This window comes from Arvicanthis niloticus, chromosome 2 (assembly GCF_011762505.2).
Source record: "Arvicanthis niloticus isolate mArvNil1 chromosome 2, mArvNil1.pat.X, whole genome shotgun sequence".
In the NCBI taxonomy this organism is placed as follows: Eukaryota; Metazoa; Chordata; class Mammalia; order Rodentia; family Muridae; genus Arvicanthis; species Arvicanthis niloticus.
Window position 1 is genome coordinate 63,212,476 of NC_047659.1, and position 72,089 is coordinate 63,284,564.

A 72,089-nucleotide genomic window follows, 5' to 3' on the forward strand; every position below is an offset into this window, starting at 1 on the left:
TCTGTTAGTTGCAAATTTCTATTCATTTTCATAGCCATCTAGACATCTCTCCTGTCCTTCCCCATACTTGATCCTGAAGCCTCCATTCCTTTCCCCATAGTTTTACTTCTTTGTTCATTGTACAGAGTAGAAAATCAAATAATTCTTCAAAAGTGCATTAGTGAAGATAATAGAAAAGTTTACATTTATTTGTAGCATTTGTACATATTGTAGAAATGATATGTTTTTAATTCAAAATAAAAAATTAAAGGAAAAGAAGAGAGAAGGCTGGAGAAATGTCTCAGCACATAAGAACACTGTGCCTTTTTTCAAGAAAGCATGTGTGATTTTTAACTCACACATGTTGGCTCGCAACCACTTGTAATTATAGTTTCAAGGGATCCAATGTATTTTGATCTCAGCTGACACTAGGCACACACATGATGTACATACACACATGCACGTAAAACATTCATACATAATTTTAAAAATCTAATCAATGTAAAATAAAATATAGAGTTACAAGCAAGAAAATATAAACAACATAGCCTTGAGATAGCAATCAGATCTGTAGAAGTTATTTTATATTCCACAATTTTCTACTGACTTATAATACCATCTTCCTGTATTAAACTTATAAAAGCCAATAACATTTTCTGAAGATGAGGTTTAATTATTGATAACAACTCCTGGAAATGATTTTGTAAAATTATATAGGTTGAAAATGTAGAAGAAAAAATTATAGAAGGAAATACTCAGAAGCAACCTGATTCAGTAAATAAACATAATTTGGGTATTTTCTCATAAAATATACTTATTTTGAGCATACTTCATCTGGTACCAGACACTCTCCACCTCTATACTGATCCAACATCACATATTACAATACTAAGTAGTCAATTCATAGTGGAAATGTGATTGGCAAATATTTTTTGTTTTTACTTCTAATGAAAATTGATTCATTACTGATATAATACATCCTGCTTACAATTTTCCCTCTGTTTCCTCTCCCCAGTTCCTCCCCACCCCATCACACTTCCATATCCATTTCATTTCTGTCTCTTATTAGAAAAGAAAAGTCTTTTAAGAGATAAAAACTAAACATGACATAATATCTTCCGGATAGGATTCCATTGTTAATCGAATGGTTTGTGGCTCATTTGGTATTTCTCTCTCTCTTTCTAGACATACTTTGTTATAATATTGCTTATACCAAGAATATTCTATCTCAAGTCTATATAAACAATTCTTACCATTTATTTTTTGCTTTGTCAATAAATGCTGATCACCAAATGGCTGTGCAGAATAGAGATAGGGTGGGATGTCCACCAACCAGAGAAAAGAGAGGGGGGAGAGGGACAGAGGGAGTTTCAAATTAGCTGTGAGGATGGAGTAATTGGAAAAATGAGGAAGTATATCAGAGTTCCTGAAAACACATCTGAAGCCCACAGAACCACATCAATAATAATAAGCAAGTATCATGGGATAGAGCTGGGAGGTAACCAGATTAGCATAGGAGATTAAGGTAGATGATTTAATTGCTCAGCTATTGAGATACAGTTTTAAATAAATCTTATATTTTCTATGTGGGTATTGGGGGCTAATATCAGGTAAATAAATAATCACCAGATTAATTCACAGCTTACATTTATAATAAAGGTAATTCTTTTACATATGGTGCCCAAAGTAAGGTACCATTTGTAGAAATTTGGTCCTGGTTCTTTCTTCCAGCTCCATACTCCTAGAAATAAAACTCAGACTCAAAATATATTTACAATACCTTGGCCATATAGCTAGGATATTCTCTGACTAGATCATAACTTAAGATAACCCATTAATTTTAACCTACATTCTGCCATATGATTACTTATGGTACCATGTGTTCATCTCATCACATCTTCCCAGGTGAATCTCCTGTACCTGGCTTTCTCCCAGAATTCTTTCTACCTACCAGATGTCTCATCTCCCAGCTCCTGTCTAATCCATAGGCCATCAGATTTATTATTGCCAGTTTCCACATTCATAAAGACGTAAGATATTCTCTACACATTTAGACTTGTTTTTTGCAGTGATAAGAATAAATCTCTTTGCATTTGTCTATATGCAGCTATATAGTTTGGCCAGCACAATTTTCTGAAGATGCTGTCTTCTTTCCAGTGTGTATTTCTGTCTTCTTAGCAAAAATCAAGTGTCTATAGGTGTATAAATGAATGTCTTTGCAATTGATTCTAACTTACAATATAATTTTTTGTAGAATAATGTATACTGTTTCTAAATTAGTAAAGCATACAGTGCTTGAGTTAAATAGTTATTGACTATTCTTGATAATAAATCTTCTAATTGTAAGTGTGTGTGTGTGTGTGTGTGTGTGTGTGTGTGTGTGTGTGTGTGTTTGTGTGTGTTTGGAAATTACACTACATGCACAGACACAAGTCAACAAATCCCAGATAAGAGCATTTACTCTGTCATCTGTTCACATTATATACATTCACATGGATAATATTTTCTTGAGATAGGGTCTGTGTGGACCTTGAGCTTGTTGTGGTCCTAACAAACTAGCTGATCAGTGAGCTGTTGAGTACTGTCCTACATTAAAGTCATGCTACCATGTCTTTCTTTGACCTGGATTCAAGGTATCCAAATTAAATCCCACATACTAGTATAGCGTGTGCTCTTACCTAGTGAGACATCTCATCAGCTCTCTAGGTATAGTGTCTTAGTATTTATCAAAAACCATTATCAGTCACCTTCTCATCTCTTGATACAAGGGACTGACTGATGGTCAACAACAACACACTGAAAAATAAACCTCTTGCTTTTGCATCAATTTGTATCTCAGTGTCTTACTCAGGGAGCATTGTGAAGTAAGTACCACTGACAGAGGGGCAGGGTCTTACAATAGGTACCAAGGAAAAGGCAGCCCCAGAATAGCTGCCCAAAAGGGACCATGGGCAACAAAGTTAAAATATAGATTTAGTAAGTATTAATCCAGAGATATCAGAGGGGAGAGTGTGGAGAGATTTGGGGGTTGCTTCTAGAAACTTGGCAGGAGTTTGACATTGGGCCTGGACAAGGAAGTAGGCTTCAGGCAAGAATTTGACTTTGGGCCAGGACATGGAAGTAAGCTCAGGCAGAACTCTGACTTTGGGGCTAGGACAAAAAAGTAGGCTTCAGGCAAGAATTTGACTTTGGGCTAGGATAGGGAAGTAGGTTCAGATATCTTGGTCATCCTGATAAGGCCCTAGAAATAATGATCACAGGACTTGGTTTATTGCCTTGCTTGTTCTTTGACTATTTGTGTTTATTGTCTTGCTTGTTCCTTAACCCAGAACTGACCCTATTACTTGCATGTAATTAAAATGTTATAAAAGCAGTCTAAAAAAATAAACTTGTTGGCCTCAGAACTGACTGGGGTCATGTTATTAAAAGAAGAAGGAGGAGAAAGAGGAGAAGGAGGAAGAGGAGAAAAAAGAGGAAGAGGAGGAGGAGAAAGAAAAGGAGGAGGAAGAGGAGGAAGAGGAAAAGAAAAGAAAAGAAAAAAAACTATTATCAATATTTTCCACATTCTCCTGATGGCATTCTTCATATTTCTATTTCTAAAATTGTAAACCATAGGGCTGAGCAGCATAAATGAACATATTTTCTTCAAAAAGAATGGGGATATAGATATACCATAAATTACTACAGAAGTAACTAAAAAAAAATAACTAAAACTACAACAGTATTGTGGGGGACCACAAATGAACAGAACTTTGCATCTCCCTTCCAAACAAGCTAACATGATAGAAAACAAGCAACAAGATAAATCTGCTGGTAACATTAACCAAAATGACAAAAATGTTTTTTTAGTGCAGGATATATTCAGTAATGATAAGTCACATATGTAATGATCACAGACACTGAATCCAAAGAAGAGCGGAGACAAATTAATCTGTATGATAGAATACAGGAAGATCCCTGCACAAGAACCCTATCAGGAAGCCAAAGAACCTTTGGTTCATGACAGAACAGTAGTGCTAGGACTTTCAAATGACCACTTAGAGGTCCTATGCTATGGCTGTTGAGACACTCGCCTCTAACACAATAAAGGAGTGTGTAACAAATAATTATGGCATGCCTTACTCAAAGGAGATGTTATTCCTCTCTTAGAAGAAGTTTATAAGCATCTCTGGTGAGATGACAGAAGAGATTCATTCATCCTGGAGATAAAAGAAGTGCATGGGAAAGCCCAGCAGTACAAGACTGTCTGTCTCTCTCTCTCTCTCTCTCTCTCTCTCTCTCTCTCTCTCTCTCTCTCTCTTTCTGTTCCTCTCTCTCCTATTCCCCTCTCTCTTTCTCCTCCCTCTCTCTCCGTGTGTGTGTGTGTGTGTGTGTGTGTGTGTGCATGTGTGTGTGTTATCCCTAATACTTATAATGCAGACCTTTAAAAATATAAAAAATGATATTTTCTCAGCTTCTGGGTTCTTTGAAATCTTTGAAAGTCTCACAGTTTAAACTCAGTGTCAAAGCTGTTTTTGAGTGATTCTGCAAAAGTTTATTTTAAAGAATCATTTTACTTCGTCTGGTGTGAATGAGGGATCTTGATAAAGGTACTATTAAATGATGAGAATCAAAGCATGAGAGTTCACTCATCTATATGTGGAAACTAGACAGGTGAAGAAGAGAAAAAAGGGAAGGTGGGAAAGTTTTGATAAATATATTGAATGAAAACCTCATAGAATATTTACAAAGGAAAAGAATTTGAAGATTTGAAGCTAGAATCTTCCAATTTGAATAAATATCCTGGAATACCTTCAGAAAGAAGGAAGGCAAAAAAAGAACCACTGGTGTTGTGGTATTGAGAAAATAGAAAGGAGAATAGGATACAAATGAACTGATGAGAAAATGAATAAAGAGAGATCGAATATAGGGATAAAAAAAGATAAATACATAATTAAGACAGAGAGTTAAATGAAAATAAGGATGTAAGGATGCCTGGAAAAAAAATCACAAGGTATCATGCTATTAACTATTTACCTAAAAACAGTATACATACATCTGTATATAAATATATGTAGTTCAAAGGAAAATTTCACACTTGAGCTAACAATGTCTTCTCCTATAACCAAATAATCACAGCTACTAAGGTCATTGTTCTAGAAGAAGAATGTATAATTCAGCTTTATGAAAACCAGCATAATCTCTAACTACACTCTGTGAATGTACTCACAAAGCAGATTATCCCTGACTCCTCTCAAGAAACTTCTCTTTAAGATATATGGAGGTCATTACAGAAAACTAAACCAATCAAAGTACATAGTTGTGGAGCCCAGTCCAATATGTACATTTACAAAGCAATTCTCTATACTTACAGTTCATGGAACAATGTTAAAGAGAGGACAAAAAAAATTGTAAGAAATAGAGGAACAGGGAGTTTGCTATGAGACTGTGAGTTGTAATAATGTCAGAACATACACTCATGAAATCAGACCAATGTGACCACCAGAATATGAGCTAAACAAGGACACAACAATAGATACTCCAAAGTGGGTTGGGGAAAAACTGTGGGGCTTCAACACTACACAAAGAACTGGGCAATTATGTAATACTGAGAGTGTAAGAAACTATCTTCCCCAGGAAATGTTTAACCAACTTGCTACATAATACCAAATATTGAGCCTTGAAAACATTTATAAAGCAACATTATACAAACTGAGCATGTTATATTTAGAAACATGTATGTATATATGTGTAACAATAATTAATGAAAAAAGAGCCCATGCTTTTGAACGAACATTGAAGTACTTAGGTGTAGAAAGAATGGAGAAATTATATAATATCAAAAATAAAAGAAAAAAGTTTTTAAAAATAGCAAAACAAAACAAACAACCCACCAAACACTTACTTTCCATTTTCTGTTGGCAAACTACTCATAGGTATATGTCCTGCCATTGGGTATGGGTTACATAACTAGTGACACTCTATTGAAGAAAATGGCCTTTCTTCCCAGCACGCCTAAACTTCAGGAAGATTCTTGGCTAGGACTAGGACTTTATGGCATTTTTTCATTTTCAGTACAGGGTCTTATTTTAATATGTTTCTGTGTGTTGTAGCATCCATGAGTTCACATGGGTATCAATAAAGTACAAGAGAACCTTACCAGTTTCTAACTTTTAATCTTATAAGAATAAAAAGTTTAATCTCACCCATGAACAGTTCATGGAAACAGAAATTAGACAGAGACATGGTGAAACTAAAAGAAGTTATGGATCAAATGGATTTAACAGATATCTACAAAAAATTTCTCTCTAAAACAAAAGAATATACCTTCTTATTTATACCTCATGGTACCTTCTCAAAAATCGACCATTATGCATGGACACAAAACAAAACTCAACAGATATAAGAACATTGAATTAATCCCATTTATTCTATCAGATCACCAGGGAGTAAGGCTTGTCTTCAATAGCAATACAAACAACAGAAAGTCCACATACACATGGAAGCTGAAGAACTATCTACCCAATGATAACTTGGTCAGAAAAGAAATAAAGAAAGAAATTAAAGACTTTTTAGAATTCAATGAAAATGAAGGCATGACATACCCAACTTATGGGACACGATGAAACCAGTGGTAGGAGGAAAACTCATGGCTCTGAGTGCCTCCAAAAAGAAATTGGAGAAAGCATACCCTATCATTTTAATAGCTCATCTGAAAGCTCTAGAACAAAAAGAAGCAAATACACTGAAGAGGAGTAGAAAGCGGGAAATAATCAAACTCAGGGCTGAAATCAACCAAGTAGAAACAAAAAGAATTATCCAAAGAATCAATAAAACTAGTAACTGGTTCTTTGAGGAAATCAACAAGATAGAAAACCCCTTAGCCAGAATAACCAGAGGGCACAGAGACAGTATCCAACTGAACAAAATTCAAAATGAAAAGGGAGCTATAACAACAGAAACTGAAGATATTTAAAAAAAAATCAGATCCTACTACAAAAGTCTATAGTAGACAAAATTAAAAAGCTGGGATAAAATGGATTTTTTAGACAAATTCCAGGTACAAAGTTAAATCAGGATCCGATAAACCATATAAGTAACCCTATAACTCCAAAGGAAATAGATGCAGTCATTAAAAATCTCCCAACCAATAATAGCCCAGAGCCAGATATTTTTAGTGCAGAATTATACCAGACTTTCAAAGAAGATCTAATACCAATACTTTTCAAATATTCCACAAAATAGAAACAGAAGGAACACTACTCAATTCGTTCTATGAAGCTACAATTACACTGATACCTAAACCACAAAAAGACCAAACAAAAAAAAGAGAACTTCAGACCAATTTCCCTTATGAATATTGAAGCAAAAATCTCAATAAAATTCTCACAAATGGAATTCAAGATTATATCAAAAGGATCATCCAACATAATCAAGCAGACTTCATCCCAGGGATGCAAGGTTGGTTCAATATATAGAAATCCATCAATGTAACCTAATATATAAACAAACTCAAAGAAAAAAAACACATGATCATCTCACTAGATGCAGAAAAGGTATTGACAAAGTATAACACCCATTCATGTTAAAAGTAATAGAGAGATCAGGAATTCAAGGTGAATACTTAAATATAATAGAAGCAATATACAGCAAACCAATAGCCAACATTAAACTAAATGGGGAGAAACTCAAAGCAATCCTATTAATATCGGGGATGAGACAAAGCTGCCCACTCCCTACTTATTCAAAATAGTACTCAAAGTTCTAGCCAGAGCAATTAGACAACAAAAAGAGATCACAGGGATACAAATTGGAAAAGAGGAAGTCAAGTTAGCACTATTTGCAAATGATATGATAGTATTTAAAAGTGACCTCAAAATTCTACCAGAGAGCTCCTACAGCTGAAAAACAACTTTAGAAAAGTGGCTGAATATAAAATTAACTCAAACAAATCAGTAGCCTTCCTATACTCAAAGGATAAAAAGGATGAGAAAAATTAGGGGAACAGCACCCTTCACAATAGTCACAAACAATATAAAATAACTTGGTGTGACTCTAACCAAGCAAGGAAAGATCTGTATGACAAGAACTTCAAGTCTCCGAAGAAATAAATAGAAGAAGACCTTGGAAGATGGAAAGATCTCTCATGCTCATGGATTGGCAGGATTAATATAGTAAAAAGTGGCCATCTTGCCAAATGCAATCTATAGATTTAATGCATTCCTCATCAAAATTCCAACTCAATTTCTTCAGAGAGATATAAAGAGCAATTTGCAAATTCATTTGGAATAACAAAAAACCCAGGATAGTGAGAAATATTCTCAACAATAAAACAACTTCTAGGGGAATCACCATCCCTGTCCTCAAGCTGTACTACAGAGGAATAGTGAGTAAAGAAACAGGCAAGTAGATCAATCGTATAGAAATAAAAACCCAGAAATGATCCCACACATCTATGGTCACTTGATCTTTGACAAAGAAGCTAAAACCATTAACTGTAAAACAAGACAGCACATTCAACAAATAGTGTTGGTTCAACTGGTGGTCTGCATGAAGAAGAATGCAAATTGATCCATACCTATCTCCTTGCACAAAGTTCAAGTCCAAGTGGATCAAGGACCTCCACCTAAAACCAGATACACTGAATCTAATAGAAGAGAAAGTAAGGAAGAGCCTTGAATACTTGGCACAGGGGAAATTTTCCTGAACAGAACGCCAATGGCTTATGCTTTAAGAGCAACAATTGACAAATGGGACCTCATAAAATTGAAAAGCTTCTGTAAAGCAAGGGACACTATCAATATGACAAAATACAAGCCACAGATTGAAAAAAGATCTTTACCAATCCCACATTGGATAGAGAGCTAATATCCAATACATACAAAGAACTCAAGAATAAAAGAACTTCTGAAGGAATCACCATCCCTGACCTCAAGTTGTACTACAGAGCAGTAGTGATAAAACTGCATGGTATTGGTACAGAGACAGCCAGGAAGATCAGTGGAATAAAATTGAAGACCCAGAAATGAACCCACACACCTATGGTCACCTTATCTTTGATAAAAGAGCTAAAACTGTCCAGTAGAAAAAGGACAGCATTTTCAACATATGGTGCTGGTTCAACTAAAGGACAACATCTAGAAGAATGCAAATCTATCCAGTCTTATCTCCTTGTACAAAGCTCAAGTCCAAGTGAATCAAGGACCTCCCCATAAAACCAGGTACACTGAAACTAATAGAAGAGAAGGTGGGGAAGAACCTTGAATACTTGGACACAGAGGAAAAGTTCCTAAACATAACACCAATGGCTTATGCTCTAAAATCAAGAATTGACAAATGGGACCTCATGAAATTGCAAAGTTTCTGCAAGGCAAAAGACACTGTCAATAGGACAAAACAGCAACCAACATATTTGAAAAACACCTTTACCAATCCCACAGCCAATAGAGAGTTAATATCCAATATATACAAGAACTCAAGAAATTAGACTACAGACAATCAAATAACCCTATTAAAATGGGGTATAGAGCTAAAAAAAAAAAAAAAGAATTTTCAACTAAAGAAACTCAAATGGCTGAGAATCATCTAGAGAAATGTTCAGCATCCTTAGTCATCAGGGAAATGCAAATCAAAATAACCCTGAGATTAAACCTCAACCAGTCAGAATGGCTAAGATCAAAAATTCAGGTGACAGTAGATTCTGGTAAGGGTGTGGAGAAAGAGGAACACTCCTCCATTGTTGGTGGGATTGAAAGATGGTGCAACCACTCTGGAACTCAGTCTGGCGGTTCCTCATAAAATTAGACATAGCATTACCTGAGGACCCAGCTATACAACTCCAGGGCATATACCCAGAAGATTCTCCAACATATAACAAGGACATATGCTTCACTATGTTCATAGTTGCCTTATTTATAATAGCCAAAAGCTGGAAAGAACCCAGATGTCCTTCAACAAAGGAATAGATACAAAAAATGTGGTACATTTACACAATAGAATATTACTCAGCTATTAAAAACAATGAATTTGAGAAATTCTTAGGTAAATGGATGGAACTAGAAAATATCATCCTGAGTGAGGTAACCCAATCACAAAAGAACATACATGATATTTACTCACTGATAATTGGATATTAGCCCAGAAGCTTGAAATAGCCAAGATTCAACTCACAGACCACTTGAAGCTCATGAAGAAGGAAGACCAAGTGTGGGTGCTTCAGTTCTTCTTAGAAAGAGTAACAAAATACTCAAGGGAGCAAACATGGAGACAAAGTGTGGGACAGAAACTGAAGGAGGGGCCATCTAGAGACCATTCCACCTGGGTATCCATCCCATGTGCAGTCACCAAAGATAGACACTGATGTGGATGTCAGGAAGTGCATGCTGACAGGAGCCTGATAGCTGTCTCCTTCGAGTTCTGCCAGAGTCTGATATATTCAGAGGTGGATGCTTACAGCTAACCATTGAGCTGATCAAGGGGTTCCCAATGGAGGTGTTAGAGAGAAAACTGAAGGAGCTGAAAGGGTTTGTGGCCTCATGAGGAGAGCAAAAATACCAACCAACCAGACCTCCCAGGGTCTAAACCACTAGCCTGGGAACACATATGGCGGAACCCATGGCTCCAGCTGTATATGTAGGGGAGAATAGCCTTGTAGGGCATAGGTGGGAGAGGAGATCCTTGGTCCCATGAAGGCTGGACTCGGAGTGTGGGAAAATTCAAGGGTGAGGAGGTAGGAATGGCAGGGTAGGTGCAGGCACATCTTCATAAAAGCAGGAGGAGGAGGTATGGGATGGGGGTTCCTGGGGGGGGATGGGGTAAGGGGATAATATCTGAAATATAAATAACATATCCAAAAGAAAAAAGAAAAAAATTAAAAATGGAGTAAAGAGCTAAACAGAATTTTCAACTGAGGAATCTCAAATGGCTGAGAAACACGTAAAGAAATGTGCACCATCCTTAGTTATCAGGGAAATGCAAATCAAAATAATTCTGAGATTCCAGTTCACACCAGTCAGAATGGCTGAGATAAACAACTCAGGTGACAGCAGATGTTGGCAAGGATGTAGAGAAAGAGGAACACTCCTCCATTGCTGGTGGCATTGCAAGCTAGTACAACCACTCTGGAAATCAGTCTGTCAGCTCCTCGGAAAACTGGACATAGTATTACATGAGGACCCAGCCATACTACTCCTGGGCATATACCCAAAAGATTCTCCAACATACAACAAGGGCATAGGCTCCACTATGTTCCTAACAGTCTTATTTATAATAGCCAGAAGCTGGAAACAACTCAGATGTCCCTCAGTGGAAAATGGTAGTACATATATACAATGGAGTAGTATGCAATAATAAAAAACAATGAATTTATGAAATCCCCAGGCAAAGGATAGAACTAGAAAGTATCATCCTGAGTGATTTAACCCAGACACAAAAGAACTCACATGGTTTGTACTCACTAATAATTGGATACTAACCCAAAAGCTCACAATGCCTATGATACAACCTACAGACCATATGGATCATAGAAGGAAGGAAGACCGGTGGTTGATGCTTCAGTCCTGCATTGAGGGGGTGATAGGACTGTTGTGGGAGATGGAAGGAGGTGAGACAAGGGAAGGAAAGAAGGAGGAGGAAATAAGGGTGGCAGTATCAGGATCTGGAGGAGATGTGAGACAGATACAGAGGGTCATGAAATTGAATAAAAATAGGTAGCATGGGGGATATGAGTAGCTGGGGATAGCTACTGGAGCATTCCAGACACCAGAGAAATGTGGGGCTCCAAGGAACCAATCAGATTACTTTAGCTACAATGCACAGAGAAGGGGGAGATAGAACCTGTGGAAACCATCTCCAATAGATAGGCATGGCCACTGGTTGAGAGATGAAGCCACCCACCCATCTCAAGGTTTTTTTTTTAACCCAGAACTGTTTCTATCCAACGGAGGAACAGGGACAAAAAATGGAATAAAGACTGAAGGAAGGGCCAACTGTAGAACAGCCCCATCTGAGGATCCATCACATCTACAGACACCAAACCCAACACTGTTGCTGTTGTCAAGAGCTGCTTGTAGATAGGACCCAAGTGTGGCAGTTGCTGGGGAGGTCCAGCCACCAACTGACTAAACCAGAGGTGGATGCTTGGAGCCAACCATCAGGCTAAACTCAGGGAACCAGGTGTGGGAGCTGGCAGAATGACTGGAGGAGTGGAGGGGGACTGCAACCCCATTGGAAGAACAACATAGGCTGTCCTGACCACCTAGTTCTCCCAGAGACTAGACCACCAACCAAGGAGTGTACCTAAAGGGATCTTTGGCTACAGATACATATGTAGCAGAGGATGGCTTTGCCAGACAGCAATGAGAAGGGAGGCCCTTGATCCTTGGGAGGTTTGATTCCCCAGAGTAAGGGGATGCTGAAGCTGTGGGATCAGAAAGTGTGGGTGGATGGGGGAGCAATCTCACAGAGGCAAAAGGAAGTAGGGAGGGCATATGTGGGATGTTTGGGTGGCGGAGGGGTAACTGGGAAGTGGAATATCATTTGAGATGTAAGCAAAAAGAAAAAATGATTTTAAAAAGAATAAAAAAGATTAAATATCATCTAATTTTTATTTCAGGTAAAAACTATAACTTGTTTTCTCATAGCATAGCATTACTAGAATCTACTCCTATATAACTATAGTCATGAAAATATAAAATAATGCTTGTGATGTAGAATAGAACAAAATAAGTATGTTTTGGTTAATGTTTTCAGTATTTTAATTGATAGTTTTATTTCAATCATTGTATTCCACACAAACATCTAAAGCAATTAGTACAGCAATATCAGATTATTATATCTTAAACTAATTTGTATGGACAGGTGAACTAAATAAGAAGAAACGCTATAGTAAATAAAGACATTAAGAAGATGCATCTGTTATGAGAAAGACAGACACTTAAATTGAGTGGGGAGCTGTCATAGCATATCTAGAGTTTTGTTACAGATTTGTTTTGATGAGATTTACACACATTGTTTATACACTGCTTTTAAAACAAATTGTAATTCTCTTTCCTGTGCTGTTCTTCTGAGAGATAGGTATATTCTATCTCTGATTAATTCTGTTAAATCTTTTTCTAATTCATCACATTGTTTGCCTCTCAATTATATGTCACTTTCAAACATGCATGCTCCCTTCTACAAACTAATATTACGTTCACTGTTAGGGATTAAAGGTGTGTACTAAGGGTCTGTTTACATTCCAGGCAGATCATACTGTAATCCAGAATGTTTGCATTCTAGCTGGATCATATGACCTTTGACCTCACTGGTTTTGGGAAGAGCCCTTGGGTTATATAATATATTACTTCCACAGTATCTCCTTAAAACTGTGCTACTAGGACTAACTTCTGCCATGGGTGCTGAGAATCAAAAATGATAGTTTATATTTGCACAACAAATGTTTATACCCACTGATCTGACTCTCCAGCATTGTATTTGTAATATGTTAACAGTTTCAAGAAACCACTATCAGCCTTTTCCACATTTTTCTGATGGCATTCTTCATTTCTTTATTCCTGAAAGTATACACCATAGGATTCAGAAGTGGTGTTATGATGGTGGCAAATACGAATGCATTCTTTTCAGAAGAGAAGGCAGAAGTAGGTCGCGCATATATTAAAAAGCATGGGACAAAGAACAAAAGCACAACAGTAATGTGAGATCCACAGGTGGAGAGAGCTTTACGTCTACCTTCAGAGCTGTGGGCTCTCAGAGAGAACAAGATGACACCATAAGAGACAAGCAAAATAGAGAAGATTATGATGCTGATCGACCCACTGTTAGAAAACACCAAAATGACAAATATGTGTGGCTCAGTACAGGCAAGCTTCAATAATGGAAACAAGTCACACAGGTAATGATCAATGACATTGGGTCCACAGAAGGGCAGCTGCAAAGTGAAGATAACTTGTATGATAGAGTGTAAGAAGCCTCCTGTCCAGGATACCATCACCAAAACACCACAGAGTCTCCTGGTCATAATGGAGGAGTAGTGAAGGGGTTTACAAATGGCCACATAGCGGTCATAGGCCATGGCTGACAAGATAATCACCTCGATCCCAGTGAAAAAGTGAATAGCAAACAGTTGTGTCATGCAACATTCAAAGGAGATGGTCTTCCTCTCATAGAAGAAGTCTACAATCATCTTGGGAGTGACAGTAGAAGAAGTGCATGCATCAAGTAAGGACAAGAATATCAAGAAGAAGTACATGGGGGAGCCCAGTAGTGCAGGGCTGTAGATGATGGTCATCACAATGATCATGTTGCCCCCAATAGTTGCAAGGTAAATAAACAAAAATACAACACACAATATGTTCTCAACATTTGGGTTCTGTGAAAGTCCAAGGAGAATGAACTCAGTGACAAAGCTCTGGTTTTGCATTATTCTCATGAAAATGTTAAAGTAAAATCTGTTCATGTAAATCTGCAATTATGAGAAAAGAATACCCAGTTCAAGCTTACATTACCATGTAGAAGATAGTCCTTGTTAATTTTGCCATTAAGACAGAGTATTATAACTTTTTAAGTGTATAAATTTATAACATGTAATGTTGAACTGAGATATTGTATTGAATACCCTAAATAGCCACATCTAGAATATTGGATATAAAAGTATCTACTTAGGTGACAAGACAGGAATAGACCGTATTTGAATGATCAGCTTTCATCAGTCTTTATGGGCTTCCTGAAGAGGAGGATTAACATACATTTTAAACTATTCAGGATGGAAATGAAGACCAGAATTTAAGTCTTCTTTGACTGACCAGAACACTGCCTTATCTACCAGCAAAGGGGGCAAAAGACTCTTTAGGTAACACTTCAAATTCATGAATCCAACTCAAATGCATGTAAATTGTGAATTTGTTGGAACATCCAATGTTATTCTGTTTTTTATAAAGTGAAAACTTCTGTGAGAAAGTAAATAGCATTCTACATGATGCATATGTTGAAAGTCTGAAAATTTCACTGAATCATTTTATACCATAATACAAAATTTAAAAAAAACCTACTCTGTTTTTATAATGGTTAAGTGAAACAATACAATTAGAATTAAAAAGCAACTGCTCCAGATTTTAAATCCTAGTCATAATCAGGAGTATGTTACAAGGGTTTTTGTATTTTATTTTTGCAAAAGTTATTGTCAAAGGTATTATGCTCAAACAAACAAGTTACTCAACCTGGGGCTTTAGCAATCCAAGCTCTTGCATGCATGATGTTTCTACAGAATCAACAGGGTAAGAAGTGATTTTTTTCCTTTGTAAAAACTACAGGAAAAGGTTGTTATTTATAGTCTCTTTCTTTCTGTACAGTTTAAAGCATCTTCTTCCTTTGTCTTTGTACAAATGAGACATCCTGAAAAAGGCAATGGAGCCAATTATGAAGAATCAGATGGCCACCAATCAGCTACGAATGAAAACTAGTGACAACATATAACTGAAAAAATGAAGCTTCCCTCAAATATATCTTTGAGTATTCTAACTTAATTATTTGAAAAGATACATGCTTTGAAATGTATAATAATTCACTATAAAACATTTCCATGACATCTTACCTGCTCATCTCCATTATATTGTCAAATTCTAAAATATAAAATGTTACTCAGAGTAGCATTCCCCTACAATCCTAGCTGTAATTAAATCATAAGAAAACTCAACTTTGTTACCCAAAGAATGAATTTTCACAAATCTTTTTGGTAAATATTCTAGCTTTCTGAATAATTTTCAGTAGGCAGTCACAACCCAAAAATCACCTGTATCTTTTCCTATAAAATATTTTATGTATGAATATACATGTCTACAAATATTCACATGTATATATTTTATGCATACAAATATATGTGTGCATAAGAATAATATGTTTGTTCTGAAAAGAATATTGTGTGTTTCAATGATAGATATCTAAATAAAGTAGAAATTACTTCACATGTTTATAAATCTATCACGTGACAGTGCATTTATTTTACGAGTTACTTTTATGTCCTCAAATCAGTTCCTCACTAGCATGAATAATATAAACTCCAGCCACTCACATGCTATATCCAAGGAAACAATGTTCTGAGACAAACCCTCTGAAGTCCCTGGATCAGGCAGTAGTCATTTACAATAAACGAAGATGTTCACTACTTAGTTTACCAGTTGTCATTCAGAACCAAAAGGGAATGAACAAAGAAAGTTAGTAAGAAAGCAGCAAGGCATGATGCCCATGCTTGAAATGTCAGACTAGAACAGCATTTTACCCAATGAAAATGTGAAGGGAGGAAAACAAACCCCACTACTCTTCATATTAATAACACATTTCTCACTCCCACTTGCCCAAAATACCTTTACTTCTTTTACTGTTTCTGGCATAGAGAAAACAACTTTTACTGCCCCCTTTCCCTACCTTGTTAACGGATATCTGACACTTCTCTTTTGGTGTCTGGGTGACTCTGTTTAAGAGACAGCAACTCAAAATTGTGAGTCCTAAAACAGTTCAGGTCTTTAATTGGATTTTCTTAACAGTTCAGAGGCAGTCTCTACCATCTAGAAACCGTTAAATGGACATGCTTAAAACAGCAAACTTCACTTTGACTTACACCACTCTTCCTGATTTAGTGTCCTCTGTATCATACCTAGTATCCAGTTATGGGAAGAGCACATTTTATATTATTTATCAATAGCTATATACTATAGATAACCCCCCAACCAATCAAACTCCTGTGTCACCTTCTACACAACTTCAAAATATACTACTTTCTAATCAATGATATCATAGTAAGAAAGCAGTGTTACCTACTGAAATGTTCTTACAAAGAACAAGTAAACCTCTGTTGGAGAAATCATGGAAAATTAGTACTTGTGCCATTTTTCTGTTATTTGCTTTCAACTTCAAGATGACAAGTTGAAAATGTGTTTAATTTCATTAGACTTAAAGAAGCAGATGCTCAAGTGGAAGAAAGAAAGGAAGAAATGAGTGAACGGAAAAGAAAAGAAGGAAGGAAAAAATTCTAAGAAGACAAATGAGCAATTATTACTTTTCTTGTGCTGGCCTCTGAGCTCTGAGTATATCATCTTAATCACTGATTTACTGAATACTTATAATTTCAGTATCCAAAGTAATGATGCAGACTCTGATCAATGAGTATGTGAAACTCCATAACCCAGTTATGCAGAGATGCTCTATGTTTGCTTTAAGCACAGTAGCCTGATAAAACAGCATCCACACTTAAAGTACTCTGTTATAATTCAAAATAATCCGTGACAATGTTGAAATGTACCTTAAACAGATCACTGAATTGCCTCTGTAAAATATCTTAAAATAGGCATCTCCTGTTCTTTATGGAGTAGCCTTATCAGTGTTGGCCACGCTTCTGCTTGTATCCAACTCCAGTCCACATCTGAGAGAAAGAACAGTGATTCTGGAAGTTGATGCAAAGCCTACTAGCATTGCCACTCTAGTCCAGCCATCAGCATGGTCTCAAGATACAAGAAAAACAAAGATGCCCAAGCTCCCTCCTTTGTTGTCACTGAAGTTTATAGAGGTGTCCCTGAGATGTCACCAGCCTGGGAGACTGACGCTTATTCTCCTGAGTATTTTCTTTTGCTAACTTTTATTTTTTATTAATTTATTTATTGACTTTGCATCCCAATTGCAGCTTCTCCTCTCCCCTATCTTCCCAGTGCCTTCCTCTCACCTCCCTCACCCCATTTTCTACTCCCTTTGTCTTCAAAGAAGGGGAGGACTCCTGTGGATATCAACCTGTTTTGACATGTCAAGTTGCAGTAGGACTAGGCACATCTTTTCCTACTGAGCCAAGACAAGGCAGCCTAGTTAAGGAAAAGGGGTCCAAAGACAGACAACAAAGTCAGAGACAGCTCTAGCTCCAGTTGTTAGGAGTCCCACATGAAGACCAAGCTGGACACCTTTTACATACATTAGGGAGTCTAGGTCTGTCTCAGGCAAGCTGTTTGGTTGGTGGCTCAGACTCTGTGAGCCCCTATGTACCCAGCTTAGTTGAGAAGGCAAAACAAAATAGGAAAAAGGTTGCATGTAGGGAAGGAACTTGGTATAATTGGGGGTGTGGAGGGGAACAGGAGGGAAGACTTGTGGAAAGGATAGACAAGGGAGAGAGAACTGGATTTGGGGGAGGCACCTCTGGGATGAACTAGAAACCTAGGACAAGGAGAACTCCCAGGAACCTTTGAGAGTGAACTTAGCTAAAACTCCTTGCAATAGGAGATATGGAACCTGTAACAGCCACCTTCTGCAACCAGACAAGACTTCCAATGAAAGGATTGGAAACCTTCAACCCATAATGTGTCCTGCATTCAAGATATGCAGGGATAAAGATGGAGTAAAAATTGAAGGAATAGCCAACCAAGGACTGGCCTAACCTGAGACCCAAGCCATGTAAGAGAGCCAACCCCTGACACTATTAATGTTATTCTATACTTGCAAAGAGGAACCTAGCATAACTGTCCTCTGAGAGGCTCACCCAGCAGCTGATGGAAACAAATGCAGCCAAATATGAAGGGGAGGTTAGATAATCTTGTGAAAGACAGGGAGAAAGGATTGAAAGCATCAGAGTATATAGGATACCACAAGAAAACCTACAGAATCTCCTGGATATTTAAGATTTCTTTCTCCATGTGTTTGTGATAGCATCTTTGTGTTTTTATACTTACTTGAATATTTTCATTATTTTTATTGGTTATTTTATTTATTTATATTTCAAATGTTATTCTCCTTCCAGACTTTTCCTCCAAAAACCCCTATCCCATGCTCCCTCCCCCCTGCTTCCATGAGGGTGCTCCCCCACCCACTAACCCACTCCCACTTCACCATACTAGTATTCCCCAACCTTGGGGCTTCAAACCTACACAGGACCAATGGCCTGCTCTCTCACTGATGCCAGATGAGGTCATCCTCTGCTACATATGCAGCTGGAGCCATGGGTCCCTCCATGTTTATTTTTTGGTTGGTGGTTTAGTCCCTGGGAGCTCTGAGTGGTCTGGTTGGTTGGTATTGTTGTTCTTCCTATGGGTTGCAAACCCCTTCAGCTCCTTCAGTCCTTCCCCTAACTTCTCCATTGGAGTTACTAAGCTCAGTCCGATGGTTAGCTGCAAGCATCCGCATCTGTACTGGCAAGGTTCTGGCTGAGCCTTTCAGGAGACATCCATATCAGGCTCCTGTCAGCAAACACTTCTTGGCATTAGCAATAGTGACTGGGTTTGGTGGCTGCATATGGGATGGATCCCAGGTGGGGCAGTCTCTGGATGGCCTTTCCTTCAGTCTCTGCTCCACTCTTTGACCCTGTATTTCTTTTAGACAGGAGCAATTCTGGTTTAAAATTTTGAGAAGGGTGGGTGCCCCAATCCCTCAACTAGGGACTGTACCTAACCTCTGGATATGCTTGAGTGTTTAAAGAACTTTAATTATTATGGTTAGAAAGCTCTTACTTTTAAAAAGAAATGTAGTCATTTTATTTGAGTGATACATAAATCTATTAAGAGAATTCAGTATGTGATGAGTATGTTACTGACTACACACACTGTAAGCCCACAGCTTAAAAAGGAAGATGTCAGGCATATGACAGAGCTTACATATCTCAGAAAGATGGAGAATATGTTCAAAGTTTGCAATGGTAGACAGAAGAAACTCTCGACATGCTCATCATGTATCTTAAAGTTGTAATGGAAAATAAAAGAAGGGTCACTTGAAGGTGTGATAAAATGGGAGTTTGCCCTACATTTCCCTACCTCACAGAATAACACTAATACATCTTGCTCCTCCACTCCAGGGGCATTTTCATTTCTAGACACATTCTTTCTTGATTGTTGTTCAGCGCATTTTTCTCTTTGGCATCTAAGATTAATCACTCTAGGAAAGTTTTTAATTCTGGTTTTACCCGCTGTAGCTATAATATGAGCAAATCAAACTGGTTAACTTCACAGCTTAACTTAGTTCAAGGAAAGCATTTTAGTATCCTCTAAGCACCTAATCTTAATTTTCAAAAAAAAAAAAAAAAATTCTTTCTTGTTTTGTTGGGTTTTTTTGTGAGCATAGCATCATGGAATTAAGAATCACTTTTTTCTAAATAGATGAAAGTTTCAAAGTGTTCTCTTGTCTCTCACTATTGTGTAGTTAGGGTAAATGAAGAACATGAAAACAATTGTTAAGCATATTGTTTAAAATAACATTGCAGTGTATTCAGCTATTATAGACATACTTCAGATTAGGTAATGTATAAATAAAAACAACAAATTTTTCAGAGCTTGTAGGCTGAGAAGTTTTTTATTTTTTTAAATCTTTATATTCCTTTATTGGAGCAAGATTCCTGACGTATACAGTGATGTATTTACTAAACAGAGTCCTTTGCAGAAATTACACACTATCCATCTAGACAGATTTTGGTTACACTTTGCCAATTGATGGAGTAGTTCCATTTATAAAGTTTTATACATCAGAAAACTTTTAATTTAACCAGGCTGTCCATTAATCATCTCTGAAAAAGTGCCATTTAACTTTAGCCCTATTTTACAGCATTAAAAGGCTTATGCATCAGGTCACTTCCTGAACCATTATCCTCTGCACAATGGTGCTGAGCAGACAGTTCTTCATCCACCCAGTTCAGAGTCACATCTGAGAGCTTCCATTACATACTTGTGACAGCTACTACTGACCACCTCACCGACTGCTTACCCTGACAGCCCAACTTCTTGGCCAGTTCACACTGTCAATGAAGACACACCAGCAGCTGTCCTTCATAAATGGCATAGAGCAACAGATCAGTGACCGTGGGAGCAAGCGCTGCCATGAGGTCCAGGTAACTAAAGGCCCATTTAAAAAAAACGTCAAATTGAGATTAAAAAAAAATCAAGGGTACAAGTCCACAGCAGCAAGCTGTGCCCACTCAGTTACAGAGCCGTTAAGACATGATTCAAATCCCTTTAACTCAATCTGCACAGCCCTGAGGTCATCCTGCAAAGTGTGTATCAAAAAATATGAAGTTAGGGAGACAAAGTGTGACATGATGTCATTATGCAAGTCAAACTTGGAAGGTCTGTTGAGCATCTGTGCTGACAGAAAAGCATCAGGTCCTTTGTGTACACATTGGTTTTATTGTAACAAAGCAACGTGTACACTTCAACATTTAAAATGAGCATCATTTCCTGCCAGTGAAAACCAGAGAAAAAAATTAAAAATAAAGTTACAACAGAAAATGTCAACTCCAAATAAAACCCTATAGGTTCTGCTGATTCTCCCATTGTGTGGCAGGGCTCAAGTCAGCATCAGGAGAGAATTTTATTTTAAAAGTGTCACTTTAAACTGCAAGGATGTCTGTTAAACATCACAATTAAACATGCCAACGGAGAAGCCATGTTGTCAGATGCCCACCTACCCCCCACCCTTGCTCACTGTCTATATCCCCCCCTCTTTTCTCTTTTTTTTCTTTTATTAAACAAGAGAAAGTAGACAGGTATGTGTTGGTAAATGCTAACTGTCTGCATTCTCATAGAGACACAGTGTAATCTCTGAGCCCAATACACAGAGAAAAGAAAAAAGTTAGAATTCTATACACTACTACCCAGGGGCCTAGCACCTTCCATCCCCCAGCAGAGCCAAGGGAACTGGAGGGCTTTTCTTTTTTCCCACAGAGCAAGGTGGTGGTGTTGGATCCACGAGTTTTTGAGACAAGAAAGGATAAAAATGAATTTAAAACAGAAACGTGGAGATTCTTTTCCTGTTGCATTTTGCTCAAGATATTTTCCCCAAAATTAGTTGAGAACCATGATGTTAAGACCTCAAAAACAGGGCGACTGAGCACAGAGGGACAGGGCGGAAAGGACTGCAACTTGCTCCCAGGGACTGGAGAAAATTAAAAAAATAAAAAGAAAATAAAAAAAGAAGGTTGGAATCCATCAATCTTCTGTGCTAGTCATCCTCGCCTTCATCCTCCTCTCCTTTCCCTTCATCCTCATCGTCTTCTCCACCTTCATCTTCATCTCCATCAATATCTTCCAACCCTTCCTCATCTTCCTCTTCATCATCATCATCATCACCACCATCATCATCATCTGCTGCCTCTCCTTCTTCATCATCCATATTGGGAACCAAATAGTACTGCAAGGGATTTGGCCAAATATCATCTTAGATGACCTCTCCTAACTCGTCAGCACCTGCGTCAGAATGGTCAGTAAACCAGGTGAAGAAGCTCTCTGGCTCTTCGTGCTGTCTCTTCCTGCTGGCCTTATTCTGCGTTTGACTTGAGTGTTTTGTCAAATCCTTTCCAGATTTCCATTTGATTTCATTGGACTTTGAAGACGGGTCACCACTCTCATTCAGATGAAATTCTTTGGAGAGAACTTTATTTTCAAAGTTAGGATTTTCATCAAAAATAAAAATCTATTCTGTAACCTGATTTAATGTCTTCAAATTCTGTCATTTCAAATCTGGTCAAGTAATGCAGCGCCTCCTCGTCTTCCTCCCCAAGCAGCGCAGACACTTGTGGATGGTTGACAAATGTTACCCAAAAATTTGGGATTTTGGCGATCAATTCTGACCTCTTCTTAAAAAAAAAAAAAAAAAAAAAAAAAAACGGTTGGTGGAGTTTGTTATATTTTTGTTCTACTTTCAGAATTTCTTCACTGGCTTGTTCATTGAGTCTGTCTATTTCATTTTGTACTTCATCAATATGTTCAATTGTTTCTTGCTGTTTTTTCTTTTTTCTCCCTTCAGCAGGCCCGGAGAGGCCATCTTGTCCTCTAGCTTCGGGGCAGCAGCTGGTCTAGGTTTCTAGGGCTGAGGCGGGATAATAGATTGCCACTTCGGGGCCATGGCATGAGGGAGGTGGCCCGGAGACAGAGGCCAGAGCCCAGATGTTCACAGCAGGAAGAAACTTGCAGGAACTCGGCTGAGAAGTTTAAGATGGAAGTTTTAGTTAGCTCAGTGTCTGGGGCAGCATGACACTCTACTCAATAGCTGGCAATTGTTGTGTCTTCAAATGACAGAAGTGCAGAGCAGCTTCTTCCAACCTCAGACATTCGTATTTTTCCCAGACATTTGTACTGTCTGGGAGATTGTAATTCCCCTTTACTCAAATTTTTGTAGTATGCATCGTGTGAGAGTGTACATGCACCTTCATTCATATAGATATAGATATAGATATAGATATAGATATAGATATAGATATAGATATAGATATAGATATAGATATAATCACCTAATTAGTTTCAAATAAGTTTATAACAACATATCTCTTGTTTAATATTTTGTATTATGTCACTTTACTGAACTTTTTCATTGGATCTAATTTTCTCAAGAAAATTTTATGGTTTTACACATCTTCTCAAAAAATAATTTTGTATCTGATTTTATATTGAATGAGTTTTTCATTATCTAATTGAATGGCTAACCTCCAATATTATATGGAGCAGAAGGTGAAGACAGGTATTCATCATTTATCATTGAGTCTGGTGCCTGGTCACTTTTACTGTTTTAATGTAAATTCTTTCTGTGCATAGTTTGTGTTGGGTTTCACCAAGAAACAGGGTTAATTTTGTAAATATTTTCTCCATATTTATTATGATAATATTTTGATTGTTGTCATTCCTTCTATCAATACAATGAATTATACTAAGTTTTTTATATATGTAGACACTTCATTGCAACTCAGGAAATAATTTCTCAAAGTCAGAGGGTTTTAACTCTTTTAATATATATTTGCAGTGAATTTGGTAGAATTTTTGAAGAGATTTGCATCTATATTCATTAGAAATATTGGCTTTTATTTGACTATATTGTGTTTAGTTGGCATTTGTAGCATGATAATACTGTTTTTACACAATTGTACTCAGTACACAATTTAATGTAGTAGTATTTTCTTCAAATTTAAGATAATTTGTAAAATAGTGTCATTACTTGATGCTCTCTATTTTGATTTTTAATTATTTAATATGTTCATTTACTTTATATCTTAACCATAGTTTCCCCTTTCTCTTCACTTTCACGCCCCCCACCCCCATATACACACATATCCCCTCCTCATCTACTCTTTCTCCCTTTCTCTTCAAAAAGAGGAGACCTCCCACGGATATCAACCAGCCTTGACATATCAAGTTGCACTAAGATTAGGTGCATTTTCTATAGAGGTTAAAGAGGCAGCCTAGTAGGGCAAAGGGGTCTCAAAGTCAGGCAACAGTCAGAGACAGCTCCTCCTCCTACTGTTAGGAGTCTCACATGAAGACCAACATTCACAACGTATGTGCAGAGGACCTAGGTTAGTCCCATGCATGCTCTCTCATTGGCAGTTCCATCTCTGTGAGTCCTTATGAGCCCAGGTTAGTTGAGTGTATAGGATTCCTTGTGTTGTCCTTGATCCCTCTGGATCCTTTCTCTTCCCTTTTCACAAGATTCCATGAGTTCCTCCTAATGTTTTGCTGTGAACCTCTGTTTCCATCAGCTGTGTGAAGCCTCTCTGTTAGGCTTTTGTCTGACAGTATAGCAGAATATTGTTAACAGTATTAAGGGTGGCCTTCCTCTCACAGCACAAGTCTCAAATTCATCCAGTCATTGATTGATCATTCCCTCAATTTCTGCTATGTCCTTACCCTTGCACATCTTGTAGACAGGACAAGTGGTAAGTCCAAGATTTTGTGGTTATGTTAGTGTTCCAATCCCTATATTAGAAGTGTTGCCTGGCTACAAGAGATCGCTCTTTCAGTTTCCATATCCCCCACTGCTAGAAGTCTTAGTAAGCTAGGGTCATCCTCATAGATTCTTGGGAATTTTCATTGCCCTAGTTTTCTAGTTTGTCCCAGAGATACACCAGCCCCTAGTTATAGTTGTCTTTCCCAGTACTCTCCTCTCCTTCTGTCCCCAAACTGATCCCTTCTGTTCCTATCTATCCCAATCCCTACTGTATCCAGTCCCCTCACCTAATCCACATTCAATATCTCTTCTATGTCCCCTTCTCAATGAGATTCATGCATCTGCCCTTGAGTCCTCCTTGATGCTTAGCTTCTTTGGATCAGTTGTTATCCTTTACTTTATAGTTGATATCCACTTATAAGTGAATACATACCATGTTTGTCTTTCTGCATTACTTTGCTCAGGATGAACTTTTCTTGTTCCACCAATTTGCCTGCAAATTTCATGATGTCATTGTTTTTAATAGCTGAGTAATACTCCACTGTGTAAATGTATCACATTTTCTTTATCCATTCTTTGATGGATGGATATCTAGGTTGTTTTCAATTTCTGGCTGTTATGAATAAAGCTGCTATGAACATAGTTGAGCAAGTGTCCTTGTGGTATGGTGGAGCATCCTTTGAGTATATGCCCAGAGTTAGTATAGCTAGGTCTTGAGGTAGATTTATTCACAATATCCCTAGAAACTGCCAAATCGATTTCCAATGTTTTTGTACAATTTTGAAATTCTACCAGGGTAGGGGTGGGGATTTGTGGGTAGGGTACTTGAAGGCTCTAGTGTCTTCAGATCAGGAGCACTGGGACATGTGTCAGGAATTCAGGACTGGGCCTTTTTTTGCTAGGAAGCTTTCCATAGAGGGAAAGGAGTTAAAGTACTGAAGGAGCTGAAGGGGTTTGCAACCCATAGGAAGAACAATATCAACTAACCAAATATCCCAGAGCTCCCAGGACCTAAACCACCAACCAAAGAGTGCACGTAAAGGGTCCCATGGCTCTAGCTGCATACATAGCAGTGGATGGCCTTGTGGAACATCAATGGGAGGAGAGGCCCCTGGTCCTAGGAAGGCTTCATGTCCCAGTATAGGAGAATGCCAGGGCAGGGAGGGAGAACTTGCAAATTAGATGAGCTGACACATAAATGTAAAAAATTATGTAAAAAAATTAAAAATCAATAACAACCAACAAACAACAACAGTAAAACAGCAAGCCAGGCAACACAGAGATGCAGTGATGAGATCATATGACTGCATCTTTTACCTGCATCTCCTTATTCATGATGGTTTTTTCACTGACTGGGATCAATGAGAAATGAAACCTTATTTTGGTATTAAGTTTTTCTAGTTTTAACTTTTCATTTTTTATGCAATATATTTTGATCATATTCTTTCTTTTGCCCCAACTCTCTTCTCAGATCCTCCTTACTCCTTACTTACCCAATATCCTATTCTTTCCCCTTTCTTTTTCTCTTTCTAAAGAAAAAAAAGCAAAGAACAGAAAAAAAAAAAAAAAAAAAAACAACCAACAAACAACCAATAAGAAAAAAGTTACCAAAAAAAGCATAAAAATATATGGAGTCCTACTTTGTGTTAATTATCTGTTTCTCTGATGGGCCTTCTCTGACATGTGGTTAATATGCTTAGTGCTGCTCCATTCATAAAAACCTGATTTTCCTTCTCCCAGAAACTATCCATTACAAATAGCTTCTTAGTCAAGGGTGGGCCTATATGCCTACTTCCCCTGCATTGTCTTAGGATTTTATCTGGTTTATGCTGGGGCTAATCCCGTGCATGTTGTCTGTCTTCTGAGTTCCTATGTGAATCTGTTCTCTTGTGTCTAGAAAAAAAGGTTCCATCAATTCTTCCACCATTTCTGGTTCTTAAGCTCTGTCTTCTTTTCCACATGTATACCCAGAAATTGAGGATATACATGTGGTAAAGACAGCCCATTTGAATTGAATTTTTGAAAGCTTGTCACTGTCTACACATCGTCAAGCTTTGAGTCTTTCTGTTAATTACCACCTACTTCAAGAAAAATTGCACTATTTATCAATTAGGGATAATTTTATTGCTATGCCCATAATATGTCAAATAATAGTATTAGTTTTCTTGTAGGGCCCATGACCTATCTGGTGTCTGGTTTTTGAACAAACTAAAAGTATCATGTAATACATTGGTTCTATCTCATGAAGCTAGCCTTAAATTAAAAAAAAAGTTTAAAAAAAATTTAAAAAAGAAAGGAAGAAATAGTAGATGACTACTCTAATATACATGCTGCTGTTGTAGCAGTGGGCATATTTTCCAAGCAGGTTGCTATTTATTTGAAATTTTATAGAAAAGATAAAGAGCTACATGTGTAGCTTGATGATAGTGTCTTGCTTTTCTTCTTAGACCATAATCATTTCATTCCTGAATTATAAAATCTTTTGATATTGTCAACATCCTAGCCCCCCCACATACTGCTACCATCAGATAGAATAGACTAGTCTATGAAGAACATGAAATTATATTCAAATAATATATAAAATTATGTACAACAATATGCTGAAATTTTAATTAAAATTATATTTAGCAAATCAGGACATTCAAATTAAAACTGTACTGAAATACTATTTTGCAACTATTAGAATGGCTATCATCAAGAAATCAAACAACAAAAATCAATGTTACATCAAAGGAAGGTGAGCAGTATAAGAAATACTAAATATATTTTTTCTATCAAGTGCTATAAAATTTGTATTTAGGACAAAGAATTACAACATATTTATCTCCCTTGTCTTTTATGTATTTTAATACTCAAAACCCATTAAACCTTTGTTTACATAAATGTCCATGGCTTTATTTAAAATTTTTGTGTGGATCAGAAACCCCTCTATTCTTTCTCCTTCATAAAGCACATCCCTTTCTTTGTAACTCCAAACTTTTTTTCTGGCAAAAAGACAAAAGAATTATTCAATGTTAGTAAGAATGTGTTCAGCCATAATGAAAATCAATAGGACACTTCCTCAAAGCTACAACAAGCAGATTTCCCTAAATTTGAATGGTTTCATTACTGTTAAATTCAAATAGACAAGTTTTTAAGACGGATATAAAATTCAAAAAAATTAAAGTTGATATATAAACTGAAATATAATCCTCTTTCAAAAATTTCTTTTTAAAATTCTATATTGGCCCTATATTTTATTGCACCTTCAGAGCAATAGTAGATCTTAGCTGTTTTAGTTTTGTGGAATCTCTAGAGATTATCATTCACAAACAATGATGGGCTCCTCCCATCTCTGTTCCCAAGACTGGCTGACATAAAATGCTTCTCAACCCAAGCAACAAGCATGTACTGGCAGGAATGGCCTAACTGCATATTATCTCTCAAGATATCAAGAAATGATCCAAACTCTATAGCAGGTGGCATAGGACTCCCACAAAATAATGGAGTTACAAAAGACAGGAAACCTACAGTTATTCTGTGAAGATTTTCCTTGTCCTTCCTAAACTCTGACTGTTTACTGAGGTCACTACCATAAATTGAGACCTCCTTTTACTTATAATAGGTGGAATAAGTAAATTTTTACCCAAATGTCTAAGATATCTTGACTCTCATGCAGATTTTTTAAAAGCATGAATTTAATAGCTAACTTATATCAGATAAGGTGGTTCATTCTTTTTTATTAATAGATTCTAAGTAAGTATAGAATAAATTTAACCACGTTAATATTGAGTTTCCTACTCTGGAGACATGCCAGACATAAAAGGGAAAACAACATCCTCTAATCTCCAAAATAATGCTAGTTCTGCAGAATTCCATTACTTCCAAATAAGTAATGAACACACTGTATTTTTTGAATGAAATAATTTTGACCTCTTTACCTTTTATATTAATTTTGATAAAATATAACATTTTTTATTTTTTATCTGAATCCACTATCAATCTCTTCCATACTTTCCTTATGGCATTTTTCATGTCCTTATTCCTAAAAGTATAAATCATAGGATTAAGCAAGGGGGATAGCATGGTGTAAAATATTGCTACCATTTTGTCAAAGGAGAAGGCAGTGGGAGGTCTTGCATATGTAAATATACACGGGACAAAAAACAAGACCACAACAGCAATATGGGACCCACAAGTAGACAGAGCTTTCCACCGTCCTTCAGAACTATGAGATCTCAGAGACAGCAAGATAAAACCATAAGAGACAAGCAACAAAGAGAAAATTATGATGCAGATAAACCCACTGTTGGCAACAACCAAAAGGCCAAAGATATGAGTGTCAGTGCAAGCAAGCTCCAGTAATGGATACAAGTCACATATGAAGTGATCAATTATATTGGGTCCACAGAAAGGCAGTTGCAAAGTGAAGATAATTTGGATGATAGAGTGTAAGAATCCTCCTGCCCAGGCCACTCCCACTAGAGTACCACAGAGCTTCAGGGTCATGATGGAAGAATAGTGTAAGGGCTTGCAAATAGCAACATATCGGTCATAGGCCATGGCTGACAGGACAATCACCTCAGCCCCACCAAAGAAGTGTTCAGCAAAAAGTTGTATCATGCATCCTTCAAAGGAGATGGTTTTTCTCTCATAGAGAGAATCAACAATCATCTTGGGTGTCATGGCAGAGGAGAAGCTTGCATCCAGTAAAGACAAGAAAGCCAGAAAGAAATACATGGGAGAGCCCAGGAGTGCAGGGCTACAGACAACAGTCACCACAATCATCATGTTGCCCCCAATAGTTGCAATGTAGATAAGTAAACATAGTATAAATATTAGTTTTTGAACATTTGGATTCTGTGAAAGTCCCAGGAAGACAAATTCAGTTATAAAACTCTGGTTATGCATGGTTTCCAAGGAAAAGATGAATGTCCAATAGAGAACGTATAATTTGGCAGTGATGATAAACATTTGCTTCAATCCAATTTATAGTATTGAGGATTTTTTTAGTCAAATCCAAAATCATATTTAGTGCTTCATTTTGTTGAGAAACAAAAAAAACCAAAAACATTTCAAGGTAATAGTGAAAAGATCAGTCTGATTGAAGCAGAGATAAATTATAGAATACTTAAAATCTAGGGATCTCTATACAAGGAATGGAAACAGCTATATGGGTAGAAGAAGACTGACAGTATTTTATATGTAATTCTATATTTGGCAATTTATTTGAAATCCTAATTGAATTGCTACAAAGTCTCCTGAGATTTTGTTCATCTTATGAGGAAGTGAGGACCATGTTTATTTATGTCTTCCATTGTCAGAAAATTACATATTAATGATGAGATAACTAACAGCTGTCATATATAAATAGAAGAAATATCCTACATTTTAGAAGATAATAAACAAGCATCATAATAAGTTCTTTAAAGTTTAAAAATATAAACTGAACATGCCTTTATAAATTTTTATCACTTATTTTACTTTTGGCTAAAATGTACTCAATAAGTGTGGTACCTGCTATTGACTTAATAACTAATTTTTTATAGAAAAGAAAGACATATGTGCACAGGTACAGGCTTAAGTATTGTATATCAAGATCTTTTAAAGTTATCATCTAAAATTAAAACAGAAGATCATAAAAACAAATAATACCACTCCTGAGTTTTTCAGATGATTAGTAATACAAAAATAAAAAAACAAGCAGTCCACAAGGTCCTAGCTATTCTTTACCTGTTTTATTTGTAAGAAACTCATGATTCAGGAGATTAAGTTGAATTTTGGAAAAGAAATGTCCAATGCTATTTAAATATTGGAAAGAATCTCCGACTTTAGTTTCAAGTCTGGTCCACTGAAAGAACAGAGAAAAGATAGCAATTTTTCTTTCCCATTAAGAACTTCAAGCCTCTTTCTGCTTGTAAGTGTTAAGGATTCTCAATATGTTGTTCAGGTTTGATGGAACATTTTAATAAAATCAACACAGTAATTTATGAAGAATTATAAGTTAATGGTCCAGTAGACTATATATGAAAGTTGCCAACAGCTATGATATTGTTGAAGACAGGGTACATGGAATTTCAGTCATGGCTTTATTAATAATTTTCCAAAGATTTATAAAAACCTGCTTGGTTTGACCATGTATAACTCCTAATGACACATATATTTGAAATGTAAATAACCTTCTCAAGAAGAAATAATATCCAGTTATATCTCTGCATCTGAGAGTATTATGATGATATGCTAAACTTAAAAGTATAACAATAGTCCCTGGGGTAACTGTGTCATTTTCAAACTTATAACAGATAATCTAGGAAAAAGCCTTACCCACAGAATGATTTTTTCTTTCATTTCTACTTGTGTACACAGATGAAAAGAATTATCAAGTTCTCCTTATATGTGTTACTGATATGTATCGATCAAGAAGCAGGTGTTTGTAAATATAAGTATATGCTTGTACCTGTTTGTCAAAAATAGGTAAACAAAAAATACTATTTAAAATATTTAAAAATAATCCCAGTTTATGAATTCTACTTAAAATTAACAAAAATCATGTAAACATGAACAAAACTAGAAAGTATGTAAATTGTACATTAGTTTTTGTCCTCAGTGCTCCAATTTACTTCTCCTGAGTATCTGTACTATGAATTCCAAAACTTCTTATAAATTATCACCAAGGAGCAGGAAGATTAAACAAACTTTAAACAACCATGGCAAATAGTTATCATAGAGAAAAGTATGCCAATAAATGGCTCAGGGTCTTGGTAGGGCTAAATCAGGAAAGAGAGTCAGGTAAAATGTCAGAAGATGAGCTGTTGACTCTTGGTTGCATACCCAATACAAGATTTGGTATTTGTTCTATGGTTTGGAGCAGATTACTTAGGGTTCCAAAAACTCCCAAAGACTCATATGACATTTCTTTGTTTAAACTTGATAGGAAATGTAGCTCAATTGTTTCTTAAGGGAATGGGAAAAGTTATATCATCAATGCAGTAAGAATATCAAAAGACAGTATTGAGGGGTGAGCACACATTCTACAATCAGAAAGATGACATTCTACTCCCAAAACATTTTACCAATTTTTTATATGTTCAAATATGTAAAAAAATGTTTTTACAGCAATGAAAAATATATTTTTAATTTATGACATATTCTTTTTTACTATTACAATAGTTCTCCCTCTTTTTTTTCTCCGTTCAAACCTTCCCATATACTATTTCTTACTCTCTTTAAAATTCATGGCCTTTATGATGATTAATTGTTGTTATATGCAAGTATGTATATGAACTATATTACTTAATATGTTTGAGTCTGTATAATGTTAGCAGCATGCACATTTCTGGTTGACCATTTGGTATTTAATTAACTGTGTGTTTTCTCCCATGAGGAAAACTATTTCTTCCACTCTTAGCATTCTTTAGTTGTCTGCAGTTCTTTATGAAGGATTGAGGCCTCATGGACTTTTCCATCAACTTTGACATGTCTACTGGTGTCATCATTGTTCAGCTCATGTTGGTGAGATCTATGAGTGTTAGTTCAGAAATTATTAGGAGATACAATTGCACATCAAACTCTCTGATCCTCTGATTCTTACACTCTTTCCACACATTCTTTAGAAATATTCCCTGAACCTTAAATGTATGAGTGTTTTGTGGATGTTTTTATACAGACATGTCTCCAAAACTCAATGTTTTGATTGGTTGTGGTTTTCTATTCTGGTCTTAGTCTTTTCAATAAAAATGTTTCTTTGATGAGGGTTAAAGACAGCTTTATTAAACCAGCATACTCACTAACAATAATCAAATTCTCTGTTGTTACATACACAGATAAATGAATGACACTGCCCTCAGATTGCCTGTTCCAGATAGCTTCTTTGTGTGGAGAAAATTGAATTGTCTGTGACAATGAAAGGAACAAATAACTTATATTAATTGAATTATTTTTACCACCCACTTCCTTAGCAAGTTTAGTCAATTTAAAGGTATTCAAAATAAAAGTTAATTTAAAAAATGTTTAGTTTCTCTTATCAAATACCTGGCAATGCCAGCTTGCTTCTGTGGCAGCCATTGTCAATGAACAAACTATGGTATTCTATGTCCTCTGACATAAAATAGAGACAGTAACACAGATAAAGCTCAGGAGACCTATAAAAGACAGTGTAACCACATTTGACAAAACATATATCAATAATAATAGAAAATATTGATGTCAGCATGATTTTTTTTAGAGACAGGGTTTCTCTGTGTAGCCCTGGCTGTCCTGGAACTCACTCTGTAGACCAGGCTGGCCTCGAACTCAGAAATCCGCCTGCCTCTGCCTCCCAAGTACTGGGATTAAAGGCGTGCGCCACCACCACCCAGCGTCAGCATGATTTTTAAACAGCTTCTATATAATAAAATAAAACTGCCATAAAATAGTGTTCTCTAAAAATTATGTTATCTTCCATTATAACTCTTTAATTGCAACAAAAGTGGTTCATTCATTAATTGATTTTATAAAGCTTATGAGTAAATACTTCTGGAAGCATAAATATGTTTAGAATATTAATCTTAATAAGCACAGCCCTAAAGTCTTATTATAAATATGAGATGAATTAAGGAAGCAATAGAATAAGAAATTGTACACTACAGATACCGGTAAGCAAGAAAGCCACTTAAAATAAGCATAGAAAGATGATCACATATATTAAATATTTATTCCTACCATCTAGGTAAGAACATTCCTTTATATAACTATCTGGGAAACATGCCTCTTCCTATTTCAGGTCCTTCTCTTGGCTTTCATGGATGCTCTGATGATTGCCCCAGATGCTATAATTTTCATAATCTTACTGTCTCTGGAAAGGATGGCTGTGATAACACTTCTGTGTTTCCACTGCTGTTTATTCCAGATGATGCCTGCTGTCTCTTTTGTTGTCTTGCTAATTCATCTCTTTTAAGGGAGACACTAAGCCATGGCTAACACTAACATAGTGCAGGGCTCCAGATGTTCAATCTTTCTGTGGATTCTAAGGCAGGAACCTAGCATTATTCACAAACATCAAAGATACTTAGAGAAAGTAAGAGGACACATTTAACTTGGAATACTTCACTCTGTGACATGTGTCGTTCTTCTTACCTTAATGTCTGTTCTTGTGTAGTTGTTTGGTGTGTGTTTGTGGATATGGTAAATTCCATGTTATGTATTATTAAGTATAAAGAGGACAGCATTCCATGGCTCTACATCAGGATTCTGTAAACTTTATAGACATTCTCTGAAAAGTTAACTATTTAACCTTACTTAAAATGAAGAAGAGTTAGAGAATATTTTAAAATAATTCTGTTGAGGTAAAATAAAACATGTGTTAGTTGCATTTTAACTGATTCATATTTAACTCATAGATAAAATTTAAATAGTATTAATGACATTAAACCTCTAAGAATGGCTGGTTTGGGTTGCACTTCAAAATTCTGATTATTTTTTAATGAGTTTTTTGTTTTTATTGGATACCTATAATGCAAAAAAAATCCTATAGGTTTCATGTGTGTTATTGTATTTTTCTACTTGCACAACTGAACATAGAACCTTCAGATTAGGAACTATAGCCTAATTATAAATCTTTTTTGAAAACTGAATAAAAGAATTTTAGCTCTCACGTGTATCAATTCCAGTGATGACTCTCTTTATTCTATATGGAGTAGGTCTATGCAGTTTCCAGTCAGACTCTAAGGCGCCTTTTAATTTTTTCTTCTTATCTTGGACAAAAAGGAGGGGCATCTTCAGCAAACAACTGCCCCTAATATACTATCTGTAACATGTTATTAAGGTGAAACAAAAGAAGCGAAACTTTCTTTCTTGATGTACAACTAGAATTTAAAGATTTTTCCGTGGGATTTGAGAACGAGTAGCCCCACCCACCTCACGACTTGGAAAATTTCCACCACTTTGATTTTCCATGACATAAATTTAAGTGGTGTTATAGCCTCATCTATTTCATTTACATTTCTATCTTTGTATCCTCATAGGATCAGAGGATTTTTTTCTTTTCTTTGAACTTCTGACTTCAAATTGAAGATACTTCCAAATATAAGAGCTTAGTTCTGAAAGAATATTGCACAAACACACACACACAAACACACAAGGATTTTCTGGGACAATAGAATGCTTACCAAAGAATGAAACATATGTTTATACCATAAATACTAAAGAATGAAACATATATTTATACCATAAATATTGATTGGTTGTTGAAAATGTAATGTTTTTCTCCCAGAAACTGATTTTGACATTCTTTAACTTTCAAACTAAATGTAATAAGTTGGCAATTAATTTTTCTCTTTTCTTATAGAGTTGAAAATATAAGACTTATTGGTGTCATGTTGGTGAAACATAGTACTAAGTCTGATGCATGAGAAAAAAACTGATATTTTAGATCTCTGGAATGTTTTAGGAAAGTCCTACAAGAAATATATCCAATTTGTTCAAGCTTAAATGTCACATTTTACTAATTTTCACACCTCACATAAAAAATAAGAATTGAACTGATGCATATTAAAACATTAAAGCTCAGAAGCATCATCCCTTCAATAATGACTAGAATTAAACTGAAGTGTTTTTTTCCTCTGTTGGTTAAAAGTTTATATTTGTGTACTTACACAAAAGAATACTTGGCATGATCACACTGTTAATACAATTTGTAACTCTGTTGCAAACTTCAAAAACTCTACACAAAGAACTACAGGCAACTAAGGAGTAGAGTGCTGTGAGTGGAAAAAAATTAGTCTTCCCTAAGAAGAGAAGTCTTATTAGTTACTTAATAGCAAACTGCTGTGAAAATATTACACAAGTAACATTGAATGAATAGGGCATATTTAGTAACATCTATATCTATGTCTATGCCTATCTATAAATATATATGTATGTGTTCAGGAATATATAATATATACATATAATTTTATATACATACATATTACATACGTGCATATAACAACAATTAATGATTAAAAAACATGAATTTGAATGAGAACATGGAGGAATATATGGGAGGATTTGGAGCAAGTAAAAAAATAAGGGAATTGTGGTAATTATTTTATAATTTCAACAACAAAGAAGTCATATAAATAAATAAAGGAAATACTATTTTTTTTGAGGTGTAGAAAAAAAAGACAAATTTTACAGTTCAAATCAGAATAGATAAACTTAGAGAAAGAAGGAGCCATGGGTAAGGTGAGAAAAGAGTCATTTATTATTTTAAACTTCATCTAATACCCGTACTTTCCCACTAACTGAATATCTCTCACTATCATTTATGTCATGATCAAATGTATAGTAAGTTTCCACAGAGAGATGTTCTCATTCTTTTGTAATTTATTTTGTTCCATAGAAATCTTATTACTTAGTCAATGATAAATTTTAAAAATTATAGTTTTAAGTTGTGCTCTGCTCTAACAGATCTAGTCCTCCATTATCATGCTCATATGTTTTTATTACTATGACATTTATCCATATATAAAATATCTATATAAATGTTAGGACTAGCTATCAGTTTCTATATGAAAATGTTTTGTCATTATAGAGGCAAAAGAGAAGAGTAACAAAATTATTAAAACTTGTGTATATGAATCAGGACTTAAGTACTTATGAACTATCCCTTCAGTGAATGCAAATTTTCCTCCTATTGTTATATACACATATATGTATATAACATATATATATATGTGTGTGTATACATATATATGTATATAACATATATGTGTGTACTTATACATATACACATACATCATATACATACACATACATATACATATATTCCCTCTCAGATCTAGGAACTCTTTCTTATTTTCCCCAATAGAACTTATCTCCACTACAATGGGACATCTTCTAGTGCTTACATTTATTTACCTTTACATCATCATTATTGATGCTGCATTACAGATGAGGCTTCCCGTCTTCACCAGCTTTCAATGACTCTCCCCAAGACAATTTCCTTTCTTGTAAAGTTTTTATTTTACAAACGATAGGAAGTGTACAAGCAAGCATGAACAATATTTCTTCTGTCTTGTCAATTTTATTACTTGGAATTTCACAGTAGAGTATAGACTACCTATCTTTAGACCATGTCTAACCATGAACTTAGACCATAATCACAGCACTCATACATTGAGTCATACTCTGACATGGTTCAGATCCCTGCCTTCCCCTACCCTGAAACCTACATAGAAGAAAGAATGAAGACCTGGTCATCTTAGTCAAGTCAATTTAAGGCCTCATCACAGCAACTTAAGATCAATGAATGTGATCACATCATTACATCCACTGAAAACAAGAAAACATATTCATTCAGCTGGCAGGAAATGTGTAAGTCAGAACTTCAGAACAATAGCCTTGAAAGAAATTGAAGGTGATAATTTCAGACCCTCCTCAGAACCACTTAATACTTAGTATAGACTTCTAACAGATGGCAATAAACTTTGTAACTGTAATATGAAGGAACATATGATAAAGGAAGCACACTCTTACTTACACCAGGTGTGGTGTTGTAATTTCTGACATGGCAGTCGAAGTACCAAAGAATGGAATTTCACTAGGTCCAACATACATGGTCAATACCAAAAGTCAGTAAAGGACTTTAACCATATTTTTAATCACAGAAAATTTACCACATAGATGCCATTTTCACTACTGGTCTAGTACAATTTTATAAAATATTTAATTAAATAAGCAAACTATAAGCCATTACGCCAAGCTACACTCTTTAAATATGGTGCTATCTATAAGAACAGATACAATTTCCTGTGGGCAGCAGCTAAAGGTATAGATGCAATGAGTGGACTCTAGGAGTAGACTCTTACATTAGAAGAGTTCTACTACAGGGACTTCATCCCATTTTGTTCCCACTGAAAGACCTGAAAGGTGATAACTCCAGATACACATCAATGGGAAAATTTTTGATGGTGTCTATCTTAGTTAGGGTTTTCCTGCTGTAAACAGACACTATGGCCAAAGCAACTCTTTAAAAACAACATACAATGGAGGCTGGCTTACCGGTTTAGAGACTTACTCTATTGTTATCAAGGCAGGAACATGGCAGTGGCCAGCCAGGAATGGCAGAGGAAGAGCTGAGATTCTATATCTTCATGTGAAGGCCACTAGGAGAAGACTAGCTCTCATGTGGTTAGGAGGAGGGTCCCATTGCTCACCATGACAGTGACACACTTGCTCCAACAAAACCACACCTACTCCAAAAAAACCACACCTACAAATAATGACACTCCCTGGGTCAAGCATATTCAAACCATCACAAGGCCCATGCAGTAGAACTCAGTAATCGTGTTCCAGAAGACACTACCCAGTTCCTCACACTTAAAAACCACTTATAAAATACCAACAAGAGTTCTCCAAGTAGTATTTAGAAACAAGGAAAACAGTTTCTTAAACTCAGGTATAAGGACAACCTCTCTGACTTATTGATTCTTTCTGTCAGTTAAAACACAGTAAATTAACTACAAAGACAGTTTGTAGAATGGCCCAATATAAAAGTCCTATAGCAAGAACATGGTTGACCAGTAAGAGGACATAAAAAGTACCATATGTATTGAGAAAGACACTGAGAAATAAGTTGAAATAGAGATGTTTAGAAAGATAAACAGATAGCCATATCATGCATATCACAGTTAGATGAAATGTTAAGATTTTAGCTTTTTACATTTCATGTCAAAGATATGTGTTGAAATATAATTTAAAAGGTTAAAAGAGATATGTGAGTGACCTGCTGAGGTTCAAATGTTAGAGCTGAGATCTCAGTAAAATAGGAAGCAGGTTTACATAGTGGTACTATTAAGTTTAATCTTTGAAGGTTATTGTTACATAAACGTTCTACTTCCACTTAAAGTGGATATGTATTGTTGGTTTACTATCAATTTATACCATGTATAAAAAGGCTCCTCTACTCCTGCCTTTTCTCTGAAATAATAACATGGAGACCTGATATTTTTATTAAAATGTTTCAGGCACTATACCTGGACAGATGCTCATCCATTCTAACCTCAATCTAACCTGATTAAGCTGCCTACTACTCACTCATGTGCCCTGTTACTTGACCTCTTCATCTTGCCCTGGCTGTTCATGTTCCATTGGTGTCCTCTTCAACTCACTCATGGCAACTTGCTCATGGCAAATTGCCCATGGCGAATTGCCTTGGCCACTTTCCACCTGAGACCCCCCTCCCTGAGATCAGATGTCTTCCCTCTTCCTCTCTTGCCCAGTTGTTGGCTGACTAGATCTTTAGTAACCAATGAGAAATGATGAAAAACAATTTCACACAACCTTGAGACAAGAGATGCTTGACAATGCCAATATCCGGACTACAACCACATATTGGGCACAGTAATGAGTGTGTGAGTATTATACAGCACAAAAAAATCTCCCAATAATACCATGAATATTATTAATTTTTCATGTTTTTAACAATCATATGATTTATAAGCAAATCAAAAATTACTTCAGGAATCAGGATTATTAGAAAGAGTAAAGTTAGGAAAATCTATAAAACATTGTCAAGAAAACATTTTTAAAATGTTACAATGTTTGTTTGGATGGCTGGAACAGCTCTTAACAGTATGGTTGAAAGCTGCTATGCCTATCTTTGCTATTATAAAAGTTATAAAGAAGATTTAAAAAATATTAGGTTAAAGATCTCATTATTTTTCTTCAACTAGTTTTGGCTTTATAATTGAACCAAGAAAAAATATTCTACATAAAGTTCTTTCATAGTCCAAAGTTTTCATACTATTAAGACCACCCTCTTCTTTGAGATGAAGCAGAATGATGAAATTTAAATGTATATATATTGTGCTAAATTGTTAACATAAGACATGAGATACCATTCTTTTTTATGCTTTTATTGGTTATTTTATTTATTTACATTTCAAATGTTATCCCCCTTCCCAGTTTCCCCTCTGCAAACCCCCTATCCCACTCCTTCTTCCCCCTGATTCTATAAGGGTGCTCCCCTACTCATTCACCTACTCCTGCCTCACAACCCTGGCATTCCCCTACACTGGGGCATCGAGACTTCACAGGACCAAGGGCCTTCCCTCCCATTGATGCCAGATAAGGTCATCCTCTGCTACATATGCTGCTGAAGCCATAGGTCCCTCTTTGGTTGGTGGTTTAGTCCCTGGGAGCTCTGGGGAGTCTGGTGGTTGATATTGTTGTTCTTCTTATGGAGCTGTAAACCCCTTCAGTTCCTTCAGTCCTAACTCCTCCACTGGGGTCACCTTGCTCAGTCCAATGGCTAGCTGCAAGCATCCACATCCATTATTGATCAGTAAAGCTCAGGCAGAGCCTTATGAAATACCATTCTTAATTGTTAATACGTAAAAGGCAAGCAATGTACAAATATTTTGATCCTCAGCCTTTAAAGTCATAGAAGTCCATGTTTGGTTTGGATTTCAGTTGTATACTGAGAAGGTATCTTTAATAACTCTCATTTTTATGGAACTTAAGTTTAAAAAAAAATCATCAGGGCCTCTCCCCTTCCCATGCTGCCTCTCCTTAGGGCTCAGCACTGATCCCAACTTCACTTTAGCCTCGATTATAAACAACTTTTCCTATATTTCAGTTTTGTCCAAAATAGACACTGGCCTGCTTGGGGATGGTTTCTTCACTTGGTTCTCAGCTTAAAATTCCCTAAGGAAAGATCAACCGATTCCTAAAATAAATTATTTACTTCTTAATGAAGTTCTCTGAAAATGATTTCTCTAAGATATCTTATTTTATTTGCTTTTATAAATCATTTATTTCATTAACTAAAACATAAAGTCCCAAATTGAAGGAAAACATCATCACATCCACTATGTTAACAGAGCTGCTCAGAAGAGTTTCCAAAACTTCCAACCCAACAAATCATCATAAAATGAAAGAGCAAAAATCTTAGTTGTTGACTAAAGTTGACGAAATTTTTTATATCCAAATAATGGCTGACTGCAAATATTTTAGTTAAAAATGAAATACATGATTTAAATGGTTTATTTGAATATTATAGTTGATCTTGTAGTTAATGATACTGGATATGTTATACATATGTTTTATGGTAACAGAACATTAACTCTTGTCAGAACCCTCAGGCTTCCTAGTCACCTTTTTAAGGGAGACAGTTTAAAAAGAAACATTAATATATTTCTGGGATTTTTGTAGAAAAATATTTAATAAAATAAACGTGCATTGTTTTGGAATTTAAAATTCTAAATGTAATAGCAAAATTACTGTCATAGCCATTCAAATAAAGTATAGAGGTTTTATATACAGGTCTATAGAGTTGTTCTTGTTTTGTAGAGAATATAATATTTCAAGACTGAAACATACACTTTTAAAACATACATTATAAACTTGAAGTGACCTCGTTTATTTCACTAAAGAATGGCAAGAGAATCTTGAGTAATTGTTCAGAGTCAAGTTCTTGATGCACAAGGACAAGGAGCACAGTTTAGGTCTCCAGAATCTATATAAAAGCATGGTAGGATTGCCATTGAATTCCAAGTAGAAAACTGGCTGACCAGTCACCAAAACCATGGTGTTTGGATTCAGTAAAAGGCCCTCCCTTAGGGAAGGTGGAGATCCATATGGGAAGGCACTTCATGCCTGAACATGCAAGCACACATGTTCATGTGCATGCTCACCTGGAAACACATATACATGTGACTATACATACACATATATACACACACATTAAAAATATATGCATATGTGCATACTATAGACATGTATGCATTATATAATATATATGCAAAAAGCAACAAAAATGACAAAGCTAAACAAGAAGTTCGGTGAATGGTGGTTAAAATAGTTATTAAAATAGTTCTCTAATAAACAGAAACTGCCTCAAAGCACAAAATGTAAACACATTCAATCCTAGGAAGTCCTAAAATACTTATATATGTCCATCCTGCTCTCTCCTTTCTTCTTTATCTTCAAAGGTTTAGTAACTTAATTTTCTTTGAGATTTATATCCACCCAGCAATACTTATGAAGCATATATTGGGTAGCTAGGAGTGGTCCATTGACATGAGTTACAACATGAATGGAGAACACAATCCCTGCTGTGGCAAGGATAAAGATCAGGGCAGGGAGACAGAAAATGAAATCTGTATTTTATGTTCTATTCTAATATTCTAAGTAACATTTCTAAAGTAAATTTCTGATTATGAATCTTGAATATATAAACTTAATGTAGACGTATAGAATAAATGAAGTAAACAACTAAAGAAAATCAGGAAATACTTACCTTTCTTTTAAAGTGAGAGTTTATATAAAATGAAAAAAATATTAATTGGTAACAAGCCAATCAAGCAAATCCTTTGAGAAAAGTACTTCAGCCAAGTGAAGATATAAAGAAAAAAAATTCCTAAACTGGGAAATGTTCAAACTATGGGTTGTTGTTTTGTTTTTGTTTTATATTTATGTTTTAATAACTGTACCCAGAGTCTTGTGAGGAAGAAATGTAATACAAAATATCATGGTATCAGGTGAGCTGGAGACACACACAGGCATGAAGCAAGCAGGCTGATGAGACAAATAGAACCTGCTTTTGAAACTTAGAAGCTGCCTCTTCTGCTTTGTGTCTAATGGTCTGGAATTAATACAGAAGGTATATCTCCAAGAGATTTGTAAGAAATGTTTGTTCCTTGGCATATCAGTAACATTCAAGGTCCCCTTTTCTCCCACAGTTTCCTCAGAGCATATTTCACCTCTGCATTCCTCAAGCTATAGATCAAAGGATTTAACATCGGTTCAACAATGGTAGCACACAGAGCCATTGCATTGTCTATAGGGTAAGTGACCACAGGCCTCATGTACAAGATGATACAAGGTACAAAGAACAGCACAACGACTGTAAAGTGAGAACTACATGTGGAGAGAGCTTTGCGCCTTCCTTCAGAGCTGCAAGATTTCAGGGAGCAAAGGATGACAACATAGGAAGTGATGAGAACAAGGAAAATGGTCACACACATCACCCCACTGTTGAGAATGACTAAGAGATCCAGGATATGGGTGTCCATGCAAGCCAGGTGCAACAATGGGAACAAGTCACAGATCACATGATCAATGACATTGGGACCACAGAAAGGTATTTGATACATAAAGAGAAGCTGAATGGTTGCATGAGCAAATCCTCCCACCCAAGCTCCTCCCACCATCAGCCAGCACACTCGAGGACTAACAATGGTCGTGTAGTGCAGAGGTTTACAGATAGCCACATAGCGGTCATAGGCCATCACAATGAGAAGGATGATCTCTACCCCACCAAAGAAGTGTTCAGCAAAGATCTGGGTCATGCAACCTTCTAAGGAGATGGTGGTGTTCTCAGAAAGAGAGTCTACAATCAACTTAGGAGCAGTGACTGAAGAGTAGATGACATCCAAAAAGGACAAAGAAATGAGGAAAAAATACATGGGAGACCTCAAATTCGGACTCACCATTACAGTTACAACAATCAATAGGTTTCCCAAGAGTGTGGCCATGTACATAACAAGAAACAAAGCAGAGAATATTGTTCTCAGCTCTGGAATCTTTGTAATGCTCAGAAGAATGAATTCAGTGACATTGTTTGCATTCTCCATTTGATGTGAGCTGGTAAAGACATGGAATTCTAAACTGGAGACTCTGTATATTTAAAAAAAAGAAGAGAGAATTATTTCTAATTAGTTATTATCGGATGTACTAGACATTGTTGCACGCTGTTTCCCACCCACCTAAGCTTGCTTTTTCTTTAACTGACTGCCATGTGTGATTTTATCACAAACTCCAAATTTCAGCTGCTAACAATAAAGACTGAAGGCAGCTCCTAATCCCACAATACTACATCCTATCCTGGGTTGAACTCTGATTTTCTGTTATGGTGCTTGATCCTGTGACAAGAATTCCTGCTTCATCATTCTCGTGTATACATAGTCCTAAAAAATGTATTATTAACGTGTTTGTGGAAATCTGACAGTAGTAGATATGACTCCACTGAGAATGGCAACCTGTTTAACACAATACAAGGCTTCTTTCTGTCTCACTCTTCTCAACTGCTTTATTTTCTGCTTTCCAAAATCATCTGTCTCCATACAGCCCTTTCCTAGGTGTCTGCTTTTGAAAAACTTGCAGGCAGGCTGTTGACCTTCATTTATCATTAAATACACTCAAGAATTTGGAAAGTACTCGAAGCTTATATATTTATATATAACAATAAATATTACATAATGAACAACATTATATACACAAATTTATAAGTGTATCCTAATATCATATCTAAAGGATTTCTATTTATTAAGGATCATGAGAATAAAATATAAAGTCTAACTAAGAAGCTGCCTTCTAAACTGTCTAAACATATATATATATATATATATATATATATATATATTTGTTTTTAAGAATTTCATACATAAATATAATATCTTTTTAAAGTTGTTTACAAACAATGGATTTCACTGTGATAGTTTCAAGTAGGATTTGCTTTGTTGATTCTTCTCAACTTCTCTCTGCCACAACCATTCCTCTCACTTCCCCTCACTATTTTTCTTTCTACTTTAATGTTATTTGTAACATACTATCTCTTTCTTCTCACTTCATTAAAACCTTTTTTCTTCTTCATAATTCTTTTTCTACTTTTATAATGTCACCACATACATATATGCATACACATATACACACATATACATACATGCACACATACATACTGCAGCACCACACAGCTTGGTGTCATGCAGTGAGAAACACCCTGATTTCAGAGTTAGCAAATTTAGTTCTCTTAGGCTGAGAAGCTCCTTACTGACTGCACAATGTTCAGTCCTTCAAAAATAGAGCCAGTAATAGCCATCAGAGTCAATGTGAGTCAGGGGCTGATTAAAGATGCAGTACTAACATATATTTTTTTCTTTTTAATTTCCATAAAACTGTAAGGGATAGTTGTGGATGACAGCATACACATGTAACCTCAGCCTTGTTGCATCTGAGGCAAGAGGATTTTGAGTTGAAGACAAGTCTGGGATGTATAGTGAGTACCTGACACTAAAACAAGCAAAAAATTATATGAGACAAAAGTTATTATCACATGATTTTCAGAAACAATAAGACTTTGAGAAGTCATGAAACTCAACTAAATACCTTTACTGGATGAATCTATAGCACAGTCTACTTTGTGCTCCTCTAAGGATCCTGTCCTTTCTTATAGTGCTTTAATCAATAGAAAAGAAATAATAGGCACATGAATGTTTCAAGAGCAGTATTCAATTATTTATTATGAACTTTTCCCTTGTAAGTTTCACAATTTTCTGCTGCTTCTGATCTATTAGTAAGTCCATTACCCTTATTTCTCCAGCCCTCCTTTCTTCTGCAAGACTCCCTTCATCATGGTCATCCTGGGCATGTGTTACATATACCATCACAGATTCCATATTTAATTAATCTTTTAAAATGTTATTTCCTTGTAGAGGTGTTTAAAGATGATTTTTACTTTCCATTAAATGTCTAATGCTGTGCTCTGTACATTATAATCATTTAAATGTAATCCTTATATGTGTAACAACTACTAAAGAAAAGGTGGCTGTGAATTTGAAAGAGAGCAAAGAAGATGGGGAGGAGGGAAAATTATGTAACTATATTTTAATTAATTTTTTTTAATTTTTTAAAAAAATTTAAAAAGTGTTACATCCGAATCTGGCTGTTTCTTTCCTGGTAGCCTGCTTCAGATATCTCAGTTAACACCTCTCACCTTTAATGCTCCAGGTCATAGACATGATATGGCTAAATTCCAGAGCTGAACCCCACCTTCAGTGTTGAATCACTGTTACCATCAATTGCATCACAGTCTTTATAAATTAGCTTAAAAGACACTTGCTGCTCACATTTCTCCATTCTGAGTCCACAATCGTGCAAACAAACAAATCAGGTAAATTCCTCACACATATCAAATAAAATTATACTTGACAATTTAATTATTGCAATAATTTCATGTGTCACACCTCAAACTAATTGTCATTATGACTATCAGGTCATTTTAAAGAACCCCCAGCTTCAGTTTGTCACCAATTTTGTCACTTCAAGAACCATTCACTTGATGATCCAATCATGTGAAAAGCATAGACTGTGCAGGTAAGTTGTCTAAAACCACTTTGACTAAGAGTCCAGCACCAGCAGAGATGTTCTCAAGCCAACTTTTCTAGAGAAGACCGTGATAACAATGCACCCACTACGGGGAAGTGATACTGACAGCAGTATAGTTTCTAATGGCTTCAAGGGAAGCTTGACAAATACCTTAAGTATCCCAGCTCCTGCATAGGAAATAGCTTGTGGGTTATAAAGGACCAGAATTTTTCTATGTAGGTTTTCTCAAAAGGCAGGCAGCAAAATGTCTCTCAAAAATTTACTCATGGCATTGTGCTTACCATTTGGTTCTAGTTTGATCTTCCCTAGTAAACTGTCTCCAAACCACATTTTAGAAGAAATATTATTAGCATATTTTCTCTTAGGTAATGGACTTGTGGGAACAAAGGTCAGAATGTAACTTGCTAGAGGCACAGATTTAGAAGATGTGCATGTTTGCTTCATTTCAATCACATTCCTATGTGGCCAAGTCTCCACTGACCTAATCACTCTACAGGTAATTTCCCATCTACCCCTGCATTGATGAGCACTTTCCCAGAGGCAGAAATCAACTGGAAGAAGGCCAAATTGACACTCTACAAAACAATCAAAATTCATATATCACACCAGAACCCATTTAATTATTTGTTCCAAAACTGTTATACTCCTCATGAACAGAATATCCTCATATGAGTCTGCCCAAATGAAAAATAGATAAAGGAAAAGGAGTGATTTTACTTGAGTTATCTAGCAAGTATCCAGTATTAACATTTTCTCTCTGTTCACTTATACTTTTGCCATTTAATACTGTTATTTAAATATATATCAAATGCCAATATTATTTCTCTTAGGAAGATTTAGAAAAAATACCACATTTTCTTTTATGTTTTTTTTTTTTTATTTTTGAACATATACATGTGTGTGTGTATGTATATATGTATGTGTGTGTGTAAAATGCATTGTGATTATATTTACACAATTACTTTCATATTTACACAATAACTTTAGGTTATATCCCCTCCTACCCCTACCAAACCTTTACTTTCTTACTGTGCTTTTAGTCTGTGCAATTTACTTCCTCATTTATCCAGTAAGAAGTTGGTATATCTCCCAGGACACAATCATTGACCTTGGTTTTCTACTTGAAATCATTCTTCTGTCTTAGAATTTATGGTATTTTCTCAATAATGCTCTTTATTCCTGGTTTTATTATAATTCTTATCTAATGGTAAAACTAAGTAAACTACAAGTAATTTTTACTTCTCACCAGAAGATTGTATTTTAGTACGTGAAGTGCTGACTGTGTCATCTTCCTAACCTATGCATTTTTGTGGGAAAATATCATTTTCCTAATGACTTTGATATATTCAAACACTAAAGTAGACTAGGTAGTCATACTCCAAAAACAAGTGTTCCAAGGTCCAGCATTACTGTATGTTCAAATTATGTAAGAAATATCTCACTGAATTTGAGGAGAGAATATTTGTGGGAAGCAGTGAAAGAATCTTGGATTCACAAAGGGATTTTGTGTAGTGATATGGAAAATCCTGGTGCTATCCATGGACATTAAGGAGCTGTGTTGCTAAACAACATTGCTACAAGTGAGGAGAGACAAAAGAACAATGACAACAACAACTGTAACAGCAAAACCCACAAAACACCCCATCTTTCTCTTAGGGTGAAGGCAATCACTAAAAATATGTGACAATTCCTTATATTTACGTATAAACAGACAAAAAATTACTATGCTTTGACCTCCACTGATAAATGGAGGGCTGAGAATTAAGAACTTGATTTGAATCCTGCAGCAGATTTGATGTGGGATTTGAGGAAAACAATTTTGTAGCCTTTTCAGCCTCTATTTTCTTCTTCATAAGATGGATATACTGTCTTTAAAACGATCAGTTTAGAACCTGGCTTATACCATCTACCTAAGTGAATGGGTCTGCTAGATGAAAACATATTTAATAAAAAACATATGAATCATACATATAAGTAATAGCATAAAAAATTATTGCGCATAATTTAGTATGATTAAATGGAAGAATATTTGCTCAGATTGCTACAATGCTTACTCCAGTGCTGATAAGGGAGGAAAATACCCATCCTTTATATTCAACAAAAACTTCGAGCCATGAGAATATTTGAGAAAATAAGAAGAAATTAGGAGTAATTTCAAATTTTCTACTTTACATTTTGTCCTAGGAGGAAAAAAGAGACATGTTAGAAATTATTTTTTTCTTTTATATACTTCCTTGTACTATTTTTTATTATTTTGATGTAAATAATACCAGAAACAAATGCAGTTAAAAAAAAAGACAAAAGGCTGCAAGTTTGTTTTTGATTCTCAAATGTCTAGTTTCCATTTATCTATTTTTGGTATTACCAGACTATGCAAAATTTATTTAAAGATCTTCAGAAAAGCCAATGTCACTCAACTAACAAATGGATGAAGTAATTAAATATGTAATGGTGAGTCTCTAGAGAAAAACATGCCCCAGAATCATTAAAATGGTATAGTTGGTGTTTTCTCTTGGAAATCTAGAATCTATGGACATCAATTTCGAGCCTTGAAAAAAAACACATTTAGAGCAACTGAAGACACAAAGAAGGTCTAGTCATTATTAAGTGCTCAAAAAACTCAGTTGTGGGAAGTTTTCTCTTTGCTATATGCTAATGATATCTGAAATGTGTTCAGTCTCTTCCACAGTTTACCACAAACGTAATTCTACTTGTCATTTTGTAACAGGGTAAGTGACTCGCCTCTTCAATAGATTCTTCATAGCATTTTTCACCTCTGTGTTTCTTGCTGTGTAAATGATGGGATTTAACATGGGAGTGAGGATTGCAAAGAATACAGTCACCAGCTTGTCCACAGGGTAGGTGGTCACAGGGCGCATGTAAGTAAATATGCAAGGTACAAAGAAGAGAACAACCACAGTAAAGTGAGAGCCACACGTGGAAAGAGCTTTACGTCTCCCTTCAGAACTATGAGACTTCAAGGACTGCAGGATAACTATATATGAGATGAGGAGCATGGTAAAAATGAGAAAGCACATGGCTCCACTGTTGGCAGCCACTATGATGCCCAGCTTATGTGTGTCTCTGCAGGCAAGTTTCAACAATGGGAAGAGATCACACATGAAGTGGTCAATAATATTAGGACCACAGAAGGGAAGATTAATCATAAAAAATATTTGCATGGTGGCATGCAAGATTCCTCCAATCCAGGCTACCACCACCAGGAGTCTACAGAGGCCTTGACGCATAATAGTCATGTAATGCAGAGGTTTGCATATGGCCACATATCGGTCATAGGCCATAACAATGAGGAGGATGATCTCTGATCCTCCAAGGAAGTGCTCCACAAAGAGCTGAGTCAGACATCCAACCAAGGATATTGTCCTCCTCTGGTAGAGGAGGTCAATTATCATTTTGGGGGTGGTGACAGAGGTGTAGAAGGCATCTATGAAGGACAAGTAAGTGAGAAAGAAGTACATGGGAGCTGAAAGGGTGGGGCTGAAGGAGATGGTAAGGACAATGAACAGATTAGCCAACACTGTAAATAGGAAAACAAACAAAAAGACAATGAACAGTATTTTCTGCAAGCGTGGATTCTGTGTGAGACCCAGGAGAACAAATTCTGTTACATTACTGGGAGGGTTCTGGAGCTCCATTCAGGATATAAAGCCTTCCCAAGTACTGAATTCCCTACAAAAACAAAAAGGCAGGTCATTAATCTTAAATGTATGTAGTCTGATGGTCACCCTACACCAGCAGAGCTTTCAGTAACCGTGGAGCACACTGTATAATCTTTTAACCCAGTAGTTGCTCTCAGTCTTTCTTTTCTCCTTATTACTCTCTCTTCATATATTAAGACCAGCAGATATGACACAATTATAGGACAATAATTACTATTTAATTTATAGAAAAATTGCTGATCTTTACATAGACTTTTCCATTTCCAAAGTCCAAGTGATGCATCGGGGTTGCTCTCATGCTCAGTTGTCTGAGCACTACACTAAGTCTGTGTCCTTTCATATGAGGATACATATTTCATACGCTAAAATGTGCTCATCCACGTAAAGACTATTCTTCCTTTCTGAATTTACATCAGATCCCAAATATTCTACAGTTAAAGAAAGACACAGTTTAGTGACTATTACACGAACTCACTCCAGCTATGATTACCTGCATAAACCTCTAAAAGTGCAACAAGGTACACATCTATCATAAAGGAAGGAGATTCCCATCCCTATAGGGAAATTATTTGCAATTGTAGCTAGAGAAAAAAAATATTGTTTATTGATGTGTGGCCATATTTAAATTAAGATTTCCCTTGCTCCAGTGTATGGTCCTACAACCATACATAAATAAACGCACTAATTGGACTTAGTGGGTTATCATGTTTCCTTGTATATATGCACAAAATTCTAAAGAATAAAGAAATATTAGTATTTTTATAAACATGACCATAACATATCTCTGGTAAGCAGGAACTTTAGCAAGATGTACTACTTGAAAGCAATATTTAGCCCATACCTCTACCATACCTTGACCATACCTATATGCTATATATACCTATTTCCTCAGTATGTTAGTATAGCATCTAGCATGATGAAGAATTACATGATGAATCTTTATACTTTACAGATTTTTGTTTGGAAGTCTACCAATGCTTCCCAGTGCATAAATCAAAGAACCCAATCACTCTCATCACCCAGTCAATTATCCAGGCTACAAACTTTATAATACATGTTATGAATCTTTTGAAATCAAAGTGCATTTAATATTTTTAATATATTTTAAAGGTTACAACAATGCTAATTCTTTTTAAGAGATTAAGAAACTGTGTTATTCACTTTTTAGATAATTAAATGTTGGTTACAAATATTTTTACCCTTCAGCAATTATTTTTCCCATAAATATTTTATCACAGGCGCTTTACTTTAAGTATTGTTTTTTAATACACATACATACAGAATGTTATATGCAGATGTATGGAATATATACATATATATTTGAAAGCATATAAACAAAATCTGTTTTGTCTACATAAGTATATATATTTAATTTGGTATTGGACAACCAATTTAGCATAATCATCTTAAATAAATATACAGTTTCAACAGATGGGAAAAACAACTTTATTTAGGATTTTTAAAAGACTTTACTTTGCCGGGCAGTGGTGGTGCACGCTTTTAATCCCAGCACTTGGAAGGCAGAGGCAGGTGGATTTCTGAGTTCTAGGCCAGCCTGGTCTACAGAGTGAGTTCCAGGACAGCCAGGGCTACATGCAGAAACCCTGTATCGAAACCCCCCCCCCAAAAAAAAGACTTTACTTTATTAAAAGCTTTAAAAGCTTTTAAGTGAACTTTAAAACAGAGACAGAAAGAAATTGGCTACTAAGTAAGATAACACACGTATGTGGCATGTGAACATTACTGTAAACAAATATCAATTAGGTAGTTAATAAATATTTGTTACACATATATGTGTGTGTGTATGCACATGTTTATCTACATGAAAACTATAAAAATGTTTATGTTGAAAGCCTGCACTTGTCCAGTTCCTGACGTTTTGTCTATCTTTACAATTCATCTATGCAAGAAAAGATTTATCATCTCTATTTTTAATTTACATATCCTTAGTTCTTCACCAACCACCAACATCATACACCATGTATCATTTCTGGATTAACAATATCAAATTAACCAGTGAACATGAAAAATACATTTTAATTTGCAGACATAAATTTCTACAGAAGTAAAAAGAAAGCATATCAATGACAAATGAATTTCATATTTTCTATGTTAAATGGATAAAGAACCTTAGCTTTTATTATTCAAGATGAAATTTTTATATATCTGTAAGGACATGGTGAAGTATCACTGGATTTCTTACTCTGAGTCTTGTACAGGTTCAGAGAGAGGACGGGACATGTATCAAAGGTGATACAGTGATCTTTGCAGCAGTTTAAAAGAGTGGTTCCCACCCTGTGGGTTATGACTTCCCCTTCTGAGATCATATATCAGATATTCTAGACATCAGATATTTATATTATGATTTATAACAGCAGAAAATTACAGTTATGAAGTAACAACAAAATAATTTTATGGCTGGAGGTCACCACAACATATAGAACTATTATAAAGGGTTACAGCACTAGGAAGGTTGAAAACCACTTACTTGAAGAAATAGACACTGCTTCACATTTATTCTACAGCTTTTGAATACCAATCTTAAAAATATAGAATGAATATTTTTAAAGGTGAATATTTTATTGAATATTTTATGTGCAATTATCAAAGACTAAAGGTAATTAGAAATCATATAAACTATCAGATATTGCATAAATGTGTATAAAATATTGCATATCACCTGGAATACTATATAACTCTCAGTGAGGTGCTTTATCCTGCCAAGATACTGCACACCTGCAATCATAGCACTTGAAGTATGGAAGCAGGAATATCAGAGACTCAGAGCCACCCTCTGCCATGTAGCAAGTTCTAGGCCAACCTTTGTTACATGAGACCCTGTTCAGAAAAAGAAACAATAAAAAGGTGTTCTTAGATTTTAAAATATATTAGGAATTAACCATAACACAAACAGTGGTATTCAGTCCTTTATAAAGTGTTTTCCAAAATGTTTTTGTGTTAATTCATTAATGTATTTTGGTCATCTTCTCATATCATCATATTTGTAAAAATTTCTTATTAAAACTAAAATTTTATACAGTATAGTTCCAAAGATTTTTTAATACCAACTTTTTATTTTGAACCAACTGGATATTGAACATTTTTACAAATTCCCTTGATGTAATGTTCTCCTGACATTTTTAATTAGACTTCTTAGACCCAAAAACATTATTTACACAATAAAACATGAAAGCAAATAAATCATAGAAAAATTCTTGTACTATAATATTAATTGGAAAAATTTAGTTGGAAAAGTTAGTAGACTTTTACTAATTTAAATATATTTAAATATGTGAAAAAAATTCCAGAATGCTTTTACTTCTGCAAGTGTGAAACTATTATAATGTTTGGCATGCTTAGAACCAACAAGCCTTGAGTGGCTGAGATGGTGGGTAGTATTATGAATTTTAAGTTTCATGTACTCTTTACATGTTTCCTTTACAAAACACAAAATTCTCACCTATCAACTCGTTTGACACAGCTCAATGTCTTGGATCCCAGGTAGCTGTTAGTTCCTCAAGACATAAAGCTATAAGCTTAAAGATACCAACTACCTCAGCCATGCTAAATCATTGTTGATTTTAAATGGCTTCATGGAAAATGCCTTTCTCTGGAGCTTACCAAGTGTAGCCAGTGTGCCCTGTAAGCAATCAAACTCTAAGCTTTCTTAGACCTGACTAATTAGATCTCAGGAGCATTCCACTGCCAGTAGTAAATTTTGCTAAGAACAATTATTTCACTGAATATTAACAGAAACAGCATTTGAATTTAATTAACATTTCCTTGAGTTGAGTTACTACAAAAAATCAAAACAATTGCTAATGAACTTCAATATTTGATGACAAATGAGGTAAATATTTATGTGGAGTCTGGAAAGTTAATTATTTACATTAACATTTAGGTGAATAATGATTTTGAAATTTTCATTATGATATTTTATTTAGGAATCCATACTTCATTGTTATATTGAAATATTTTTTAGACATAATAAGTTTTAGTTATGATCTGTGTTGTTATAATATCACACCAGATATAATTTACAGTACTTTAAATGAATATTTGCCATACTAGTTTTTAAATTATATTATTTCCATGCTGATGAAAATAGTTGCTTTAGTCATGGTTTTATTGCTGAGAAGAAACACCATAACTATGGTAACTCTTCTTCTTTTTTTTTTAGTTTTTCAGTTTTTATGTATTTTTTTATTTTATTTACATTTCAGATGCCATACCCCTTTCCCCATTTCCCCTCCCTAGAAAACCCCTATCCTATGCCCCCTTTTCTTTTTTGCTTTTATACATTTTTTAAAATGTTAATCAAAGGCTTTATAAGTTTGATAATGCTTAATCAGAAGTGTAACCCAATACCCCACCTAGATATATAAACTATCTTTGACTGGTGGAGACACATGAACATCTGCCTCCATGTCCCCCCCACTTCTCTCTCTCATCACCTAGCTTCACCCTTCCTGTTAAAATAAATTTTTTCTCTCAAAATGCAATTAGAGCATAATTATTCCTAATTGTACCAGTGAGGTATAAGATAGTCCTAATACCCAGTCCATCGTTTTGTTGACTAACCAGAACCTCTGTCATCTATCCTAACTAAAACACTTAGTTTTGAACCTGGCTTTTTTCTTGGCTTTAGAATGAATGTCAGCTGAAAACCATCCACTCAGATCTTTTCTCTCAAAGTAAATAGCCAGGATTGGCTATAAGACTATGGGTCTTCAACCCCGTCAGAAATCCAGAATGGCTGAATTAACTGAAATTATGGGAAGCACTAAGCATAGCTTCTAAAACTTAGCCAATTTATAGAGACCGCTGAACACCTGAAAAGCCCCTATACTACTGAACGTTGGAGCATCAAATCTTCAGCCTTCTGGCCCAGAATCATCTGACAGACCTTAGTGATGCAACATTATTAAGGGCTGAGATAACATTATTAAAAAGACTGGAGAGATGACCAATGAGAGTAAACGGTGCCTAAATCAGGCAAAAGAGCCAGAGACAGTCCCTGCCTCCACTCTTATGAGTCTCACAAGAAGACCAAGATACACAACCACAGCATATGTGCAGAGGGCCAAGGTCAAACCCATGCAGGCTCCCTGACTGTTGGTTCAGTCTTTGTGAGCCCCAATAAGTCCACGTTAGTTGAGTCTGTGGATTTTTCACTGAGTTCCCCCTAATGTTTGGCTGTGGATCTCTGCATCTGTTCCCATTAGTTGCTGGATGAAGCCTTTCTGATGACAGTTATGCTAAGCTCCCGTCTACAAGTATAGCAGAATATCATTAGGAATAATTTTATTGACTTTTTTCCAGTCTTATTTGGTTTTATCCTTGGTCTCTGGGCTATCCAGGCTCAGTTTCCTGGCCCAGTCAGGCACTGTCAGGGATGTACTCCTTCTCATGGCATGGTTCTCACGATAGACTGGTCAGTGGTTTGTCACTTCCACAATTCCTGCACTATCTTTAATCTAGGTTGTTTCCATTTGTGTCTATTATGAATAAAGCTGCTATGAATATGGTTAAGCAGGTTGCTTTGTGAGAGGATGGAACATCTGTCGAGTATATGACTAAGAGTAGTATAGCTGGATCTTGAGGAAGATCAACTCCCAGTTTTCTGAGGAACCATCATATTAACCCTCTTGTCATATGTGGAGCTGGTAAAATCTTTTCCCATTCTGTAGGCTGCCATTTTGTCCTACTGAGGGTGTCCTTTGAGTTACAAAAGCTTTTAATTTCAGTTTCAGGATCATGAGATCCCACTTAGTAATTATAGATTGCTTGGTTAGACTTACCCCCATGAGAGCTTATACTATTTGCATCTGATTAAAGAATGTTGTTTCCATGATTTCTTTCTCAGCCCACTTGTTTGTATGCAGAACAGACACTCAATTTTTTCAATTTTATATCCAGTCACTTCACTGAAGTTGTTTACGACCTATATAAGTTCCTTAGTAGAGTTTTAGGGATTGCTTATGTACATTATCATATAATCTGCAAATAGCAATACTTTGATTTCTTTCTTTCCAATTTGTATCCTCTTGATCTCCTTTATTTGTTTTATTGCTCTAGCTATAACTTCAAGTACAATACTGAGTAAATACAGAAAGAGTGGATGCTCTTGTGTTGTTCCAGATTTTAATGGAGTTGCTTTTAATTTAACTCATTTTAATTTGATTTTTGCTATCAACTTGCAGTAAATTGCCATGCCTTTATTATGTTTATGTATGTCCCTTGTATCTCCCTGGTCTCTCCAAGACAATCAACATAAAGCAGTGTTGGATTCTGTCAAAGACCTTTTCAGCATCTGATGATATGATCATATTTTTTCCTTTCAGTTTGTTTAAATAATGGATTACATTGACAGATTTTTAAAAACTTTTTATTGGATATTTTATTTACATTTCAAATGTTATCCCTTTTCACCATTCCCCACTCACCCAAAACCCCCAATTCCATCTCCCCTCCTCCTGCTTCTATGAGGATATGCCCCCACCCACCCAGCCACTCCCACCTTTCACCCTCGAATTCTTCCACACTGGGGCATCCAGCCTTCCCAGGACTAAGAACTTCCTTTCCTTCCCACCTATGCCCAACAAGGCCATTCTCCACGAGCTATATAGCTGGAGCCATGGGTCCCTCCCTATGTGCTCCCAGGCTGGTAGTTTAGACCCTGGGAGCTCTGGTTGGTTGGTATTGTTGCTCTCCCCATGGGGCAGCAAACCCCTTAGGCTCCTTCAGTCTTCTCTCTAACTTCTCCATTGGGAACCCCATGATCACTTCAATGGTTAGCTCTGAGCATCTGCCTCTGTATATGTCAGGCTCTGGCAGGCCTCTAAGGAGACAGCTATATCAGGCTCCTGTCAGCATGCATTTCTTGGCATCCACATCAGCATCTGCGTTTGGTGACTACACCTGGGATGGATACCCAGGTGGAGCAGTCTCCAGACGGCCCCTTCTTCAGTTTCTGTCCGACATTTTGTCTCCATATTTGCTCCCATGAGTATTTTGTTACATCTTCTAAGAAGGACTAAAGCACCCACACTTTGGTCTTCCTTTTTCCATGAGCTTCATGTGGTCTATGAGTTGTATTGCAAGCTTTTGGGCGACCACTTATCAGTGAGTGAATACCATGTGTGTTCTTTTAGATTGAGTTACCTCACTCAGGATGATATTTTCTAGTTCTAACCATTTGCCTAAGAATTTCATGAATTTATTAAATAGCTGAGTAGTACTCCATTGTGTAAATGTACCACATTTTCTGTATCCATTCCTCTGTTGAAGGACACTTGGGTTCTTTCCAGCTTCTGGCTATTATAAATAAGGCTGCTATGAACATGGTGAAGCATGTGTCCTTGTTATATATTGGAGCATCTTCTGGGTATATGCCCAGGAGTGGTATAGCTGGGTCCTCAGGTAATGCTATGTCCAATTTTCTGAGGAACCACCAGACTGACTTCCAGAGTGGTTGTACCAGCTTGCAATCCCACCAACAATTGAGGAATGTTCCTTTTTCTCCACATCCTCCCCAGCATCTACTATCACCTGAGTTTTTGATCTTAGCCATTCTGACTGGTATGAGGTGGTATCTCAGAGTTGTTTTGATTTGCATTTCCCTGATGACTAAAAATATTGAACATTTCTTTAGGTGTTTCTCCGCCAATAGAGTTTCCTCAGTTGAAAATTCTTTGTTTAGCTCTGTACCCTATTTTAATAGGGTAATTTGGTTGTCTGGGGTCTAATTTCTTGAGTTCTTTGTATAGATTGGATATTAGTCCTCTATCAGATGTAGGATTGGTAATGATCTTTTTCCAATCTGTTGGCTGCCATTTTGTTCTATTGACAGTGTCCTTTGCATTACAGAAACTTTGCAGTTTAATGAGGTCCCATTTGTCAATTCTTGATCTTACAGCATAAGCCATTGGTGTTCTGTTTAGGAACTTTTCTCTTGTGCTCAACTATTTGAGGCTCTTCTCTACCTTCTCTTCTATTAGTTTCAGTGTATCTGGTTTTATGTGATGGTTCTTTATCCACTTGGACTTGAGCTTTGTACAAGGAGATAAGAATGGATCAATTATCACTCTTCTACAGGCTAACCTCCAGTTGAACCAGCACCATTTGTTGAAAATGCTGTTCTTTGTCAGCTGGACAGTTTTAGCTCCTTTGTCAAAGATCAAGTGACCATAGGTATGTGAGTTCATTTCTGGGTCTTCAGTTCTATTCCATTGATCTTCCTGGCTGTCTCTGTATCAATACCATGCAGGGTATTTTTTTTATCACTATTTTTCTGTAGCACAGTTTTAGGTCAGGGATGGTGATTCCCCAGCAGTTCTTTCATGGTTGAGAGTAGATTTTGCTATTCTAGTCTTTTTTTGTTATTCCAAATGAATTTGAGAATAGCTATATTTAAAAAACAAGCAGATAAAATTGAAAACCTTGAGCTTATGACTATGATAATATATTAGAAGTCTTCATCAGAGTTGCATTAATAGCTTATTATAACTTTACTGATTAATGTTTGAACTTTTGAAGTCTTGGTACAACAGTAACATAGCAAAGGGAAGGAATCTGGAGCATATTTTAATATACCTTGTCGTTTTTATCATTTACATTTTTACATCTTCTAACTTGCATTTACTAACCTCAAAACATCTTCTTAGAACCCCAACATCTTTCTTAAATGCTTTTGTATCTTCGGATCTTATACAAATTCTGCATCTATTTTAATCTAGCTGTTTACCATGTAAACATAAGTGGCTGACCATTGGGAACAGCCATTGCAAAACGCTTTAGTTAAAGATAAAGCAAAAGGCTTTATATAAAAGCAGCCTTTAGATAAAGAAATAGCAAAAAGTTACACTGAAAAAATATTTTGAGTCTGGAATTGAGGTAAATTGTGTCTAGGTCTACTAGTGGCAACTCTAGGTGAGGGAGGCTTGAAACCTGATTTTTTACATATGAGAGGACTGAGAAGACAGTTGAAGTCTTGGTTTTGGCTATTAAACTGATCCTCAAAACCATCAGACCCAAGAAGGATAAATTTTACCTGAGTTAGCAGTAACTGTGGAGCAAGCAGCTTCCAAGTCTTTTTAAAATGACACAGACAATTTAATACTTTATTCGATAGATCTCTGAAGTGTTTAAGGACAACCTATCTTTCTAAAGTATATCTAAATATACAATATTGTTTGGTTTTGGCCATTTTTTGTTTAACTTTGAAAACATATATAGGAAGCTAAATAAAGCATATTTTGGTAATCATTTATAAGTATAGTTACTGAATATAATTATTTTATGAAGTAATTAATAATTAATTTACATGTTTTAATTATTTTTAACAGTATTTCTATGATTAGGTTTAAAATGAAGGTGGTATCAGGACAAGAAAGGGTTAATAAGTTGGGGGGGAATGATAAGGGAGCTGCAGATTGAGCTGAAAGAAAGAGGGCTTTTTGGAGCCATTTCAGTGAGGTTGTGGTGGGACTCTTGATGTGGTACAGTTTGAACAGGTTTTAGGACCCATATCAGCAAAAAGATGGGAGGTTTGGGGAGCAGGGAGCTGCAGTAGCCCTACATTGGCCTAGGAGAAAAATGATCACTGTGGCCCAAGCATGGGCCTAAGGGAGGGACAGGAGTGATCAGCTGATAAGGAGTGTTGCAGACGCTGATGTGCTCATTACATGAACATTGAGGACTTCCAGCCAGACCAGGCTGGATTGTTCAGGGTAGGCAGGGCTGACATGGGAGTTAGTGTTGCCTTATGGGTGAGGAGAAAATGGGGGCAGAGATCATTACCAGGAAGAGGGAGGCTGACGGAGTATTAACAGAGCTCAGGCAAACTGAAAGGAAGGGGGAGGTCTGCAAGATCCAGAGCCATGTGGAGGACATAGCAGGCTGAAAAATTGGACTCTGGAACTTGAAATAAAATTCACAGACAAATGAGCCATATGTACCTTAGGAGGGTTAGATTAGCAATTAGGTTTGGTGCAGTCATTGCAACTGCAACAGGTGAATATGTTGTAGTGAGTAAGGTTAAGGGGATAGGCAGGGTTTGGTCAAAGGAGTGGGGTCAGGTTAGGGATCTGTGTCCTTGGAGGCAAGAGGGTATGTTGGCATGACCAGCCTTGATGATAGGACTTGAGCAGATAGAATACTGGCTATAGAGGAAGAGATGACAGCTCAGTTCCCAAAAATACTGGACAGAAAGGGGTTCCAACCATTTTTCCACATATCAGGAGAAACTTTAAGATTTTGGAGAATGTTAACATCAAGAGTATTCTCTGGTGGCCATTTATTGAAGCCAGCCCAGAGAACAAAGGCTTTCTGAGCTCAAAGTCTCAGACAGTCCCAAGATAGATAAACTTTGTTGCAGGTACCCCATGGACAACTGAGGATCAGGTTTAGACTTGGCATTGGGCCCATCTCCCAGCCTTTGCCAGGGACCCAAGGAATATGATGCAGTGTCTAATGTGATAGTCTGGCATTAAACAGTAGAGGTGGGAAAACCCTGGAAAGGACATCTCTGAATCCAAAGGCTCCCTGGTACAAGGAACAGATGGGCTTGCCCTGGCTTGGCTGAGGCTTGGCAGAGGATCCCAGGGGTCATGGATGTGAAAGAGGCACTTGAAAGGGTTAAAATTTTCAAAAACTCCTAATAGACTGAGCAGAACCAAGAGTGCAGGTCAGCTTGGTTGTGAGCTCTGTGTTTCAGGAACTTGGCTGACCACAAGATAGATGGTTGAATACGATTAGGCTCTTGAGAATAGCCTATACAAAATGTTACCCATGACTGTTCCTTGGACCCTGTCACAAACTGAATAATGGGCTGGGACTTTCCACAGGTACTCTCCAATAACCTCCCTTCACTCTCCCTGGGTTGTGGTTTTCCCCCCTGAGTTGTGTTTTTTTCCTTGTGGTTTTTGCCTTTAAATTCCCTCCACCTCTATAACTCAGGGTCAAACCCCACTGCTCCTGCATGGGTTATGGGTCTTGACCTCAGCATGCTGATAGAAATATACCTCTTGCTGATTGCATCGAGTTTGGTTTCTTGTGAGTGATTGGGTGGCCGCAAATTCCTGAAGCTTGGGTGCGGTCCTCCCTTCATGGGGGTCTTATACACTCACTAGCTCTTAGGCTGTAGCTGGAAAATGGCAACTTATCCTGAGCCACAAGTTGATCACATCAAGTGAAGAGGGTAAGATTGGGAGACGAGCCATTCTGACATAACCTGGAACTTGGTGCATTGGGCTGGGGGCTTGTCTTAGTTAGGATTTTACTGCTGTGATCAGACATCTTAACCAAGGAAACTCTTATAAGGACAACATTTAATTGGGACTGGCTTACAGATGCAGAGGTTCAGTCCATTATCATCATGGCAGGAGCATGGCAGCACCCAAGCAGGCATAGTGCAGGAGGAGCTGAGAGTTCTACATCTTCATCTGAAGACTGCTAGCAGAATTCTGGCTTCCAGGCAGCTAGGATGAGGGTCTTAAAATCCACACTTAGTGATACACCTACTTCAAGAAGGTCACACCTACTCCAACAAGGCCACACCTTCTAATAGTGCCACTCACCAGGCCAAATATATACAAACCATAACAGGGCTCAACTCCTCCCTATTTTGACACCAACATGATAAGCTTTTTCTCAACCTCAGTGATGCAAATGCACGCCAGATTAAACCAGGTTAAAATTAGATAGAGGCAGGTTTATTAGGAAGCAGCTTCCAGGAGGGTCCACCAGTCTCTTGAGTGGAGGTCAATAAAGTCACAAGCCCAGCTAAAGCAAAGATATTTTGTAGAGCTTATGAGAGAGTGATTACATGTCAGCTAGGAGCTGGAATTTTTGTCCATACATGTCCAAAAACTGAGCCTATGCTTGGGCACATTTTGGTATGTTGCTGGAAATGCAAAGACAAGGAATGATGATGACATGTTAGCCTGGAGTTTTCTCCAAACAAGCCCAGAAGTTTCCCCTATAAGGACAGGGTTGGGGGGAAGAGGGCAGGGCAGACGGGGTTTCCCAGCTTCTGCAGGGGATGATCAGGACACTAAAACCATCTGGCCTTGTGATGTTTTGTTTTGTTTTGTTTGTTTGTTTTTTTTTTTTTTTTTTTTTTTTTTTTTTTTTTTTTTTTTTTGCTTTTCAAGACAGGGTTTCTCTGGGTAGCCCTGGCTGTCCTGGAACTCACTCTGTAGACCAGGCTGGCCTCAAACTCAGAAATCTGCCTGCCTCTGCCTCCCAAGTGCTGGGATTAAAGGTGTGTATTCACCACTGTCCAGCTGGTGTAAACTTTTAATGACTACTTTCCTTAGGAGTTACAGATCTATTTAAATTGGTTATATGATACTAATTTTTACTTTGATAAGTGGTATCTATCATGTTTTGGATTTAGTTATTGTTTTTATTATTTTTAGATATTCCAGTTTTATACCACAGAAGTTTTTGATATATGATGTATATAATTATTTTTTGAGTTTTTTTGGTGTCTGTTGTTATGTCCCTTTCTTGTTTCTGATTTATTAATTTAGATAGTCTTTCTCTGTATTTTGGTTAGTTTGGCTAAGGGTTTGTCTATCTTGTTTATTTTTTCTGAGAACCAACTCCAGGTTTCATTGATTCTTTGTATTGTTCTCTTAGGTTTTTTTTTGTTCTAGAGTTTTCAAGTTGCTAGTGTGAGATCTCTCTAATTTCTTCATGAAAGTACTACATGTTATGAACTTTTCCTGTTAGTATGGCTTTCATTGTGTCTTATAAGTTTCATTATGTTGTACATTCATTTTCATTGAATTCTAGGAGTATTTAATTTCTTTATTAGAAAGTTGTTCAGTTTCCATGAGCTTGTAGGCTTTCCATTGTACTGTTGTTGAAATCTAGCTTTTTTCCATGGTAGTTTGATACTTCCCACACTCCTGACTACTGCCCATGCCCAGCCATGCCTCCACCCCCACATGATCATTGGTTATCTGCTGCTCAGGTGTAGGCCATGCCAGTCAGAACAGGAAAGAGCTCCAACTGCACTGGGAACCCCCCCACACACACACCCTTGGTTCTGATTATGACACACCTCACAGATAACCATTTCTGTGGCCCACCTCAACACTATGTCCCTAACTCCCACCTATGATTGATATCCACTGCTTAAGTACACTCATTCCAGCCAGAATAAGAACTCTTTCCACTGTCCAAACCCACAGTAGTCAATATTATATGAGGGTAAGTGGTCTTGCTTTGCATAAAGTTGCTCTCTAAAAAAGCCATGAAGAATAAACCAGTAAGCAGAGGTCTATTCCTCCATAGTCTCTGTTCAAGTTCCTGTTTCAAGTTCTTCCTTGAGTTCATACCCTGACTTCCCTTCATCATGGACCTAAAATAGTAGGTCAAAAAGAACCCTATCTTCACTAGATTGCTTTGGGTCATGGTCTTTAATACAGCAATAGAAATAAAGCTAAGACAACTTCCACATATAAAAGCAAACCTTACCACTACCTCTTATCATATACAAGTCATACAATGCATCAAACTCAAATATAAGTCAAATATAAATATAGAATAAATTAAACTTTAAATATAAACTCTATAATTGTTTAAATACAACACAAAATATAACTGGTTTTAAAATGGGCAAATGATCTGAATAGACTTTCTTCAGGGGAAGAGATACAATGAGCTAAGAGATTATGAAAGTGTTCAACATCACTCATCTTTACAGTAAGGCAAACTTTAGTGAGATATAAACTCACTTTGGTTAAAGTGACTAATATCAGAAAAAATGCTAAATAATAAATGCTGGCAATGATATGGAAAAAAGGACATTCTATATTACTGGTGAGCATGTTAGAAACTATAGCCAATATATAAAATGATATAGTACATCTGCTAAAGAAAACTACAGATAAATCTCCCATCAGCTGAGGGCTTCCCATGGTCCAGGCAAGACCCCTGTCATATAAATATACAGAACAAAAAGGTAATCAAAAGTTTGGAGATGCATCTGAACCCTACGACTATTGAGCCTCTAGTCACAATAACCATGGAATGGAACCAATCTACATTCCAATGTGTATGAATGGGTAAAGTAAAAAGTGACCTAAGCACACAATGGGAAACTATTCAGCCTCAAAAGCATTGGCACTGAAATCTTGTCATTTGTAGCAAAATTAATGACCCTGGGGAAAATTGTTATTGAGATAATCTGTGAAAATACTATAGCAGAGTTAAAGGATATGGTTCAGAGTCTGCAGTGATGGCTCAGAAATTAAGAGCACTGCTAGCTTTTTTATAGGACACAGGTTTGATTCTCAGCACCCACATGGTGACTCACATTTCTAACTTCCATTTCCAGAAAAGACAACACCCACTTTTGCCCTCTCCAGTCACCAGGCGCACCTGAGGTACAGAGATGCAATCAGAAAAATACACTCACATGCCAATAATAATAATAATAATAATTATTATTATTATTATTATTAAAGGACATGTTTGTTGTTATCTTTAATGTCTTCATTTCTGAAGTATCAGCTGTCTCATGAAAAACAATGGAGCTAAGTAAAGCAATAATTTAGAGGAAAGAGGGACAGAAAATGGTACATTTTGTCTTAGGTCCTCTGTAGTGGAGAGGTAGAATAGAGAAAAGTTGATGATTAATGAAAAAAAAATCAGGTAAGACAGAAGGAATACTTTTGAATGTTCTGTAAAACAGTACAATAGTTATAATTTACCAAAAGTGTTTTCATATTTTAAAGTATTCAAACAATTTAATGATCTCAACTAAAAGAAATGGTAAATGTATGTGATGATGGGTGTACCAATTTTGCAATTTGATCATATACATTTCAAAATATCATAATATTCAAATAAAAATATGCAATTACTATATGCCAATTAAAATCGTTTTAAACTGACTTATACTGTTAAATAATTAAGTTAATTAATTAATTAATTATTAATAAAGAAAAATACTGGGGCCAACTTAACAAGAATTGAGGTTTTCCCAAAAGATACTCCAAAATATAACAAGGACACATGCTCAATTATGTTATAGCAGCCTTATTTATAATAGCCAGAAGCTGGAAACAACTCAGATGTCCCTCAACAGAAAAATAGATATAGAAAATGTGGTACATATACACAATGCAGTACTATGCATCAATGAAAAACAATGACTGCATGAAATTTGCAGGCAAATGGATGGAGCTAGAAAATATCATCCTGAGTAGTTAACCTAGACACAAAATAACCTCACATGGTATCTGACTAATAAGTGGATAGTAACCCAAGAGCTCACAATGTATATTATACAACCTACAGACCATATGGAGCATAGAAGGAAGGAAGGAAGGAAGGAAGGAAGGAAGGAAGGAAGGAAGGAAGGAAGGAAGGAAGGAAGGAAGGAAGGACAGGGGGTGGATGCTTCAGTTCTGCGCTGAGGGGGGCACAGGATGATTGTGGGAGATGGACTGAAAGGGAAACAAGAGAGGGAAAAAGGAGAAGGAGGAAATAAGGGTGGCAGTATCAGAATCTGGAGGAGACTTGAGAGAGGTACAGAGGGTCAGGAAATTGAATAAAAGTAGGTAGCAAGGTAGATGAGGACCTGAGGATAGCTACTGGAGGGTCCCAGACAGAGAAATGTGAAGGTCCCAGGACCCAGTGAGATTGACTTTAGCTGTAATGCTCAGAGAAGGGAGAGATAGAACCTGTGGAGACTACCTCCAGTAAATAGTCATGGCCCCTGGTAGAGATGGAGCCACCCACCCATCTCAAAGTTTTTTTTTTTTTCCCTCCCAGAAAGGTTTCTGTCCAAAGAAAGGACAGGAACAAAAAAATAGAACAGAGACTGAAAGAAGGGCAAATTGGGGAATGGCCCCACCTGAGGATCCATCATGTCTGCAGACACCAAACCCAACACTGTTGCCATGGTCAAGAGCTGCTTGCAGACAGAAACCAAATGTGGCAGTTCCTGGGTAGGTCAGACCAGCAACTGACCAATGCAGAGGTGGATGTTGGAGCCAACCATCAGGCTGAACTCAGGGAACCTGGTGGGGAAGCTGGCAGAAGGATTGGAGGAGCAGAGGAGAATTACAACTTCATTAGAAGAACAACATAAGCTGGCCTGACCACCCAGTTCTCCTAGACACTAGACCACTAACCAAGGAGTGTACCTAAAGGGATCTGTGGTTCCAGATTATAAGTAACAGAGAATGACCTTGCCCGACAGCAATGAGAGGGGAGCCCCTTGGTCCTGGGTAGGTTTGATGCCCTAGAGTAGGAGGATGCTGGAGAGACGGATCAGGAGAGTGTGAGTGGGTGGGGGAGCACTCTCGTACAGGCAAAAGGGAGAGGGAAGGGAAGATGTGGGATGGGAGGCGGCTGAGGGATAAACAGAAAGTAGGATATCATGGGTTGGGGCACTTGTGGAGGTGGTAACAGGGAAGTGGGATATTATTTGAGATGTAAACGAATGGAATGATTAATAAAAATTTTTAAAAAAGAAAAGTATGCATTCTGTAATACAATACTATTGAATCAATTATAAAACTGGAGAATTTATGTTCTTGTTTTTGAAGAAAACATTTCAGTATTTTGATTTTGGAAAAAAAAAAGAATTGAGGTTTTCTGAGCCTAATATTTTTATCTATTTTATACATGGTATAGCTGATAGCTCATTAGATTGATTCAGACATAAGATATATTAGCGTAAACGAACTATATTACTACTTCAATTAACTCCATTGTTTTCCAGGTGAGATCTGTTCTTTGGAAAATAAAAATGTTAAGTGAACATAATGAACTACACTCTTTAACTCTGTAGGCCTTTCTCCGCAAAGACATAGCTAAAGAGTAATAATTAACAAAATAATGCCTTTAGACCCTCAGACTAAGCCTGTCTCTTCATCTCTATTCCTATTCCAAAGATGAACAAGTAAATTAAGTGAAAAAGATGAGAAATATTGTTCAAGTTCTTTACATTTTGTTAAAATTGCCTTATATGACAGTTTCATAATGTGCTACTTACATGAATAGTGCACTCTGGTCACATTCACCAAGCACACAAATCTCCAACCCTACAAGTCACACACACACACACACACACACACAATTTATTTTAACATTTGCTTTGTGACCTATTGATTTTAACCAAGTCACTGACAAGGCTGTGGGTGTGGAATTGTGCCCATTATTATTTCACCAGTGGCCTAACCACTGAAAACAATGAGTTCCCCTCCCCCAGCAACAATCAGCTGCCTAGACTTTTTCAGGAAGGCATGAGTATCATGAGTAGCAACTCTTCCATCAGTGAGTGACTGTTAATGGATCCAGTCTTGGGCAGGTTTTGTGCAGATAACGACAGCCACTGTGAGTTCATGAATGCAGCACTCATGACATGCCTAAAAGGCGGTGATCATAGCCTTGAGCCCCACGTTTAGATTCTTACATTTTACTCCCCTTCTTCTGCAATATTTCTGAGAGTTGGAGCAGGGATTATGGAACTTGATTTGAGAGCCAAGTACTTAGAAGTATCTTATTTTTAGTTCCTTGACTAGACATAATTATGTCTTTACATTAAATTCTGTCCTTTAATACGGAGAAGCTGGCCAAGTTAACACTAGACTATGGTATAAACATAAATATTAGTAAGCAGTTTAACAACACGGCCACATAGGAGACAGAAGCAATGGTTTATTTCTCACCATCCTAATCTGTCACCAATCCAGGTAACTTTTATTTTTTTTTTTTTTAGTTTTTCGAGACAGGGTTTCTCTGTGTAGCCCTTGGCTGTCCTGGAACTCACTCTGTAGCCCAGGCTGGCCTTAAACTCAGAAATTCGCCTGCATCTGCCTCCCAAGTGCTGGGATTAAAGGTGTGCACCACCATCACCTGGCCAATCCAGGTAACTTAAACAAAGCCTTCTGTGCCTTTTTCTCCTGCCTGTAGGCCCCTTGCTGATGGAATGGCTCAACAAGTTCAAGACCAGATCAGGACATGTTTACATGTTGTGGGCCAGTCAGTCATAGTTATCCTATCTTTCTTTAAACTGACAGTAAATTAGGTAGGGTAGAACCTTCAAGAGACTTGACAATCCCCCAGTCCCGAAGAAAAACCTGGGCTTCAGCTTCCTGCATTCCACTATCCCTACTACGGGAAGTCATTTTCTGTCCTGTGTGATTCCTCACTACAAACGAAAGCTTTGCTTCAGCCACTGATTATAATAAGGAGAGTTGGCGGCTTTTGAAAGTCCTAGCAGGCAGCCATCAACATTCTCAATATTTGTCAGCCGCTTCTTAAGTGTCTATAGGCAAACAGAATACCAGTCACACTGTGCATGTCTGTGAAGTGGTATATCATCCAGCCAGGTTTAATATATTGCATTTTGATGCAATCAAGGGAGAATAAACCAGAATAAAAGATTATGGTAAATGCATATATTGCTCTAAAATGTGTAATTTGTTTTCACTCAGTAACAGCGGCAGGACCCTGTTTGCTGTATGTGAGATTTCTCTGCTGCTATCTGTAGAGCTTGTCAGGTGCAGGTGCTACATGGTTGTGGACAGAGCTGCACGAAACAGTTTTGGCAGCAAGAGCACTGTCATTGTGAATAATGCATCTCTGGCTTTCTTCTTTTTATTTGATATTTTATTTATTTACATTTCAGATGTTATCCCCTTTCACCATTCCCCCTCACAGAAACCTCCTATCCCATCCCCCCTCCTCCTGCTTCTATGAGGATGTGCCCTCATCCACCCACTCCTGCCTCCCTGCCCTTGATTCAGATGGCTTTGCTTTTTCTTGTATGCTTATTCATTTTGCTTTTTTCTATATAATATTTGTCCTCAAATACAACTTTGGTAAAATATCTAGGAAAGGAAATGGCTTTGATGTCTATAGCAACAAACTCCCCTGGCCCTGACCATTAGAGCAGCCAACCCAGGCCTAACAGGACAAATGGCTCTGGATGTGGAGGCTCACTGCCTTAATTGTTCTTTGGAAAATTTCAGCCAACTCTTGATGATTAAGTTGTACCAGGAAACATTTGAGGCAGGAAATTTTTTTTTAGAAACCAGAAGTTTTAGTAGTAAAGAGAATTTAAGACCCCAAGGACAAAGGAATAATTGGCCTGGGTCACTAAGGACAAAGATCCATTGAAAGTACAAGAGTGAAAGGAGAGGAATAGTTGGGTCTACTCTATTAGTGAGCAATAGTGAGAGCCCCCACAAGGGGAGATCTCTAATAGTAGAAAGTTTGATTCAAAAATATTATTGAGAAAAACTGGAAGATATCTGTATAATAAAAAAAGATAAAAAGATGGGTAGATGAGTTTGGACCACATAAGAGGGCTGTTGGGTTAGTGAATTGCCCTTCCTAGAAAGATTGGAGCATACTGATTTGACCTCCTGGCATTGCCTGCCTAAGGAAATTAGGGTACAAGCTTTAAGAGATAGTTAGGCTAGTGAAGGATCCTTGGGAAAAGCCGTGAGAGAAATTAATATTGCATATGGAAAAGAGTTTGAAAAGCATTGTACAAATAGATATTCAAATAAGCTTAATAAAGTGATTTTGCACATTTAAGACAAGTTAAAAATATTTACATTACTCTGATCTGTTTAGCACCTTTCTGTTCTCAGGTTAATGCTGTAACTGCAGGTTTATGTCCAAATGACTTGTGATTTCCAGGTTTCTCTGAGAGTTAACAGTTAATATATAACTTGCTTTTGCAGACACTGAACTGTGACTTTGTGTGTGCATTGTGGTTTTGGGTGGCATAGTTACATAGTTACGTGGGGTTATGTGGGGTTTTTCAAGAAAAATAATGGATTTGAGGAAAAAGGCTTTTGATTGTGTATTATTGAAATAACAAGGAAGAGTGTAAGCAACAAAAGACTGAGATGAACTCAGAGGAAAGGAAATCTGGGGCTAGGGGTAGGAAAAAAGAAAAGAGATAGAGATGGAGATGAGAGAGAGAGAGAGAGAGAGAGAGAGAGAGAGAGAGAGAGAGAGAGACAGAGAGACAGAGAGACAGACAGAGAGAGAAAGAGGAAAGTTGTCTACGACTGAGCACACTTCAGAACAACAATGAGTTCCTTGTCAGCTTGTACCTGCATTATTGTCTGAGATTCTTATTTTGAACCAATCCAATCCTCCCATTCTCGAGAATGATTGAGACTGGTCCTCAGAAAGAGTCAGAGATTGTTTGTTCCTTCACATTAAATTCTTTAGAAGAAAAAGTTACTCATCAATTATCCTAGATAGTAACAATATTGGTGAGAATAAATGACTCTAGTGCTTAGTAGTACTTCAGTCATCCACATTAGCCTTCTCCTTGTTAAGAGTCATGGTATATAAAGGGGCCAGGAAGAATGTAGAAGGCAGAGGATAGGGAGAACTATAAAATGCTATCTTCTGAACATAATATTGATGACACACAACATAAACTCATAGCAGTTGTAAACACCTGAACAAGCAATTTAAAATGTCATCAAGTGGGATGGCAACCCCCTCCCTCATTTGATGCCTTGTCTTTCTCCTGGAGGTGGGATTGATAAGTTTCCTCTTTCTACTGTCAGCATTTCACCTAAGGTCCCTCCTTTTGAGTCCTGAGAGTCTCTCACCTCCCAGGTCTGTGCTTCTTTCTGGAGCGTCCTGCCAACCTCCTACCCACCTTGGTTGCCTGTTTCCATTCTCTCTGTTGGCCCTCAGGGCTTCAGCCTTTTTCCCTCACCCAGTACCAGATCAGGTTCCCTTCTCCCCGCAACTCCCATCCACTTTCCCTCCCAGGTCCCTCCCTCCCACCCCACTTGTGATTGCTTTCTTCTCCCTCCCCAGTTAGAGTGAGGTGTCCTCACTTGGGCCATTCAGCTTGTTGACCTTTTTGAATTTTTTGGACTGTATCCTGGGCACTCTGTATATTTTTTCTCTGCTTTTCTTTCCTTTTTTTGCCTAATATCCATTTATTATTGAGTACATACCATACATGTCCTTTTGGGTCTGAGTTACCTCACTCAGGATGATATTTTCTAGTTCTACCCATTTCCCTGCCAAACTCAGAATGTCTTGTTCTTAATAGCTGAGTCATATTCCATTGTGTAAATGGACAGCATTTTCTCTATCCATTCTTTTGTTGTGGGGCATCTGGATTGTTTCCAGCTTCTGGCTATCACAAACAGGCTACTATGAACATAGTAGAACATGTGCCCTTGTATCATGGTAGGGCATCTTTTGGGTATATTCCCAAGAGTGGTGTTGCTGGGTCTTCAGGTAGATCTATTTCCAATTTTCTGAGAAACCTCCAGATGAATTTCCAGAGTGGTTGTACCAGTTTGCAATCCCACCAGCAATGGAGGAGTGTTCCTCATTCTCCACATCCTTTAAAATATGTGTTGTCACCTGAGGTTTTGATCTTAGTTATTTTGACTGGTATAACGTGGAATCTCAGGGTCTTTTTGATTTACATTTCTCTGATCACCAAAGACTTTGAACATTTCTTTAGGTGTTTCTGAGCCATTTGAGATTCCTCTGTTGTGAATTCTTGGTTTAGTTCTATACCCCATTTTTTTATTGCATTGTTTGGGTTTTGGGTGGTTAGCTTCTTGAGTTCTTTATATATTTTGGATATTAGCACTCTATCAGATGTGGGGTCCCACAGTCAAAACTCTGACCCATAATTGTTTCTGTTTGAAAAAACTACAGGGATGGAAATGAAGAGATGCCTGAGAAAAAGAAGGTCCAGCTCAAGGGGAGGTCCCAAAGCCTGACACTATTACAGAGGCCATGGATCGCTCACAAAGAGGGATCTGTCATGACTGCCCTCCAGAAGACCCAACAAGCAGCTGAAAGAGTCAGATGCAGATATTTGCATCCAACCAATGGACAGAAGCTGCTGACCCCTGTGGTTGAATTAGGGAAAGGCTGATAGAAGCTAAAGAGGAGGGCAACCCTGTAGGAGGGCCAGCAATTAATTAATCTCAATTAATCTGGACCCCCAAGAACTCTCAAACACTGGACCACCAAAAAGGCAGCATACACCAGCTGACATGAGGCCCCCAACACATATACAGCAGAGGACTGCTGGGTCTGTGTTCAATCAGAGATGATGCACCTAACCCTCAAGAGAATGGAGGCCCCAGGGAGTTTAGAGGTCACGTGGAGTAGGGGGATGGGGATGGGAACATCCTTATGGAGACAGGAGGGTGGGTTGGAGGTATGGGATGTGGAACAGTTGCACCAGGTGGACGATGGGGGAGGGATAAAATCTGGAGTGTAAAAAAATAAAATAAAAAATAATAAAAAATGAAGACAAAAAATGTCATCGGGTATTATGGAAGGACTCTCAAGGTTTAACCTCTATCTGAAAAGAGACTGGTAGTTGAGAGATGATAAAGGTGAGTAAATTTTCTTTGGAGATGTGACTGCTATTTCGTTGCCCACAACTTGATGGGTGGTCCCACACTCATTTGTACATGATCAGCACTAATTGAAATAACTGGAATACTCATAATGATTATGGTGATAATGATGACATAATAATAAAAATTAATATATAAACAATGATGTAAATCAGGAGTAGACAAAATGGTAGGTTCTAAAAAAAAGTTGGAGGAATATAACAAGAACTTAATAAGATCCATGAGTGAAATTTCAGTAATTAAATAAAAATATAATTTTTTTAAAAAGTTAGTA

General features: G+C 36.8%; 4 protein-coding genes and 1 pseudogene across 13 annotated transcripts; all 5 read right to left on the reverse strand.

Moving 5' to 3' along the window:
• Positions 1-12,701: 12,701 nt before the first annotated feature.
• On the reverse strand, positions 12,702-17,467 carry LOC117704622 (olfactory receptor 4C15-like). 2 transcript variants are annotated; one of them, XM_076929106.1, is made up of 3 exons: positions 17,252-17,467; positions 16,025-16,114; positions 12,702-15,348 (listed from the first exon to the last, which is right to left on the reverse strand). In XM_076929106.1, the coding sequence occupies exon 3, from the start codon at positions 14,411-14,413 to the stop codon at positions 13,451-13,453; it is 963 nt and encodes a 320-aa protein (XP_076785221.1). In that variant the 5' UTR covers positions 14,414-15,348; positions 16,025-16,114; positions 17,252-17,467; the 3' UTR covers positions 12,702-13,450. The 2 variants fall into 2 exon arrangements, with proteins under 2 accessions (XP_076785221.1, XP_076785222.1); XM_076929107.1 differs by lacking the exon at positions 16,025-16,114.
• A 4,127-nt stretch (positions 17,468-21,594) lies between these two features.
• LOC117704636 (protein SET-like) lies at positions 21,595-22,812 on the reverse strand (annotated as a pseudogene).
• Positions 22,813-24,028: 1,216 nt separating this feature from the next.
• On the reverse strand, positions 24,029-34,420 carry LOC117704626 (olfactory receptor 4C15-like). 8 transcript variants are annotated; one of them, XM_076929114.1, is made up of 4 exons: positions 34,236-34,420; positions 32,423-32,496; positions 30,928-31,060; positions 24,029-30,454 (listed from the first exon to the last, which is right to left on the reverse strand). In XM_076929114.1, the coding sequence occupies exon 4, from the start codon at positions 29,575-29,577 to the stop codon at positions 28,579-28,581; it is 999 nt and encodes a 332-aa protein (XP_076785229.1). In that variant the 5' UTR covers positions 29,578-30,454; positions 30,928-31,060; positions 32,423-32,496; positions 34,236-34,420; the 3' UTR covers positions 24,029-28,578. The 8 variants fall into 8 exon arrangements, with proteins under 8 accessions (XP_076785229.1, XP_076785228.1, XP_076785227.1 ...); XM_076929113.1 differs by adding an exon at positions 33,718-33,838 and having other exon boundaries at positions 30,928-32,496; XM_076929112.1 differs by adding an exon at positions 32,635-33,838 and having other exon boundaries at positions 30,928-32,496.
• A 5,138-nt stretch (positions 34,421-39,558) lies between these two features.
• On the reverse strand, positions 39,559-46,584 carry LOC117704402 (olfactory receptor 4C6-like). 2 transcript variants are annotated; one of them, XM_076929116.1, is made up of 2 exons: positions 45,880-46,584; positions 39,559-43,242 (listed from the first exon to the last, which is right to left on the reverse strand). In XM_076929116.1, the coding sequence occupies exons 1-2, from the start codon at positions 45,900-45,902 to the stop codon at positions 42,282-42,284; spliced, it is 984 nt and encodes a 327-aa protein (XP_076785231.1). In that variant the 5' UTR covers positions 45,903-46,584; the 3' UTR covers positions 39,559-42,281. The 2 variants fall into 2 exon arrangements, with proteins under 2 accessions (XP_076785231.1, XP_076785232.1); XM_076929117.1 differs by having other exon boundaries at positions 46,011-46,581.
• An 822-nt stretch (positions 46,585-47,406) lies between these two features.
• On the reverse strand, positions 47,407-53,017 carry LOC117703672 (olfactory receptor 4C3D-like). Its single transcript, XM_076929118.1, has 3 exons — positions 52,870-53,017; positions 52,090-52,247; positions 47,407-49,419 (listed from the first exon to the last, which is right to left on the reverse strand). Exon 3 carries the CDS (start codon positions 49,383-49,385, stop codon positions 48,444-48,446), a length of 942 nt encoding a protein of 313 aa, XP_076785233.1. The 5' UTR covers positions 49,386-49,419; positions 52,090-52,247; positions 52,870-53,017; the 3' UTR covers positions 47,407-48,443.
• Positions 53,018-72,089: the final 19,072 nt, after the last annotated feature.

What these genes read in the sequence shown, in the direction of transcription:
- LOC117704622 (XM_076929107.1), bottom strand. Translation starts at nt 14,413, where the DNA reads ATGAACAGATTTTACTTTAACATTTTCATGAGAATAATGCAAAACCAG.
- LOC117704626 (XM_076929115.1), bottom strand. Translation starts at nt 29,577, where the DNA reads ATGTTTATCATCACTGCCAAATTATACGTTCTCTATTGGACATTCATC.
- LOC117704402 (XM_076929116.1), bottom strand. Translation starts at nt 45,902, where the DNA reads ATGCAGGAGCTGGGATACTTAAG. An exon ending in CAGGAGCTGGGATACTTAAG is followed by an intron (nt 43,243 to 45,879) that starts GTATTTGTCAAG and finishes TTAAATATACAG; the next exon opens with AGTCTCCAGTTTAGAATTCC.
- LOC117703672 (XM_076929118.1), bottom strand. Translation starts at nt 49,385, where the DNA reads ATGGAGCTCCAGAACCCTCCCAGTAATGTAACAGAATTTGTTCTCCTG.